At 33.5% G+C, this 72,089-nt stretch overlaps 3 protein-coding genes across 3 annotated transcripts; all 3 read right to left on the bottom strand.

Moving 5' to 3' along the window:
• Window positions 1-17,625: 17,625 nt before the first annotated feature.
• Window positions 17,626-24,093, bottom strand: LOC148301002 (mitochondrial S-adenosylmethionine carrier protein). Its single transcript, XM_088273962.1, has 4 exons — window positions 23,956-24,093; window positions 21,987-22,256; window positions 19,232-19,489; window positions 17,626-18,057 (listed from the first exon to the last, which is right to left on the bottom strand). Exons 1-4 carry the CDS (start codon window positions 23,992-23,994, stop codon window positions 17,767-17,769), a joined length of 858 nt encoding a protein of 285 aa, XP_088130088.1. The 5' UTR covers window positions 23,995-24,093; the 3' UTR covers window positions 17,626-17,766.
• Window positions 24,094-25,812: 1,719 nt separating this feature from the next.
• LOC148301001 (venom serine protease-like) lies at window positions 25,813-40,371 on the bottom strand. Its single transcript, XM_088273956.1, has 10 exons — window positions 40,270-40,371; window positions 34,164-34,258; window positions 32,178-32,318; window positions 31,743-31,869; window positions 30,891-31,015; window positions 29,602-29,803; window positions 28,553-28,610; window positions 28,241-28,374; window positions 27,390-27,544; window positions 25,813-27,083 (listed from the first exon to the last, which is right to left on the bottom strand). The coding sequence occupies exons 1-10, from the start codon at window positions 40,274-40,276 to the stop codon at window positions 26,901-26,903; spliced, it is 1,227 nt and encodes a 408-aa protein (XP_088130082.1). The 5' UTR covers window positions 40,277-40,371; the 3' UTR covers window positions 25,813-26,900.
• A 9,205-nt stretch (window positions 40,372-49,576) lies between these two features.
• LOC148301000 (venom serine protease-like) lies at window positions 49,577-71,643 on the bottom strand. Its single transcript, XM_088273957.1, has 10 exons — window positions 71,393-71,643; window positions 62,380-62,477; window positions 61,026-61,163; window positions 59,021-59,147; window positions 58,273-58,379; window positions 56,773-56,974; window positions 54,474-54,531; window positions 52,950-53,083; window positions 51,695-51,849; window positions 49,577-49,903 (listed from the first exon to the last, which is right to left on the bottom strand). The coding sequence occupies exons 1-10, from the start codon at window positions 71,397-71,399 to the stop codon at window positions 49,724-49,726; spliced, it is 1,206 nt and encodes a 401-aa protein (XP_088130083.1). The 5' UTR covers window positions 71,400-71,643; the 3' UTR covers window positions 49,577-49,723.
• Window positions 71,644-72,089: the final 446 nt, after the last annotated feature.

Raw genomic sequence — 72,089 nt, 5'->3', positions numbered from 1 at the left:
TCTCTCTAGCGAATATTTACCATATCAAATATGTTTAAATAATAAATAAATAAATAAGTTGTGATAGCCATTTCGCCCACCGCGTGCATTAACCTCAGCTTAGTACCAGGAGCACATAAAACACTATCGGTAACAACATGCAAGGAAGTTGGTAACAAAACGGCCGGCTAACGTATAATTTATTTACCCCGCGAGGCCAGCTGGTCTGCGGCCGCTCGGGAGGGTGTACTCTGCCAAGATAACGTGTATCAGCTAGTTGCCGCTTGTATGGCGGTGGGCGCTGGCGCGAGATAACACCTGTGCTTTGGTTGACTGTATGCAGAAACAGGGCTGTCCACACTTCAAATTGTTTTTTATTTTTATTTTTACTAGGCATACGTAAAAATTGAATGCAACAAAACGTTACATAATAGATGTTTGAATGGTCATTAGCCAATTTGTACAAAATATTTTCCTCTTCTTCTTCTTCTTCTTCTTCTTCTTGGTGTAGGCCTTGTGGCCTGTTTTAAAGAGCCTAGCCTCCTACGATGTCGATTTCCAGATATCGATTCATCTCTTTGGTGGTCTGCCCGGGAGTCATCTACAATGGAGTTGGCTGTACTGTGCGATGTGGGGGAGTCTGGATGGTTCCATTCTCCTCACATGCTCACATTCGAAAGTATAGCGGACACCGTTGGCACAAAAAATGCTCTTAGAGTGTCAGAAATGAAGACTCTGAGAAGCATATCAGGGAAGAGTCTTCGAGATAGAATAAGAAACGCCAGGATCAGGGAAATATGCGAGATCGAAGATGTCGTCAGGTGGGGAAGGCAACGAAGGATACAATGGTTTGCGTACAAAATGTTTTAAATAGTTTAAATACACCTACACTATAACTGTAAATTTTAACTACATATGTGTTTGAGTTTGTCTGGTCAACACGCTCGGCTACCGTACTGGAGGTCCCGGGTTCGATTCCTCCGTCTTTCACATGCTCCGGATGTCGGTGTTTCTTACTCGGTCTCTCTTCTAGGTCAAAATATTGAAGGACATTATTTCATTCATTCAAACCCTTATCCGCATCCCAATGATGCATAGGGCACTGCATCATATAAATGCAGTGTTATCTTGATCGTAAAAACATGAAGGAAAGGTGATCAGCCCTCCGTTTCAGGTACCAGTCCAGGGTAATATTGAATAAATATTATAGTGAAAAAATCACTTATATTTATTTGACCCCCCTGGGAATCGAACCCGGGACCTCCAGAACGGTAGCCGAGCGTGCTGACCATTACACTACGCAGGCGGACATTATTTAAAAGTGTTATTTTTCAAATAGTGTAAGAATGAACGCACGCGATCGTTTTAGTGGCAGCCCTGTCTGACCCTTTTTTATCACTAAAGAGGGAGCGTGCCGCGTCCGCGAGATGAGGTCAGGCAGATGATGCGCAGGTGAGGAGTGCGCACGAGACACGCCGACCGGGCGCCGCCGGGTAGGCAGAGAAATTATTCTACATTCCAACCCACTATAATAACCAATACTTGCAATGAACATTGAGCTTTCATTCCTGAATTTAATGGTATTTATATAGTGCGACTGTCAGTCATGGGTAGAATGATGAAGTGCTTAAATTTAACACTTAAAACAGCCCAGGACAGGTCTATATTCTTCTTCATCACCGTAAATATTTGAAGGAATGCATCGAAACACATCGCTCACTCCTTTCAAGAACGTCATAAATAAAATAAAAACTTGATTTTTCAGGAGAACATTTTTAAAGTTTAAAAATATAATACAATGTATTAAAAATAAATATCAAGCCACGTATTGAACTTTTCACTGTGCAATAGATATATTTAGGTAAAACCTGAAGGTTTTTTCTCCATTTGAAAAATATTTAGTTTATTAAAAAAAATAATAAGACAATACCTTTTCTTCAAAATGCAAAAACAATTTCTGCCCTGTAGCGGGTAAATATTAAGTTAAAAATATGCCTCTTTTGCTGGGATATAGTACATTTTCTGGACATTCCAAAAAAATGCACAACTGAAAATTGACGATTTTTGATTTATGACGTTCTTGAAAGGAGTGAGCGACATGTCACATTATATTTAATCAGGGGTGGCTGCCAATTTTTTAACAAGGGGCTCGCTGGTGGCCTGGGAAGGGGGGGGGGAGGGGGAGGTAGATAATTTTGTTTTAACTATCCAAAATACATAATAATTAAAAATATTTTATATGTATATCAAATGACAAAATATTGATATGACTTCCCCCGAAATTGCATTTATGTACTAATTAAATAAGAGAATATTGATTTCTCTTAATTTAACAAGGGGCTCGACGGCCCAAGTCAAATTTAACAAGGGGCTCGCGCAAGCCCCTCCGACCCCCCTGCAGCTCACCGCTGGATTTAATTAGATTTAAGTTTTGTACTGATATTTCTTGGTGGAACTGCATTTTATGGAATAAAATAACAACTTTGTAATTTTTTCTAAGTTAATTTAATTTGACCAGCAACCGAATTTCGTCGTAATCGACATTCCAGGGTCGATGGTCAGACTGGTCTGATGATGTTGGTTACGACGAAACCTGGTTTCTGGTCAAATAAAATTAAAGTGGAAAAAATTACATAGTTATTTTATTCTATATTGTAGTATTATATTGAGTTTTCATTCCTGAATTTAATGATAAAGAGTAGAACGCCACACTATCTGTCTTCCTAAACTATATCAACTAATTAACTAACTATCATTACGCCGCTTCAGGCAGAGAGAATGGAACGCCACACCACTCTGTCTTTGCAAACGAACTTCGCCTCTTCCACATTAATGCATCTCCTCATACATACACATCCGCTGATTATTTCGACTTCTGACCTGACCACTTTCAAGTATTTACATATTTAAAATATTCGATCACGGCAAGTTTTCCTCGGCCTTCCTCTGCTTCTATTGCCAAACACATTCGTAAAATTTTAAAATTCTTAAAATCCACTGTGACGCATGTTTCGATGCATCGAAACACGTGTCACAATACATTTTTTTACATAGTGGTACTTACCATAAATTTTTTTAATTGGGGATGTAAAAAAAAACTCAGACTAAATGAGGGACGTCTTGTGATGACTTCTAATCACATTCATGTGTGTCCAAATACTATTTGGACACACTCAAAATGTTAATAAATCAACTGGTCAAATTGTAAAATAATAATAACGATATTTTCTGGCGTTTCTCATGTAAGTATGTGATTATAATCCAGGATTCCGACCTCACATACAAATTAAAAAAGTTTCTGCTCAATAAAAAGCACCTTTTCATCTCACCAATAGATGTCTCTAGTAAAATTATAGTGATTCAAGAACAATGTTTCGAAATCGGATGATATATATAGAAGTTCCAAGAATTTGAGTAGTGTGGTTGCCAATCATGGGTAGAATTAGTGAATGCTACACGTGTGTAAAGTGATCACTTCTTGCCCAGACTTCCATATTCTATTTTATCTTTGTTGAGATGTCAAAAAATAATATGGGAAATAGTGGTATTTATTAAGTAAAACTTCGATTAAAAATGTATAGATTTTACCACAAAGTGACTGCCGAATCAATTAAAGAAATTTATCACCGTTACAATTTCTCAGTTAGGTAGCCACCTACTACAAGCGCGAAGTGTCACCAATACAGTCGTTATTCAGTGGACAGTTAGTTGCCCATCTTCGGGTCAGCGGCCATCTCCTTGTGGAGACACTCCGTCATCACCATCCCCAGCGCGCTATCCACGATCCTGCGGTCACTCGAGGTCATCGCCAGAGGCGAGCACCGTTAGGCGTTGGACAACATTGCCCTGGCACGATCTGGCCCTAACTCCAGTGGACTTTGCGGACTTTGAAATTATACCAATAACGTTCTAGATTTTTTTCTTTCAATGTTTTCTGATATCGTATTGTCTGGCCAACTAGGGTGGATCTCCGTTTTTAGTTGGAAATTAACACACATACTCACACACACACACTCTGTATATGTAAAAATATCTACACCTCCATATTTTTTTTCATCTATGTTGATATGTCAACATCGTAATAACTCCTAAGTGCAGAAATCCAGATTTGTGTACAAGTATTTAGTATACTTCAAATGTCGTGAATAAAATAATCTGGTTGAATGGTTAATGTTACACTTGTGTAAAAGTGATCAGTCCTGTAAATACGCAGATTTCCATAATCTTCTTCACCTATGTTGAGATGTCAATAAGATACTATTATTAATACAACAATAATTGGTGCCCACAAACGTTGCCTGTTAGTGTAAACCAGTGGTCTCCAAACTCAATAAGGATGTGAGCTACTTTCAGAAATTGAACTTGTCTGGACAGCTACTTATACAAATTCCGTCATTTTAGTTTTTTATCATCGACCCTTATCGTACCATGCATAATATTTTTATATTGGTTTCAATAAATTAAAGCACCAGGTTAACAATAAGACATAAAATGCGTACTTTAAATATTTATTTTAAAGCAAAATAACAATTGGAAGCAGGTGTGATTAAAAATAAACATAGTAATACAATTTACTAGGCAAATAATATCCTACGCGAGCCACCGAAAAGCCTCGGCGAGCTACTGCTAGCTCACGAGCTACCGTGTGGCAATCACTGGTGTAAACAATATACATATATTATATATAATATAAGTCCACTGGGAGAAGGTTGTTCAAAAATCACATCCTTCAGAACCAAAAGGAGAGGCGATCGGAAGCTCCGGGCGTGACAGTGTGTCAGGAATAATTATATCCTCATTGTGCGATTGTATAATAACTGATAGGTGATAGTTTCCACTCATATGCTCATATACTCGGAATGGAAAATTGGAGAGAGGTATAACAACTGGCGAGACTTTGTCTGAAATCGTGACTGTGAGGAGCCAAGAGATGGATGTCTTTGTTCAAGAAATTACTATGTGTATGGGATGTCGTAATGTCGTGATCAGAGCCTTGTTTTTCCGCGCAGTTCAGATGTAGCAAATGAAAGAGTAACAGGAAGCTAAACTGGCAGTGAACAGCGAGTCCTGGTTCCAATCCTTTTATAAGGAAGCAAAGCATCGAGTTGGCAAAAAAAGGATGAAAATACACCGAATGCAGTCAGTGCAAAAAACACTGGATTAATCATTGATTGATTAACAAGATATAGGGGATGCAAACCATACGTTCTTTCAGTGTCCGCTCACAACAGACAAGGAGAACTTTCTAAATAGCTTAACACGGGCAGGAATCCAACTCCCCACCCAAGTATCCACCCTTCTTTCTGAACCTAATTCTAGAATTGCGCTCATAATTTCTATAATGATAAAGCTAAACGCATTAAACTATGAAATTTTGTATTATTTTGTATTATTTTTTGGTTTGTAAATAAAAATAATACTTGACACTGGCAGAAATATCCTTTCACTGGGTGACTGCCAAATAAATAATTAAAAAAATATATATTATTGACCAAACATATCATTCAAAACATTTTGACTGCGTTCAAATACTTGTTCATAAATCTGTGAATAAGTATTTGGACAAATGTTATGAACAAAAATAACTGGCCAAATATAAGTTGCATAAAAAATTTAAAATCATGTTTTCAGGCCCTCCGTTCCACTAGAAGAGGGTTCGGCATTTTGTGTCCTAGCTTGGTTTATGGTACCAATGTCCTTCACTATTTTTATCGTGTATGATACCACCTCTCGTGACAGTTCCTTATGAACTAACATGTACTCGATGGTCTCACTCAGGCTCCTGCAACGCGCTTCCAGCAGTTGTCTTGTCTTCCACGAGAAGAGGGTTCAGCATTTTGTGTCCTAGCTTGGTTTATGGTACAAATATCCTTCACTAGTTTTATCATGTATGATACCACCTCTCGTGACAGTTCCTTAAGAACTATCATGGATCCAATGTCGGATAGATCCTCACCCAGGCTCCTGCAAATGCATTCAGCTGTTGTCTTATCTTCTAATAGAAGAGGGTTTAGCATTTTGTTTCCTAGCTTGGTTTATGTTACCAATGTCCTTTTACTACTTTTTATCATGTATGATACCACCTCTCGTGACAGTTCCTTATGAACTATCACGGATCAAGTGAGAGTTTCTTATGAAATAACACGGATCCGATGTTGGATAGATCCTCACAGATCCATAGATCCTTCAGCTGTTGTTTTATCTTCCACTAGAAAAGGGTTCGGCATTTTGTGGCCTAGCTTGATTTATGCTCCCAATTTCCTTTAATGTCCACTGCTCCTTAATTTCTGTCTCTACCATCCTTAATTTCTGTCTCAACACTCCTTCATTTCTGTCTCTATCATCGTCCCATTTTCCCTCGAATGTCCCGCGTCGGCCCACGCACTGCCTGCCGGGCCGATGGCATATCTGGCAGTCGCTTAGTATGCCAACGCGGATGCCTCTCTCTCTCTCCATACTTTGGCCGGACAATGTGAAATTATGCGCAGCGCGCTCGCTGACAAATCGTATCCCACAGATGCGTGATGATGCTTCGGGTGCCCTCATGGGTGTAGCCTTAACCCTGTCTTGACATCGCACAATTTGACGCAGTGCTTATTGCACCGTTGGGTGCGGATAAAAGTCAGTATTTTTCTTCTTCAGCACTCTGTCCTCCGCTGGTGGATATTGGCCTCTTTATTTTTAGTCGGTTGCTGTTTGCAAAGAGATTTATTATGGCTTTGTCATCGGACCATCTTTTTTAAGGTTTTCTGATGCTTCTTTTACTCTCTCCACCACCTCAATAGATGGGGATTTATGAATTTCATGTTCAATTTCAATTTATGTTTTACTTCTTAAATAACACTATTAAAAAAATCTATTATAACGCGTGTTTTGATGCATTCCACATCATTTTCAAACACCGTATCCATTCCGGTTCATTAATTAAAAATATTGAAATTTCAACTGTTTTAAGAAATAGTGGTCTCTACCAAGTAAATTTCAAATTAAAAATTGATAGATATTACCACAAAGTGACTGTCAAATCAGTTGATCAAAGTATTCAATCTGTCTGCCTCGACTACACGCCTTTGCGCGATGTATGTATTTTTTTAAAATAAAAAATAGATAGCTATTACCACAAAGTGACTGCCGAATCAATGGATGAAAAAAATGTACGTATTTGATCTGTCTGCCTCGGCTACACGCCTGTGCGACGTATGTAAATTTGGTATGCACAGCTTGTCCGCGCTTGGACCATGTCTCCATATAGGCACCATTCCGGCATTCGGGTACCGTTCGGGGATACTTTCTTTTCGCGGTCGCAGCACCCGAGATGACCAGATAGGCACTTGCCCGATTCAAGAACCGATCGATGCCAATAAGTACAAATTGAGAGTTGACTGATCATTGAGACTTCATTTAACATTGTTTAGGTCCCTCAGACGAATGATATGTTTCAGGGGAAAAATAAAAAGTGCCTATATTTCGGTACCTAGTGTAATGGCAAAAGGGTGTATCTGTCAAATTTTTCATTTTCTATGTTTGTTCCATAAAATGTGTGAAATAGTGTATTCCATAATCTGGCAAAAGGATATAGCTCGGCTGTCCAAACTCAAAACACAGTAAGGGTAATTTTTTTTGTAGTAAATTTTTTTTTGCATTTTTGGACTAAGTAGATTCTACTTACATAGTCCAAAAATGCAAAAAAAACGTACTGCATAAAAATGTCCCTTACTGTGTTTTAAATTTGGACAGCCGAGCTGTAGTTGCAATATTTATTTAGTTTTATAAGGATGTGTACATATAAAAATACATAAAACAAATGAGTTATTTAATTTCACAAGTTTGTTTTTGCTCTCCTGTAAAATTTGGTCTGAGACAGATATACCCCTTTGCCTTTACACTACCGATTTATCGTTCATCAATATTGGTGGACGATGAATGATAAAGTATGATAACATTTTGAATGTGTCCAAATACTTGTTAACAAATCTGGATTGTCTAAAATTAGGAGTTATTTTTTATATTATTTTTAGACATCTCAATATAAATGAAGAATATAGAAGTCATCGTCATAGGCTCGTTTAAGTGATGACTTTACACACGTGTAACATTCACTAATTCTACCCATGATTGACAACCACACTACACAAGTTCTTGGAATTTCTAGTATAGTTCAAATTCGAAGCGAAATGCTTAAATTCCTAGAATTTCACTATAGACAAATATGGTGAGATGAAATAAGCTTTTTATTAAGCAGAAACTCTTTCATTCGTATGTGATGTCCGAATCCTAGATTATGACGGTCGTAAGCCCCGTAAATGCACAGACCTCCATATTCTTCTTCATCTATGTTGAGAGAGATGAAGAAGAGAGATGTCAACAAAATCATTCTAATTGGAAATAATCCAGATTTGTGAACAAGTATGTGGACACACTCAAAATTTTGTGAATTAATTGAAATTTCACTCACTCCTTTCAAGAACGTCATAAATCAAAAAACTTGATTTTTCAGGAGAACGTTTTTAAAGTATAAAAATAGAATAAAATGTATTCAAAATAAATATCAAGCCACTTATTGAACTTTTTACTGCGCAACAGATCTTTTTAGGTAAAACATGAAGGTTTATTTCTCCATTTGAAAAATATTTAGTATCTAAAAAAAATAATTAAAAAAATACCTTTTCTTCAAAATGCAACAACAAAACTTTGTGCCCCGTAGCGGGTAAATATTAAATTAAAAATATGCCTCTTTTGCTGGGATATAGTACATATTCTTGGCATCCCGAAAACATGCACAACTGAAAATTATCGATTTTTGATTTATGACGTTCTTGAAAGGAGTGAGCGATTTGTGAAATGTAAGTTTTGTAAGGATATTAACAAAGCGGCTGTGTCAGGAGGTGTACGCGTGTGTAGGTAGAGAGATGATGGTGCAGAACAGTAATAAGAGGTTGGAGAAATTCTCTCAATTCAATACACACACATGCACACAAGAATACGTGTATAGCTGTGTCATCGAGCTAGGTTTATCGATAAACGTTTTGTTGATTAACCCTAAGGCCACGACCAACTGCAATACGGCTCTCCAAACTTAAAACACAGTAAGGGACATTTTTTTTGTAGTACGTTTTTTTTTGCATTTTTAGATTAAGTAGAAACTATTTAGTCCAAAAATGCAAAAAAAAAAACGTATTACAAAAAAATGTCCCTTACTGTGTTTTGAGTTTGGACAGCCGTACTACTCCCTGAAACGCATTTGGTCCTAGTCTACGACCAACTCTAAATGTAGTTACACACTATCTGCGGGAAGGGTAATTTACCGATCCACTCGACTGGTGGTGTTGGGCGGGAAGGGTAATTTTACCATTTCACTCGACTCGTCGTAAATTGCGTGTAAGTTATTTTTACGCATGACTTTTGCGGCATCTTTTGATCTCATATCGATGTACACAGTATGGTTAAATGTTATCACTTCTTTTCAGAGATGTTTATCTCCATTATGAGCGTGAATCCACCCGCAGATAGTGTGTTAAGAATATTCGCCATGTTTATCTCCATATATTTCGTTAATTTGACGGTCAAAATTTAAATGAAAAAGGATGATTCTTAGAGTCAAGTGTTTACTACAATATACAGAATATAATACAGAATACAGAAAATAAATAAGTCCTAATACATTAGCAGGCTTATTGCTAAAAATCAATATCTTCCAACCAACCAAAAACAGACTAGTGATATTGGTTAGTTTTATAAAAAAAAAATATTGAGAAGAAAAAACGATTTGATAAACGTGCCCTAAAAGATGGCTGACACCAGATTTGAATACCAATGAATTCCAAGAGATCAAATATGTCAATTCCAAATAGCATTTACTTATTACTGTTTAAACGTAACCTACCTGTAAAAATAGATACACTACCGGCCAAAAGGTTACATTTCCAACATTGCACAAAAAAATCAATTCATTTTATTTGTTCGGGAATTGTACAGCTTTACATTTGAAAAAGTATATTATAAAATTCGTCCGCCTCCGTAGTGTAATGGTCAGCACGCTCGGCTACCGTACTGGAGGTCCCGGGTTCGATTCCCAGGGGGGGTCAAGTAAATATAAGTGATTTAATCACTATAATATTTATTCAATATCACCCTGGACTGGTACCTGAAGCGGAGGGCTGATCACCTTGCCTTCTTGTGTTAACGATCAAGATAACACTGCGTTTATATAATGCAGTGCCCTATGCACCATCGGGTGCGGATGAGGGTTTGAAGATATAATAAAAATAGTTACATTAACAATAATAAAAATTACATTACATTCACAAAAATAGTTACATTAATAAAAATAAAGCCAATTAAACATATTTATGTTAAAATAACTATTAGAACATTAGGAGATAAATTTAAATGCAAATCTGTTCTGTTTACTGTATTCTGTCGAAATTTTAATTAAAGTTGTGACAAAACGTGACCAGTCCTGTGTTAAACCAATATGAAATCATTAAATCGCACCAAAACGTAACAATTTTACAAGCTGGAATTCCTGATTGCTTAAAATCATTTATAATGAAAATGTAACGTTTTGGTGAGAAGCTCCACAGATACATTACTGACCAAAAGGTTTGAGATATTATATTTTCAAGAAAGTTTATTTTTTAATTTATAGCTGTTTCAACTTGAAATGGAAATCTGGCATGCCTGGGCTTACGACCCGACATTTAACTGGTTTAAGCGATCACTTTATAAACTTGTGTAGGGATATACTAGTAAAAAATAGTTTTAATCGGTATTACTCGACTGTCCAAACTTAAAACACAGTAAGGGACATTTTTTTTGAAAAACGTTTTTTTGCATTTTTGGACAAAGTAGATTATACTTCTTCTAACCCTTATCCGTACCACAGTGGTGCATAGGGCACTGCATCGTATAGAAGCAGTGTTATCTTGATCGTTAAATACACGAAGGAAAGATGATCAGCCTTCCGCTTCAGGTACCAGTCCAGGGTCATATTGAATAAATATTAGACTGAAAAATCAATAATATTTATTTTGACACTCTTGGGAATCGAATCCGGGATCTCCAGTATGGTAGCCTAGCGCGCTAACCACTACACTATGGAGGCGGATGATTCTGCTACTTAGTCCAAAACTTAGTTAAGTTTGGACAGCCGTACTGTTTTGGCACAAATTTATTATAATTTAATTTTTTTACCAATATTCAATGAAAAAAGCATTATATTACTCTACACTGAAAGCTGTCCCACCTCATTTTTAGATCTGATACAGAAGCATCTAGGCTTCCTGACAGGTCTTCTCTTGCAAAGCAATTTAAATTACTCTACTAACACACTGTGGACGGGAAAGGTATTTTTACCCGTTCTGTCGATTGATGCTTAAGGACGGGAAGGGTATTTTTACCTTCAGTGCCGGCATCATTTCAAAGTCAGAAAAGAAGGTATTACATATTTAATATTTTTCTATGAATATTATTTACCAATCTCTTTGTTAAGGTCTTAAATATGTACACAATTCGCTCACTCCTTTCAAGAACGTCATAAACCAAAAAACTTGATTTTTCAGGAGAACGTTTTTAAAGTTTAAAAATAGAATACAATGTATTAAAAATAAATATCAAGCCACTTAATAAACTTTTTACTGTGCGACAGATCTTTTTAGGTAAAACCTGAAGATTTTTTCTGCATTTGAAAAATATTTAGTAAATTTAAAAAAATAGTTAAAAAATACATTTTTCTCAAAATGCAAAAACAACACTTTCTGCCCTGTAGAGGGTAAATATTAAGTTAAAAATATGCTTCTTTTGCTGGGATATAGTACATTTTCTGGGTATTCCGAAAACATACACAACTGAAAATTGACGATTTTTGAATTATGACGTTCTTGAAAGGAGTGGGCGAATTATCAAATTACGTCTCCAGCGGTCCATAGGCGTAAAATCCCACCCATCCGAAGTGTGTTGTTAATACATTGAACATTGACAGCCATCGAGATAATAATGAAAAATAAAGGTAGGAAAATAATGCGTTTGGAGGTAATTGGTTATGTTAAAAAATAATCTCTAAGTCCGATTTACGAATTCGCCCATAAGAGTATAAAAAATACCTCATTTACGAACACTTACGAAACAGTAAAATTTACCAGTAAGTCCTTGACTTAAGTCAAGGGTAACGTAACTCGGGGTTGAACTATTTTATACTTGAATCTCTCCAAACGTCTCGACTCCTTCTGGTTATGAACGGACATGCTTTGTACAAAACCAAAACAAGATAATCATGTCACAATACCGGTTTCTCCTCCTTTCGTCCTATTGGTGTAAGTTCTGGACCACTTGTGGATGCTGTGTGAGCCGCGCCCTCTGCTCTGATTGGTCGGCCTGAATCCGGCGGACCAATCAGCGTACTAGATCTTAATTGTACCTACCGGGAAATAAGTAGGTGCTTGTCTATTATTTCGTATGTAGGGAGTTCGGATGCAGGGTAATTTAGGAGGATCTACCTCAAGGAACACAAGTACCAATAAAAAATAAATATCAACTGTAAAACACAAAAAATAGGAGATGGTACACGCTGATGTGACAACGTGACAATAACGCAGAGAAAACAGAGATGTTTGCGATTAGTAGTTAGAATCTCTGTTCACAGATGTCAGGCAAAATTGTTGATATACATAGTTGTTCCGTTGCGTCGTCTGTATTCATGGAAAGTTTAGCATATTGATATACTAAAGTAACCGGTATATATACATATGACTAGTATTGCCATATATTGCTAGGAATTCGATTTAGGAAAATATGTTTCATTTTTAAATCACGTGATTTGAGTCTTTGCTAAGTATGAAATTTCTTGATCTTACTGACATCTGTGTTCGCGTAGAAAAAGTATTTAAGTTATAAATAAAAACACTAATTTACCACTTATCAGTATTACATTTTATGTTTAGCGACGAGTTTCGAAAGCTACAGATGTTTCCATCTACGGGTTTGAATATAAACTCATTTTTAAATTACAATGTGAATGCCGAAACAGTAAAAAAACTTACTGAATTGAAATACAAAACCCACGAACCAAAAATATATCAAAGGGGGTTTATTGCCTATGAACCTTATCAGCTCCCAATGGTACATATGACACTGTAGAATTGGTCGTTAATTACGTGAAGGATATATGATTAGTCCCATGCTTCGAACATTCTTTCCTCTTCTTCCCATTTCTGACTCCATCCCAACATATTGTCTTTGTAGACAGACTGTTGTGGTCAGCTCTCCTCGTCATCGCTTGTAGGCCTTTCTATCATGGTCAACGTCATCTAGGTCATGCCTTCGAATCATTTTATCTTTCTGCAGCATCCATGAATTCATTGTTCTTCCTTTCGATGACTTTCGAGGTAAATTGCCTGGTTCAAAATATGTCCAGGTTCTCTGCTTCCTTTGTGCCCATACCATTTTAAATGCCTTTCCTCTACCTTACTTTTGATGTCTGTTACACCCTGGCTTTTGCTGAATTTTTTATTTTATAATAATACAGTAGAACCGTAAAGTAGGAAGTCCGAAATCCTGGGGAATCCGAACAAGATTTAGTAGAAAAATATTTGTAGGAAAACATTCTATTCTGTGTTCTAAAATTCCTACCTGTACATATACTATCCAATGATGTATCACTCAATTTTAAGTGCTTTGCCAATTAAAAAATAAAAAAAATAATACACTATCCAAACTATCATACCTGTACTACTATCAAGTACACAACCATGATACACGATTTACACACAACGAAGGTTTGATAGTCCCAAGAATTAACAATAAATATGGGAGTCCAACACTGCAATATATCGTTCCGAACATTTTTAATTTGTTGCCGACGGATGTTAGAGGTCAAAATAAAATATGGAACAAAGGCAAAATAAAGGAATGGGTAAATGATCAAGAGTTAATTTTATGAAAATTGTAAAATGTTTATATTCTTAATTTTTCTCTCTTTTTTGTGTGTATATTAGGTTAAAATGGTTAAAAACAATTAAAAATGTATTAAAAAAGAACTCCACCGACAAGACACACAAGGTGGCTTGGTCGGTCAATGCAAAAAAAACATATATCGCTCACTCCTTTCAAGAACGTCATAAATCAAAAAACTTGATTTTTCAGGCGAACGTTTTTAAAGATTAAAAATATAACACAATGTATTAAAAATAAATATCAAGCCACTTATCGAACTTTATACTGTGCAACAGATCTTTTTAGATAAAACCTGAAGGTTTTTTCTCCATTTGAAAAATATTTAGTTTATTTTAAAAAATAATTAAACAATACCTTTTCTTCAAAATGCAAATACAACAATTTCTGCCCTGTAGCGGGTAAATATTAAGTAAAAAATATGCCTCTTTTTCTGGGATATAGTACATTTTCTGGGCATTCTGAAAACATGCACAACTGAAAATTGACGATTTTTGATTTATGACGTTCTTGAAAGGAGTGAGCGATATGTTTAAATTTGTTATTTAAATAAATGTATTCAATTTATGTATATACAAAAAAAAATGAGCAGATAATGTTGAAGCTGTTGGAAATGTAAATAAGACACATCCACAGTTTAAGACATTATATTTTCATCAAAATACTTACGTACATAAACTGTGCATAAAACGTACATAAACGGTTGTGAGTTTTATGGATTCTTCTTAAAAAATGGATGTGCACAAAGAAATGATTTTGTTCTCATTTTTTTGTTTTATTTATTATTTGTCTGTTGTTGATTTTCATATCGAAGGAGGACTTATTTTTTAAATACAAACCCATATTTTGAAATTCTCAAAGCTATTGAAAATATTATTAATAAAAAATGCAGGTAGGAGTTATATTTTTTATTAATTTCACAATCATTAAATAAACAACAAACAATAAACAAAATCAACAACAATTTAACGAAATATAATTTATATATAAAACTTTAATTATACAAAGAAAAACAAACAAAAACACCTTATATAGATTGTGTCAAATCACCAACTTTATGTGTGAATGTCGTCTTGAAGAGGTGGATCTAGATCACATGTTCATTGTGTGGCCGTTGAATGACGGCTACCCGAGCTTCCTTTCAGACCTCTCCAGCATAAACGTCCCATTTCCCACCAACATCTTAACCTTATTAACCTCCCCTAACAAACTTGTATGTAAAATAATTTGTAAATACCTTTAAATTATTTTTTGACATCTCATCAAAGATGAAGAAGAATATGGAAGTCTGGGCATTTACGGGGCTGACGACCGTCATCGGCTGGTTTAAGTGATCACTTTACACACGTGTAACATTCACCAATTCTACCCATTATTGACAACCACACTACTCAAATTCTCGGAAGTTCTATATATATATATATATATATATATATATATATATATATATATATATATATATATATATATATATATATATATATGTATATATACATGAACCAATTTAGAAACCTTGTTCATGAATCAATAGAACTTCACTAGAGACATCTATTGATGTAAAGAAGCTTTTTACTAAGCAGAAACTCTTATATTAATTGTATAAATTTGTAAAGGCGTATGATAACTCACTAACCAAACCAACATTTCTAATAAAACTAACCCCACTAACAGGAATACTAACACTTGAAAGTCAAATGTAAATAGTGTAAATAAAAAATAATTCGACACTGGCTATAAAACCCAAGATGGGTGAACAGCCATTAAAAAGAAGGAGAAATCATCAACTTTGTCTCATTAATTGCTTCAGATGTCACTTTGTTTTTTAAACACCTTACAATGTTTGAAAATGATGCAGAATGCATCAAAACACACGTCACAATACATTTAAAAAAAAGTAGTGACATTTACCAAGTAAAATTAAAATCAAAACTCAATTACGTAAATATAAAAAAAATTAACATAATTGATTTTTGATGGAATTATACTTGTACTATTACAGTCTGCCTTATTTTTTGAAGATGTCCGCTGATTGGCGAGAGTGCTCATATGCCAGACAAGGCGAAGTGCATAATGCAATTAATTTTGTCATGTTTATGTATTAATTTTAAATCAAGCACAGATTTTTTCAGTCTACTAAGTTGTATTTTATTAACAAAAACACATAAAAAATTATATTGTGACAATAATGCTCTAACAAGGCGAAACAATTGTCACAATATAATTTTTTTGTGTTTTTGTTAATAAAATACAACTTAGACTCAAAAAATCTGTGTTTGATTTAAAATTAATACATAAATTAAAATGGAGTTCTACAAATTAAACGCCAAATCAATAAATAATTTTGTCTTGCGTGACAGTTCAAGTTAACCGGTTCTCAGTTGAGCCAAGTATGACTCGGACAAGGAGCCTGCCTTGTAATGATAAGCCTGAGTGCTGCTTGCAAAAATCGTATTCAGACTTCTCGTATTGATTTGCCCGAGCCATATATTGTGGGTATACTGGCAAAACACGTTAACTCGAAAAAATGCAATTTTGACTTCATGATGCATATAACAAAGTTTTCAACGTTCTGTAAACTGGAAAAATACACCAAGTAGTTTGAAATGTGATAATATATGGTTTTAAAAGTAAATCCAACTTAAAGCTTAGCAGATATTTTATACAGGCTAAAAGTTTTAAATAACAGGGATTTTAGAGTTTTGCCAGTAGACCCGATATGTTTTTATTGACTAACCCGAGCGGTGTTCGGGCAGTCTTGTTTTGACTTATTTGTAACGATTTTATGCACCGATTAATTTTATCACCAAAATTGAAGTGTTAAGTGGTTAATACGATACAATTTTTTTGTAGAAAAATAACCCTCTATGGACCAGTAGCGAAACTACTAACATTTTACTCCTATAAGCGATTATGAATATCAAAACGACTAATATTGTCACCACTCTCGGACAATGAGGCACTTCTCCAAAACTTAAACATTTAAAACTTATTATTATTGGTAAAGTACAAACTTAAAAGCTAAAATTTCTTCTTCTTACTACCCTTATTGCACACAATGGTGCATAGGGCACTGCTTCGCACAGAAACAGTGTTATTTTGATCGTTAAACACAGGAAAGAAAGGCGACTAGCCTTACACTTCAAGCACCAGTCCAGGGTAACATTGAATAAGCATTGAAGAGATATCGCTCACTCCTTTCAACAACGTCATATATCAAAAATCGTAAATTTTCAGTTGTGCATGTTTTTGGAATGCACTATATGAAAATGTACTATATCCCAGCAAAAGCGGCATATTTTTAACTTAATATTTACCCGCTACAGGGCAGAAAGTGTTGTTTTTGCATTTTGAAGAAACGCTATTGTTTAATTATTTTTTTTAAATATACTAAATATTTTTCAAGTGGAGAAAAAACATTCAGGTTTTACCTAAAAAGATCTGCTGCACAGTAAAAAGTTTAATAAGTGGATTGATATTTATTTTTAATACATTTTAATATATTCTTAAACTTTAAAAACGATCTCCTGAAAAATCAAGTTTTTTGATTTATGACGTTGTTGAAAGGAGTGAGCGATATATCACTAATATTTACTTTGCCCCTCCTTAAGAATTGAAACCGGGGCCTTAAATATGGTAGTCAAACGCGCTAACGGTACCATTACGGAGGCGGACATTTGGTCAGGGTTAAATTCAAAACACTTTTTAAGCACAAGATTCAATTCATCTCGTGTTCCAAATTGCTATTTTCGCATACCAAACATACTCGGGGTAAAGAACATAAAAAATACATCTGAATATCTCTGACAGCTCAAACAATGCATGCCAATTTGTCAGCACTGATCAGCTCACAGCCGAGTTGTCTGTCTGCCCGAACCACTGCGCGCACTCGGCAGTCGCGTAGTCGTAGGCCCCGAGGAATATGGCCCCCCCGAGGGCGAAGCTTGTAAGCCTCGGCAGCAGCCCCGCAAACAGCCCCCGGACCCCGCGCTCCGCGTACACCTGCCGCATCATGCCCCTCACGGTGAGGGCCTTGGAGGAGGCGGGCGCCAGCATGATCCTGGTCTTGCACACGTCCAGGGGGGTGGTCAGCGCGCCCGCGATTGCGCCTGAAATAGAGCCGCACAGACCCGCCTGGAAGAAGAAAAAAAAACTATAAGATCGGCACATTGATAACAAAAAAAGCCTAAGAGTGATTTTTTTACATACTGTTGGTAGAGAGCGAGAGACGCTTAAAAGCGTTCTATTTGTTTACTTTTGGTAGAGCGCGAGAGACGCCAAAAATATTGTACAGATCAAAGTTAGGTTTGCGGTTACTTATGATTAGTTTATGACCCTAATTAGTATACTAACACATTGTTTGCACAAAACGCCTAAGTGTTTTTTAAATATTGTTGGTAGAGAGCGGGAGACGTTTATAAGCGTTCTATTTGCTTACTTTAAGTATAGCGCAAGAGATACCAAAAAACACTGAACAGATCGGAATTGGATGTTGCGGTTACTTGTGATAAGTATACTGAGGGTCGGGCGGCAGACTGTTATATAATTCGAGTCGGGGTTGATGAACAAAAATGCCCGACAACAATATGTTAACACATTGGCTATGGTGAAGTTTGTTAAAGAAATGTAATTTAACACGGGCAATATTAGATCGAATATCGATAAGTTGTAGGTAACCGAAATCAAGGATCAGGTAAGGTATCTGTAACGCACAAATATGTGCATGCCGTAAACAATGTGTTATTAGTCACAACATTTTAAGTGTATCCAAATCCTTGTTTACAAATGTTATGAATAAAATAACTGGATTAATTATCTTCTCCTAACCCTTATCTACACCTAATGGTGCATAGGGCACTGCATCATATTGACGCAGTGTTTTCTCTATTGTTACTTACATGAACGCAAGGTGATTGCTCTTGCGTTTCAGGGAGTAGTACGGCTGTCCAAACTTAAAACACAGTAAGGGACATTTTTTTGCGGTACGTTTTTTTTTTAATTTTTGGACTAAGTAGAATCTAGTTTGTCCAAAAATGCAAAAAAACGTACTACAAAAGAAATGTCCCTTACTGTGTTTTGAGTTTGGACAGCCGAGTAGTCCAGGATAATATTAAATAAATATTAGAGAGTAAAAAAAACAATATGTATTTTCACCCCCCTGGGAATCGAACCCGGGACCTCCAGCACGGTAGCTAAACACGCCAACCATTACACCACGGAGGCAGACAAATTATAAGCTTTATAAAAAATGACAATCATGTCTCCTTGTAAATTATAAAGAAACATAGAAGGGAGTGATAAGCCTTACTTCTATGGAGCTGACGGTACCGTCCACGCTTCTCTCCGCCAAGGTCTGCTTGAGGAGTTCCCACAGCGGGAACTGGATGAAGCTGAAGGGCAGGTCTCGCAGCACGGTGGAGAGGAAGCCGCGGTAGACTCCGGAGAACAGACCCTCGTTCCGCCACGCCTCCAGAAGGATCCGGAATCCGCTCTTTGAAGCGGCGGACGACAGGGCCTGCTTACGTTGCTTGGCAATCTCCACGGGCACTCGGACCACGCATGCCATCTGCAATCGAAAGTGAAATGACTTTAACCTGTTAACCGGGGAGTTCACTTTTTAATTACGCAACATACAGCGGGCGCCAACCCTTTCCTAGGACATGTCAGTATGCCACGCCCGGCGGACGTGAATTCATGTAGAAACATGTATGGATGACTAATTACCTTTGTTGTTTAAAAATATAGGTACCGCCCGTTCCAGGACGCAACATATATTTACAGGACATATTCATATGTCCTGCTCGTACCCGATATTGTTTACGTTTGATGTATTCATACGTCCCGCCCGGTTAGCAAGTTGAGAATGACACAAATTTTTAAAAATAGTTTTGTATCTTCAACTGCGTATGAAAACATCTGTAGTTCTCTCAACTAGTCGTGTTTACATTAACCACCCCACCTTCGGATTATTTTCAGGCATATTTTTTTAAACAAGCAAAAAAATCACAACGTTTGTTGTCACAAAATATTGTCAGGTATGAAACCTGACAATAATTTGTCACTGTATCCGGTACGCATTTAATATTTTTAGAGCAGATATCTTTTCTCGTGCGTAGGTCATACGGGTTAAGCGGAATGGTGAAGAAAAACCGCGTGTATCACCTACGTTCGTATGTGTAGGGCGGTTAACCGGATCCACGCGGCTCGCATAACCGTTTGTGTTTTTACAAGACATGCCCCATACGCGGCTGACATAAGCGTTTGTGTTTTCACTTTGCTCCAAGTTTCGAACCTCAGTTCAACTTGGAGGGATTTTTTCATGGTGTGGAACTTTGGATAAAATAATACGTCAATCCTCGGCCTTATGACATCTGTTGAAATATCTGACTAATAATTTGTAACATCACAAGGATAAATAAAACAACAGATCCCTGATTTTTCTTGCGGTCGGTAATTAGTCCGCGCCATAATCATGCCCTATATCTGTCTCACTCTCGACGCTACGCATCGCCAGTGGGTAAGAGTGACACACGATGCGTGCTTTGATTTATTTATGTTACGATCTAATTTGTTTATATTACGATATATTTCAAGAATAATGTGACACACGTGTATTATAGAGTACCAAAAAGGCACAATGAATCCCATTGAACGTTTTTGTTTAGGAAAATAAATCGTTTCATAACTAAATACATGATAAAAGTAATAATTTAAAAAACGGCGAAATACAGCCGCGCACGAGCGTCTCTTAGGAACAAAGTTAACGCGTTTAAAAGGTTAATAAACTCAAAAGCGGTCTCATAAAAGTTAATTTAATGTTTAATTTAAGTTTTACTTGGTAAATACCACTATTTCAATTGAAAAACAAATTCAAGAAATAGTGGTATTCACCTAGTAAAATTTAAATAAAAAATGGATAGATTTCACCGCAAAAATATGACTGCTGAATCTAAAACTAACTAACTAACCATCACGCCGCTTAGGCAGAGAGAATAGAACGCCACACCACTCTGTCTTTGCAAACATTTTTCGCCTCTTCCACGTTCATGCATCTCCTCATACATACCCGCCGATTGTTACGACTCCTAACCTGACCACTTTTAAGTATTTGGCATACCTGATCGTGCCATGTTTTTCTCGGTCTTCCTCTGCTCTTTTTTCCACTTACATTCGCCTCATAAATTTGTTTTACCGTTCTTTTCCCACTCATTCGTTCTACATGTACAAACCATCTCAACACACCTTTCTTGATTTTATCGATAATGCTTATCTCAGCTTTGCATTCCTTCCTTATTTCACTATTCGCACATCTATCATACATCGTTTTGTCGCACATTCTTCTGAGAGATCGCATTTCGACTGCATTCAGTTTACTTTCATCCTTCTTTTGCCAACTCCATGTTTCACTTCCATACATTAGAGTTGGAACCAGGACTCCGTTGTGCACTGCCAGCTTAGCTTCCGCTGATAGGTTTTTATTTGCTATAACTGATTTCAGTGCACCATTCACTTTGTTCCCAGCACTCACTCTGCTGAATCAATTAATGAAATTCATTTTTTTTTCTCAATAATTAAGTAGTTTAATTTTTATATTAAAAATATTTTCAAATAATGATTTTTTAAAAATCATATTGATATTAAAACAAACTCTCTATCACCCATTATTCACACTGTGTAATACCATTTTATAAGTTCTTATTCGTGATTACCGGTTTCAGAAAATCATTCCATCATTAGGTCATTAAAATAAAATTGTTACAATTTGACATTTGTATAAAAATTAATTTTGAAAGAGAGAAAGAAGACAAATGAATCACATTGGGAATATTTTGAAAAGTGGACTCGAAGTTAAATCTAGTTGGTTATTTTCAAAAACTGGTAGACACGAATAAGTGTTTATAAAAGTGGTATTGCACAAAGTAAACAATGGATGATAAGGAGAGTGTTTTATTACTATACCACAAAGTTACCAATGCTTTTAATATATAAAAAATATTGATATTAATTTAAATCACGAATACATGCAAATTAAATATTTTAAAAAACAAACACGTATTGCTTACAATTTCGCCGACAGACGCGGCTAAAACGTGCACCAGCGGTTGGTATCTCTTGTCTACTCCCTTCTCCTCGGCCAGGGTCTTGATGCCCTCGTAGGAGAGGAAGAATAGGGCTGCAGAGGGCACGCTGCCGAGCACCACGGCCCCGAGCCCCCGGTAGACTCCGGAGAAGCCACCCGCCTGCAGGAACCCCGCCCGGGACTGCAGACGGGTCTTTATGGTGTCAATGGGATACAGAGACACGTCTACTGTGAGCCCAGCAAATCCGCCGGCCTGCAGAGAGAAAAAACTATGAAAATATGACAATTGACTATAGCTTACTGTGGTATCATATCATATTACAAGTAGGATTGTACATGTATCGCTCACTCCTTTCAACGACGTCATATATATAAAAATATGATTTTTCTGGAGATCGTTTTTAAAGTATAAAAATATAATCAAATGTATTAATTAATAAATATCAAGACACTTATTGAACTTTTTACAGTGCAACAGATCTTTTCAGGTAAAACCTGAATGTTTTTTCTCCATTTGAAAAATATTTAGTATATTTAAAAAAAAATTAAACAATACCGTTTCTTCAAGATGCAAAAACAACACTTTCTGCCCTGTGGCGGGTAAATATTAAGTTAAAAATATGCCGCTTTTGCTGGGATATAGTACATTTTCTGGGCATTCCGAAAACATGCACAACTGAAAATTGTCAATTTTTGATATATGACGTTGTTGAAAGGAGTGAGCGATATGCATTTCAGCAAATCCTTTGGTATTGTTGTATTTCTATCTGCTGTGCTGGTTATGGTTGAGGAGGCGTCTGTGTACCGGCCAGCATCGGGTTGAAATCGAATCTAATTCTTTTACTGCCTACACTGGAGCACTTTCAGAAACTTGGTGTTGGTTTTACAAGAATGTATTTGTTTAGATTGGCTGTGACATTCAGCAATCACACAGATTGTGAGCCATGAATAAGAATAATAATGGTCACTTTTCAGTGATGGGATTCACAATTTTTAGGTACTGCTCCTACCCCCCCCAGAAAAAAAATAGTTTGTGTTCGTTTTACTAAGTGCAACAACATAAATGAACTTTTCCACTATTTTTTTTTCATCTTTCTAATATTTTTTTCTCTTTGTGAGGTTCAAATATTTATACAACGTGGTGGACCAAGTAAACTGACCGTGCTCCGATACATGATCTCAATCGGAATATTGTGTGACAACAAAGGGTTAGGGACCGGTTCGGCGAACTCCATAAATTTTGGGCACCGGTTCTAGCAAACCGGTGCGAACCGGCTGAATCCCGCCACTGTCAGTTTTCACTTTTACGACGCCATACAATAATCCCATACTGTATAATAGATTACACATTATATTACAATTATATTATATTTTGTCCGCCTCTGTAGTGTAATGGTCAGCACGCTCGGCTACCGTTCTGGAGGTCCCGGGTTCGATTCCCAGGGGGGGTCAAATAAATATAAGTAATTTTTTCACTGTAATATTTATTCAATATTATCCTCGACTGGTACCTGAAGCGGAGGGCTGATCACCTTTCCTTCATGTGTAAACAATCAAGATAACACTGCGTTTATATGATGCAGTGCCCTATGCACCATTGGGGTGCGGATAAGGGTTTTATTATTATTATTATTATATTACAAGGTAAAGCGGAAGGTAAACGCAGTATAGGAAGAAGGCGCATATCCTGGCTTAACAACTTGAGATGGTGGTTCCACTGTAGCACTGAGTCACTGCAGATAAAGTTAAAATTGGCATGATGATTGCCAACTTCAGCGTGGAGTGGCAAAAAATAAGAATGTAATAAAACACTTGTCCAATACAACAGTGACATCTAATAAACGATGTTTACACAATAACTTGCGAAATAAATTCCGAATTGTAGCTCATTTTAGGTTATATTTCTTTATGACATCTTAATCAATGAGGGTTAAATAGTGTTTTAGACTCACAATGAGCGGGGTCCATAGCAGCTTTGAGTGATTTTCCATTATGTGCCTTATTATTTTTACTTATTCTAGCTTCGTGATCGAGAAGTTATCGAAACGCATTGTCAGATTAGATACTGTTTTGAGTTATATACATTATCCGTTTTTAGGTTAGAAAATAACAAATTTTGACAGAAGAACTAAAAGTTGCAATATCGAAAAATAAAAAGTAGGTACTAACCTACTTACGCCGAATTCTAGATAAGTAGGTAGTTACTTTATTAATTTATATTTGTTATTATGATTCGTTTACATTTAAGGTTAAAATTTTAATGTTTTTAATTTAAAATAGTGTTAGAGTTTAGTTATAGAATGACAAAAAGCTTCCGATTATCTGGGGGAAAAAATAAAGGGATATATATTTTTAATTATGTCCGGAAAAAAGTATTAATAATAAAATGGGGAAAAAATACCCAATTTTTTTTTACTGTAAAGTGTGACCTTGAATAACGATTATAAATCATCATTTGAATAACTTTTTCAAGGATAAATCTTCCCTTTTTATCTTATTTAAAAAACATAACATATTGTAGGCACATTGTGTAGTAATTTAAAAAGGAGAGAGCGTTATATTTATGGGTTACTATGCCAAGCATCGATTATATTTCTTGCCGACATTACGGCTTCTTTCAGAGTTTCTTACTGCGTTATCTGGGATGTAAGGTATTTGGTTCATAATACGCCTTCATTCCTAGCGGTCTTGGGTCAAGATAAAGGCAATGTTTAGAGATAGCTCAGTCTCTGTAAGAAATTACCTTTTTTTCACGCCAAGGAGAGTCTATTCACAAATCGCTCACTCCTGTCAAGAACGTCATAAATAAAAAAAACTTGATTTTTCAGGAGAACGTTTTTAAAGTTTAAAAATATAATACAATGTATTAAAAATAAATATTAAGCCATTCATTGAACTTTTTACTGTGCAACAGACCTTTTTAGGTAAAACCTGAAGGTTTTTTCTCCATTTGAAAAATATTTAGTATATTTAAAAATAATAATTAAAACAATACCTTTTCTTCAAAATGCAAAAACAACACTTTCTGCCCTGTAGCGGATAAATATTAATTTAGAAATATGCCTCTTTTGCTGGGATATAGAACATTTTCTGGGCATTCCGAAAACATGCACAAATAATAATTGACGATTTTTGATTTATGACGTTCTTGAAAGGAGTGAGCGAAATGTTAAGTCGTTCTCGTCAAATATTTTAATTTATTTTGTAAAAATTCCCGATTATTTATTATTATTTTCCAATTTTTCACATTCTCACCTGGCAACATAGACAAAATTGATGACTAAAAATTTCTGGAACAATATCCTTTGTCAAAATGTGGAGCGCGAATTTTGCATAAGACGTCCTTCCAGCACTTCGTTCATTATCAAACAAAAAGTTAGTTAGATAATACCCTTTGAAAAGCTTATGACTAAACCACTGGACATAAATACCTCTTTGATTTTACATAACACTCATCCGCACCCAGTGGTGTATAAGGCACTGAATCTCAAAGATGCAGTGTTATCTGATCGTAAATAACGTAAATGAAATGTAATCAGTCCTGCACTTCAGGCATACTAGTCCAGGGTGATATTGAATAAACATTACAGTGAAAAATCACATTTTTTGACCCCCTGTGAATCCTCCAGCCCTCCAGCATGGAAGCCAATCGCGCTAACCACTACAGTACCGAGGCGGGCATAATACACACATGTTTTTTTAATTGGCATATATTTGGCACAAATAATATAGAGCACATACATGAAAATGTGACACAAAAGTATGATCATAATTCTGGGATATTTTTGTACTAAAATAACTACACACTATGAATAGTAATATTTTATATAAAGAATTTCACAGATAATCATCAAAACGAATGCAGTAATATCAAGAAAGACAAGAGAATCACTTTTGAAAAGAATGTTTGAAAATAATCCGATAAAATAAACACATATAAAAGCAATGAGAAGAAATGACATTTTGGCCAATTCTGTCTTACTAACCAGGTTCTTTTTCACCAATTTCAACAATAATGTATTGTAAAAAGAAACAAAAAATGTTTTTTTTCCTCTTATTGTCTCCTTGACATTGCCAATATATGTAGTGAGACGGCCGCTCACTTGATATTAGAAGCAGATGACATGATATATTGTATCAAATTAAACATATCTTCCTGGCTGATGTGTGTATAGCGTCATTTCCGTAACATATGTTGCTTTATAGTAATACAATACCTCAAGGTTGCTTTAATTATCGTAAATAATATAGTTATTCTATGAAATAATAAAAAAATATATGGAAAATGTGATAAACAGATCTGTTTTTGCATTTTGCTAAACATGATCCCCCCATCACAGATTGAAATGGCTGATAGAATGAAATTTTATTCCATCGCGCATACCACAGCAAAGGAACGCTTGTAATATTTTATTTACTGATTTTTTAGCTATGCGTGGTATAGTGATATAACCCATGTTCCTTCGTCTGGAATGCACAAATTATGAAAAAAAATATAGATATTAATTAGTATTGCGGTGGAGACCATGAGATATGAAGAGAGTAATAGGCCGGCCCCAGAAAAGATGGGATGACATTGTCCCCGTCGCGGGTAGTAAGTAGATTGAAAAAGCCCAAACGAGAGAATTTTGGAAGATAGAAGAGGCCTATATCCAGCAGTGGAGAGATGGCTGACAAAGAAGAAGAAGAAGAAATAGTTATGTATGATTAGTTATTATGATTAAAAGGCATGAATTGTGTCATAAACAAAATGAAATGAAATGGTCGCTAAAAAAGGTGGCTGTACATTCAAACAATTCAAACAAATTCGGCTGTAAAGAGTAATTTAATAGCGATTTAATGAGAAATCAAGTAGATTTTTGTCTTTCTTGATTGGTTATATCATGTTCTTCTTGGTTTAGTATTTGCAGAAGTTATTGATCCCAGTTGTGGAGACGATCCAGTTAAGATAGGGAGTGACTCGGGTGTTGATGCCTGGTTTTCCGTTGATGGCGCATCCGTATCCGCCCGCCACAATTCCTATGACGTAGACGCGGCCATTGGTATTACTCTGCCAGAGAAGAGGGCCACCAGAGTCATGCTGAAAAAAGATACAGCATTAAAGTATTTTATTTTCAATCTGCTGCGGATTTCGTGGATAGTCAGGCGTACAAACTTCTCCATTCTCCGACATCTGAACATTGAAATAATACCATATTTATGTGCCAGAAAACGGACCTTTGGGAAATCTCCTGAAGAAGTCCGGAAAGTCTAGAGAAACTATTTTGATTAATTGATTAGGCAGCCATTTTGTGGTTATATGTATCCATTTTTAAATTAACTTTACTTAGTAAATACCTTTTTTTGAATAGACTGGAAGTATGGAGGTATCTTTGTTGATTATTACCTGACAAGCATCCTTTCCTGCCGCATATGTGCAGATGATGCTGGAAGTGACAACAGATCCCAGCTGTGTGGTGCATTGTGTCTGGTCATAAATTTGGAGTGTGACTTTACGGAGGAAGTCAGAATCGGCTCCACCGAAAGCCGTTGTTCCCCAGCCTGAAATGAGTCAAGTTTACATACCAAAATATATGTATTTATATATAAAGTAACCATACAATACATCCCGTTTTGAACGGGATCGTCCCGTTTTTAGATAGCCTGTCCCAATATAATTTCTTAACATATTTTTTTCATATTTATATTATTTATTCCTTTTTTTTCTTTATCAACATTCCTTTTCTTTTATTAATACATAAAAACTATGAAAAATTGCGTGTTTTCTTGAATATACATACTATAACGTAAAAATTAACGGTAGATGTCCTGTTTTGAAGACAAAAATAAATGGTCAGTTTATGTATATATCAATAATTTGTATCTTGGGGTCTTTATAGTGTTGTTACGATCTGAAACTGGCATGAAGACCCAGTAATTTGTATTGTTCTTCTCCGTCTTACTCCTCATTATTGAGGGTTGTAACCCTTGTCGAACCAATGACTCTTCTCCAATTATCCCTTGAATGCGCTGCACGTAGCGCTCCAACCGCAAAGATGCCTGCTGCTCTCTTAACTTGATCGGTCCATCGTGCCGAGGACCTTCCTCTCCCTCTCTTCCCTTCCAGGCTACCGATCACAACCAGTCCTTCCAGGCTATCATCATTGCCATGAGCAACGTGTCTAAAGAACTGAAGAATCCCTGTACAGACACTAGCCAGAGTCAAGCCATCCAAGTGTAACTTTGTATTGTACCCACCTAAAACATCAACATATCTTCCGACGAAGTTGGTGCTGGTTTGAGAGAATGGTAAGCAAGCTGGACCAACTTTGGCACTGAAGGCAATGATCGCACTAGTCCGCACCAGGCCAATGTCGTTTTTGTAGTCAGATCTGGAAAAAAAGATGCAAGTAATAAAAATAATAGGTATAATTTTCTTCACAGCATATAATAAAGCATAGACAAACTTCTTCAGGGCATAGCTAAGAGACTGAAGGAATTTGCATTTAATTACGGAAGAAAAACTGACATAACACGTACAGAAGAAGAAGCTTCAAAAAGGTAACTTACGCAAGAGGATGTCGAACCAGGCTGTCAGATAACACAAGAGTCGTTCCGGTAGTTTCAGCTGTGATAGAAAAAAGAAAAAAATCCATAAGCATGTCCAAAGAATATTATAAAAACGTCGTTTTTCTATAAATTCAGTCATTTATAGTCACATCAGTTCACTGCTGGACATAGTCCTCTCCCAAGATTCTCCAGACATCTCTGTCTTGTACCTTCTGCGACCAATTTCCAGCAACTCTTTTTAGATCATTAGACTATCGTTTGGAAAGTGTTCCTCTGCTTCTTTTGTTCTCACGAGGTCTGCACTCAATCACCCTTTTGGTCCACCTTTGGTCTTTTAATCTGACAAAGTGTCGCAAACGAAAACTGGTCTTTATTTAGATGATGTAGAAAAATTAGAAATAAATAAAGACTTACCCATAATAAAAAACCAGTTAAATTTAACTTCGAGTCCACTTTTGAAAATATTCCCATTGTGATTCATTTGTCGTCTTTGAAAAATTTTATTTTTACACAAATCGCTCACTCCTTTCAAGAACGTCATAAATCGAAATTCGTCAATTTTCAGTTGTGCACGTTTTCGGAATGCCCGAAAAATGTACTAAATCCCAGCAAACGAGGCATATTTTAAACTTAATATTTACCCGCTACAGGGCAGAAAGCGTTGTTTTTGCATTTTGAATAAAAGGTATATTTTAGTTATTTTTTAAAACATACCAAATATTTTTCAATTTGAGAAAAAACCTTCAGGTTTTACCTAAAAAGATCTGTTGCACAGTAAAAGGTTCAGTAAGTGGCTTGATATTTATTTTTAATGCATTGTATTATGTTTTTAAACTTTAAAAACGTTTTCCTGAAAAATCAAGTTTTTTTATTTATGACGTTCTTGAAAGGGGTGAGCGAAATGTCAAACCGTAATAATTTTATTTTAATGAGCTGATGATGGAATAATTTACCGAAACCGGTAGTCACAAATAAGTGTTTATAAAAGTGGTATTACTCAAAGTAAACAATGGATGATAAGGAGAGTGTTTAATTACTTATATACTAACTTCCAGTTTTCAAGTTATGTTCTCCATACAAGACTCCAACGTTGTTGGTCTGCTGGTTCAGCAAGCAATGAGCCGCCGTGAGGACCCAACGGTTGCTGATGATAGTTCCACCACAGTAGACTATCTTGAGGGTGATGTCCACCAACCCCACCATCATGGGGTACTCATTCACCATGGTCTCCACACCACCCACAATCCTGGTCTGAAACACCAACGAGTTTACTAACCGGTTCGATGCTACGACCGCTATAACGCGCTCTCCAATTCCGTGCTCGTCAGGCCGGCCATACAAAATGAGCTCTCCTTTGAGTTTGTTGCAAGCCAATATCAAATCCAATTGCAATATTTTTTTATTAGAATACTTTTTTGGAGAACTTCTTTAAGAAGTTTGTGCACAATAGATTTTTGTCACGATGTTGGTTTATTAGCTTATAAATTAATATAAAAAATCAAAAGACTATCAATAACATTCTTACAATGATTAAAGAAAACACTTCGTTTTTTACCACTTGAGTTTTATTATAGACTACATGTTTCAGAAGTTAAACTTCCATCATTCAGGTCTGTATAATAACTGAATACAGTTATTATACAGACCTGAATGATGGAAGTTTAACTTCTGAAACATGTAGTCTATAATAAAACTCAAGTGGTAAAAAACGAAGTGTTTTCTTTAATCATTGTAACATGTCTTACCACAAAGTTAATGCAGAAACAATAAATAAAATAACATTCTTAATGAAATCTGTAGAACACAAATGGAGATATTAAGGTTTAAACTTTAGATATTTTAATAAAACGAAAAACGTGCGTTCGCATTCGTCATCAAATTTCAGTCATTGAACGTTTTTTGACGTCATATGGTTTATTGTCTATAGTTTATAGAGCTGTTATAGTAGTAGTGTGGATTGTTTATTTACCACTACCCTACCATTTGTGTTATACAAATATAAGGGGAGGGGGGGAGTGGGAGGGTGGACCACAGACATCAACAAATAGAGCCGCCAATAATTTAGCAATGTTACCGATATTAAAATAAGTCTGTGACGTCATTCATTAGCAACTTACGAAAACAACGTATTTACGAAAGCGAATTTTCCCCAAGAAAATGGTGAATGAAAATATTGATTATATCGGCTGTTATAAACACAAAACGAGTCTAATACAATCTTTAATAGGTTGAGTATGTTAAATAAGATATTCCTTCCTTCTGATAATGATCCATTGCTTGTTGGTAGAAAGGAATGTCTTCATAGTATGGAGGCTGGAAGTTTTTGCTTATTGCTCACCGTCCTTTTGATGCCGCAGTTGATACATGTTGAGGGCGCAGCAGTCGTAGTGGTAACTGGGGGAGCTGAAGACTTCAGGGAGCACAGGAACCTTCCTCCAACGCTGGTAGATGGCGCGATCAAACCTAAAATTTGTAATATTTTTATTTATTTGATATAGTTACGTTTTGAAGTACAACATAATACAAATTCTAAACATTTTTACATATGGCAAGCTAATAGTTTTAGATTCGCTGTGCCTCTCCAAAAAAGAGACTGAGCTCTTGTGCTTGGAGAGGTACTTACAATAAAGGTTTAATGTTTTATATAATTAATGGTAAAATAGTCTTTTTTTAAATTTTTTTTTCAAGATTTATATGTTATGGGCATCAATTTTTTTCTTGAGAAATTATATATATTCTATTTTTTAAATTTCTTTAGGGAGTTTATTTAAATATTTAATTCCCAAATATTCGAAGTTTTGTTGAGATTGTTTAGTATTACATTTTGGAGTTGAAAAATCATTCACGAATCTCGAAGTTATTTTTTTTTTAATGCAAATATTTGTCACCCTTTAGCAATTGAAAAATTGCGTTTTTTTTAAAAAATGGGTTCTTTGTTTGGGACTTGAAATTTTGTAAATATTAATTTTGTTGGATATATATTTTTTTTCAAAATAACTTAAATTACGTATATAATTAAATTACAACTTGGTTTTGAAATCACTATAAATATTTTATTATAACTTAATTATAATGTCTACTAGTTTCGAAGCTAACCGCTTCTTTTTAAAGACTGATTAGTACTGAAACACTGTCTACTTAACAAAATTCAAAATATTTTGGCCGCTAGGCAAAAGATCTCAAGTCTTACCGACAGATATCTTGTTAGAGACCGAGTAGACATCCAAAGTTCCGGTTCCGCAGTACTTCTCTGCCCCCGTCAGAGCTGGGTCTCCAGTTCTCGAAACCAATAGTCTATCGGCTGTGCAACCAGTAGTCTGTGAAAGGTTTAAAAAAAATACAAATTATGTTTGTAATTGCAAACTCGAACGCGTACACAAATGCTCAATCCTTTCAAGAACGTCATAAATAAAAAATCGAAAATTTTTAGTTGTACACGTTTTCGGAATGTTTAGAAATTGTACTATATCTCAGCAAAAGCGGCATATTTTAAACTTAATATTTACCTGCTACAGGGCAGAAAGTGTTGTTTTTGCATTTTGAAGAAAAGGTATTGTTTAATAAATATGTTCTGATTGTGATTTAAATAAATGTATACAAATAAAAAATATTTTTTTGAACTTACAGCTGGAATGTTGATCTCAGTACATGTCAATCGACACACTGTGTTGATTGGACACGTCGCTTGCCAACGGCACGAAGCTGGAGCCTTGTAGTTGTTAGGGTAGGAAGGAGAGTACACATAGTAGGTCACTCCAGCTTGTACCTGGAATAACAATCACCGTAAATACAATTCAAATCAAATCAAATCACTGGAAACACTTAATCTTCTTCTTTTTCTAGATCCTAAGGATCTGTTTGTGCCTCCGCTTGTAGCTCTTGGGATGTTGACTCCCAGCTGTCTTTCCACCTTTTTGGGGGCCTGCCTGGGGGTCTGCGTCCTTCAGGAATTCCTTGAAGGGCGATACGTGGAAGTCTGTCGTCTGACATTCTGTTTACATGATCATTCTAGTATCGCCTTTGTTGTCGTCCCCACCTCGGAGGATATCGTGAGGTGGGGATTGGAAGAGTGATCAATCTAAACACAGTAAAACGACCATCGCCCCATTTCTTAGATTGGTGTCGGAAATTGAAATTGAAAAGATCGCGTCAAAAGAGATCTAGCTTCACATGTTTTCATTTATCTAACTAACTAACTTGTCGATTATTTTTCTTCTTCTTCAAGTGCCATGTCGGGTCCCCCCAACGTTGGCGATCACCTCGGCGAACCTATCCCTGTCCTGCGCCGCTCGGAACAGCTCCTCAACACTTGGGATGCCGGTCCACTCCCTCACTTTTCGCAGCCAGGACATTTGTCTTCTTCCAAGCCCTCGGCGTCCCTCAATTTTTCCCTCCAACATAAGTTGGAGAAGGTGGTACTTTTCCCCACGCAGTATATGACCCAGATATGAGATCTTTCGAACCTTGATAGTTGATAACAATTCCCTGTCAACTCTAGCTCGCCTCAGGACTTCGGTATTGGTAACCATGTCTGTCCAGGGAACTGTTATCTTTATCTTTCAGGGTTATCTTTCAGGGTCCAATTTGAAAAAAATTAAACACTTGAAGATACCACTTTATGAGTTTTATTTATATATACAATAAGAATAAGAGAACATCGCCGTGGACTAACAAGTAATTACTTTTCGGAATTTGCAAATCATATCATGGAAACTAACCACTCATTTGACTCTCATTCGCTTAAATTATACACTCTGTTACAAATAAAGGTCAAATCATGAATAATTTATAAAATTTTGAAATACATAAAAATTTTAATTCAGATAAAACGTTAATTAATAATATACTGTTTCAAAATACGTTACCATTATTATCTATGTTTCCTTTTACAAAAAGTATTGTTCCTTAACCCCCCCCCTTCCCTATATTTATTAACCTCTAAATATTTTTTGTTCGTTAGTTTTAATTTTTACCAGAAGATGAACACCTGTAAGTTTTCGAAACCAGTCGTATATAAAAATAAAACTAATTAAAACAAATCGTTAAAATCGTTAAATAGTTCAAGTGTTTAATTAAAAAAATAATCAACATATCATTCCACAAAAGAATATAAGTGATTTTTTTCACTCTAATATTTATTCAACGTAACCGTGGACTGGTACCCGAGCGGAGGGCTGATCACCTTTCTTTCATGTGTTAACGATCAAGATAACACTGCATTTATATGATGCAGTGCCCTATGCACCATCGGGTGCGGATATGTGTTCAACAAATAAGGATGGGGGGGGGCGGTAAGTTAGGGGGAGGGGGGGTTTAGTCATGGGGTGGAGTTTGAAAATAAATGAAAAATGGAAAGCAAAGGTGAAAAATGTTGTAAACACTATATTATTAACTATATTGTAATAAATAATATATTGTTTTATTTGTAGAACAGACAATAATTTATATTTTAGTTTATATTTCTACCTGAAGATGGAATCATAGCTTCCGAAACTAGTCGTTATAATAAAATAAACTCAAGTGGTAGAACAAATAAGCGTTTTTCTATGACATTTTTTTTCTCATTATTTATTTACTCTTTAATTTAAAAAATATAAAAAAAAATACTCACGCTTTGAAGGTAATCGCAAGTAGGATCCTGAGCAAGGGTGTGTTTGGCCAGAAGGATTAGGAAAAAAACCCCACAGCTACTTGCGAAGTTTATCTCTGAAAACAGGTGAAAAATTCAATTCGCTCACTCCTTTCAACAACGTCATATATCAAAAATCGCCAATTTTCAGTTGTGCATGTTTTCGGAATGCCTAGAAAATTTACTATATCCCAGCAAAAGCGTCATATTTTTAACTTAATATTTACCCGCTACAGGGCAGAAAGTGTTGTTTTTGCATTTTGAAGAAAAGGTATTGTTTAATATTTTTTTAAAATATATTAAATATTTTTCAAATGAAGAAAAAAACATTCAGGTTTTACTTAAAAAAATCTATGGCACAGTCCAATAAGTGACTTGATATTTATTTTTAATATATTTAATTATACTTTTAAACTTTAAAAACGATCTCCTGAAAAATCAAGTTTTTTGATAAATGACGTTAAAAGGAATGAGCAAATTGTCATAAACAATTTTCTTTCAAGTAATTTAAATATCGTGAAACGTTTGGGGATCCATGGTGTCCATTATAATATTTCATCTTATTTCTCAAACATGTCGGAAACTTTTGGGAATCTGTGGTGGTCATTACAATATTTTATCTTATTCCTTAAACGTAAAGTGTGTAGTGACAGCTTGTTTGTCTTGACATCTCATCAAAGATGAAGAAGAATATGGAAGTCTGGGCATTTACGGGGATGACGACAGTAATAGGCTGGTTTGATCACTTTACATACGTATAACATTCACCAATTCTACCCATGATTGACAACCACACTAAATTATGTCAAAATAATAATATGAAAAATAACTCCTTTAATTGGACATAATCCAGATTTGTGAAATAGTATTTGGACACACTCAAAATGTTGTTGTCATGATATATTCGTTTCACAAAAGCTTTCTTCAGAATAAACCAAGTCTGTTTATTTTAAATTAACAATGCAATGCAAATAAAAATTGAGATAAAATTGTTATTTTCTCGAATTGGTCTTAAAATTATCTCGACATCTGTTTAACGTACTTATTTAGTGTTTTGGGATAAGAAAACAACTTTACAAATGTGTATTTATTCAAGAAATAAAATGCTCAATAAAATAATAAATGTTTTGAATATTGAAAGCATTAACTTTGTGGATCATATTGATATATTATTTCGAGAAATAAAAATACTTTGTGTTCTGATCCACTTACATTTTTATTAGTTTTACTAGTTTCGGCAACAACCTGTTGCCCTCTTCAGGGTTTAATTGATTACTAAATTTAGTATTTAATGTATTTTTTTTTTCTCGAAATAAAATAATAACTGCTTAAAAACATTCTCTCATATCCAAAGGTAAATTAAATAGGTAAAAATAAACTTTTGCCTCCTTAGGGCACTGGTAAGCACGTTAGGCTAACATTCTGGAATTCTCAAGTGCAATTTCCAGGGGAACAAAATGAATATAAGATATTTTTTTAAATTCTTATACTGATAACGGGCCTTTACGGATTTGCCCTTACCTAATACCATAGGGACACAAAAATGGGCCTTTGCGTATTTACACACACACGCACACACACACATATATATATATATATATATATATATATATATATATATATATATATATATATATATATATATATATATATATATATATATATATATATATATATATATATATATATATATATATATATATATATATATATATATATATATATATATATATATATATATATATATATATATATATATATATATATATATATATATATATATATATATATATATATGTATATATATATATATATATAAATGTTTTCGGAATGGCCAGAAACTATACTATATCCCAGCAAAAACGGCATATTTTTAACTTAATATTTACCCGCTACAGGGCAGAAAGTGCTGTTTTTGCATTTTGAAGAAACGGTATTGTTTAATTATTTTTTTAAATATACTAAATATTTCAAATGGAGAAAAAACATTCAGGTTTTACCTAAAAACATGTGTTGCACAGTGAAAAGTTCAATAAGTTTCTTGATATTTATTTTTAATACATTTTATTATATTTTTAAACATTAAAACGATCTCCTGTAAAATCAAGTATTTTGATATATGACGTTGTTGAAAGGAGTGAGCGATATGAGAAAATGCATGAACTTGGAAGAAGCGAATAATGTTTGTAAAGGCAGAGTGATGTGGCGTCATATTTTATCTGCCTATCCCTGCGGTGGTGATTAACTAGTTAGTTATTTAATTAATAAAATAATATAATTTCTTCCTAAACAGTTACATTTGATGATGTACAATAATAGTATCGCGTTAGTGTCTTAATTTCGAGTTTAGTGAAGATTCTAATTTATTTATTTGCAAACATTTCAAATACCTCTACCTGTCAGTTTGTGAGAGATATGTGGAAGGTTTTAAGAAAGACACGATCAGAATTTAATATTGTCATTATATAAAATCGCAATAAACTTACTCATACTGCACGAATTATTAAATAACACTGATAATTATGAAATAAAACTTTAATAACTAAATGAACGCGTATTTCCCATTAAATGAATTCAACGATATGAATTAATTTTAATGAAAACTCTTCTTTAATATGAAAATTGTCACGGTTCAAGCAGAAAGATTCAAGACAAATGTTTTAAGTAATTACTATTTTTTTTCTTTGTTTTAGTGATTCATTCATTAATTTATGAAAAGCATACCTATATATTTGGTAACTTTTATACTTTTCAATGATATTTGACTATCTTTTTCTTCGTACCATTTTATTGAGAGTATTTTTTAAAAATTAACAGGTATAAAAGGCATTTAATTTATTTCTCAGAATCTTAATATCTTCTGCTTTTTTGTATCTGCAGGAAAGTATTGAAATATGTATATATTTTTACATGGATTGCATGTGATAGAGGTCAACCGTGTTACTCTAAACAGCCGCAACTTGAGTTACGGCCATGCGTTTACACATTAGAATAGATTTAAGAGATCCACATTTTCAGTAGTAGAACTTTAAAGTCGCACCGTTGAATAAATAGCAACACTGACAGTAAATCTCCACACTGATAAAAGTATTAAGACCTGTTTGTTTGTGCTTAAATAATTTAATAGGGTCTTAAGATTAGATTCATCTCGCAGATGATATGAAAATAACATTATAGAAAATTGTCGAGTGCGTTTTTTCTGTAACACACTTGCTTATTTAGGACATCGTCGTGTGATTTAACACGTCGTATGTTTTATAAAATTAAAGAGGATCAATTTTTTAATATTTTTTTTTTTGCATTTCAAAATAATATGATTATATATATATATATATATATATATATATATATATATATATATATATATATATATATATATATATATATATATATATATATATATATATATATATATATATATATATATATACAAATATATATATATTTTTAACAGAGAATTATTTGTGTTTTCATTATTTTCAAAAATACTTTACTTTCATACTATTTCTGTGAACCTAAGCGGCTCATTATTAGAATAGGTATCAAAATGTGGTAGAGTGGATTCGAACTCAGAAACTCTGACTTGAGAGTCTGTGACACTAACCACGGGACCATAATCCGACACAATATACGTTATTTTTTTGTTTTTGACATGTCAACAAAGATGGAGAATAATATGGAAGTCTGGGCATTTACGGGGCTTACGACCGTAATAGATTGTTTTAAGTGATCATTTTACACACGTGTAACATTCACCACTTCTACCCATGATTGACAACCACACGAAGTTCTATATATACATATATATATATATATATATATATATATATATATATATATATATATATATATATATATATATATATATATATATATATATATATATATAAATATATATATATATGTATATATATATAAATATATATATATATATATATATATATATATATATATATATATATATATATATATATATATATATATATAACGTGGTAATATTTTCCTTTTGAAAATTAAGTGTAAATAATATGTAAAGTGGGTGTATAATAATAAAATAAACAATGTGTTGCTTTGTAATAAAAGTTTATTCTTAATTTATCTTTATAATAATTTTTATATCTATCTATCTATCTATCTATCTAATTCTGACAGTTAATTTTTCCTATCGGATCTCCTTTGTTTAATTCTGTGCGACGCATGCGGCATCTGGTGGTAGAACTGTTTTATGTAGGTACTTTTTGTAAGTACTTAATAAAATGTATAGGTAGGTACCTAGTTATTTTATTACATCTCCCCCCTTGGGGATGAAAATTCATAGTAAAATTTTCACTCGTCCTCCGGATCATCTTCTTGTAGTGAAGGGACTGGTATAAGTTTAGTGATATGATAAAGTTTTTTTTTTTTTTCTTTCTTTCTTTTTTTTCCTTTTTTTTTTTTTTTTTTTTCTTTCTTGTTTTTTTTTTTCTTCCTTTCTTTTTTTCCGTTCTTTTTTCTTTCTTTCTTTTTTTGTATTTTTTTTTTCTTGACCCTTTTAAAGTAGACACAGTTTTTCTCAATCCATTTGTTTTTTTCTTTTGAATTCCTTCATTTTTATTCAGATCTCTTAAAGTATCTTCTAATATAACCAAATGTACAACTTTTAATTGTTCATCTGCATTTTTATTCGATTCTAAAACTGGATTCCGGCTTAGACAATCTACTTCTAAATTCTTCTTTCCTGGAGTATATTTTATTTCATCTTTCGTAGAAGTTTTTTCTACTTTATTTTTATTTTCATTTTTCAAGCACTGTTTCTGTGTTATTTGTATGTCTTCATTTTTATTCTGATCTTTTGAAATATCTTCTAATTTAACCAAATTTACAACTTTTAATTGTTCATCTGCATTTTCATTCGATTTTAATACTGGATTCCTGCTTAGACAATCTACTTCTAAATTCTTCTTTCCTGGAGTATATTTTATTTTATCTTTCGTAGAAGTTTTTTCTACTTTATTTTTATTTTCATTTTTCAAGCACTGTTTTTGTGTTATTTGTATGTCTTCATTTTTATTCTGATCTTTTAAAATATCTTCTAATTTAACCAAATTTACAACTTTTAATTGTTCATTTGCATTTTCCTTCGATTCTAATACTGGATTCCTGCTCATAAAATCTGCTTCGAAATTCTTCTTTTCTGGAGTATATTTTATTTTATATTTTGTAGAAATTTTTTTCACATGATTTTTATTTTTAATTTTATCACTAGTTCTTAAATTTCCATGTCTTCTTTGATTATCTTCTAATCGTTTTCTTTGATCATCTTCTGATTTTTCTCTCTCACTTCGAACATATTGTAGTAATTGTTTTAATACATCTAATGTTTCATAATCCATTTCCAATTAACAAAATTGTCGTTTTATAACGTGGTAATATTTTCCTTTTGAAAATTAAGTGTAAATAATATGTAAAGTGGGTGTATAATAATAAAATAAACAATGTGTTGCTTTGTAATAAAAGTTTATTCTTAATTTATCTTTATAATAATTTTTATATCTATCTATCTATCTATCTAATTCTGACAGTTAATTTTTCCTATCGGATCTCTTTTGTTTAATTCTGTGCGACGCATGCGGCATCTGGTGGTAGAACTGTTTTATGTAGGTACTTTTTGTAAGTACTTAATAAAATGTATAGGTAGGTACCTAGTTATTTTATTACATATATATAATCTAATTTCTAAACATTGTGCTTGAATCACTAGAACTTCACTAGAAACATCTATTGGTGAGATCAAGAAGCTTTTTTACCGAGCAGAAACTCTTAAATTTGAGAAATGCCAGTAAACATCATTTTCATTTTATTATTTTAGCTATAATTTGACAAGATAATTATCTTAACAACATTTTGAGTGTGCCCAAATAATTGTTCACAATTCTGTATTATATCTAATTATAGGAGTTATTTTTCATATACTTTTAAAATATGAAAAATAACTCCTTTAATTTCTTTTAGAAGCGACGTTATATAAGAAGCATTTTAGGATACACAGTCAAATAGTAGCCGAATAAAAAGGTGTACTTTATTGACACAATGTGAAAATTCGGCTCACCCATCATTTCGTCCTTTTGGTGAAGACAATCCTCTGATTTTCACTTACGTTATACTAACTTCAATATTAAGAAACTTATCAGGTCATGAAACTCGCGAGAATGGCGTCTCGAATTCTCGGAAAGACTTTTTATTAGCTTTTCCTGAAAACAGGAAACTGCTAAATAAAAAAGGCTGTTTAAACACGAATTAATAGGCGGACAGAAACAGTATTAAATTAAGAATAAATCCATTAATAAATACAGGGTTGTATGAAGTCGTTTGGGGCGGAATTTCGAATTTAATATACGATTAATGTACTGAATTTTTTTTTACCCAACGTCCAAGTGACTCTGAAATCTAGCTACAGCTTATGCAACACCGTTTATCATGTCCCTACTCAGGCTTCAACTTTATAAGATTTCATAGCCTATGCCTACTTTTGAGTGGATTTACTCTTTATGTTTAAAGTTACTATAATTTCATGTAATTCATGAGTGAAAATTCTAGGCAAAAACACTCGCTAATGTACTGAAATATATCAAAGATTTAACCTTATACCTCTTGTTTTAATGTATCTTAATACGGGACTATCGTCAAATGTACGAAGATAAGAAAAACTCACATTTTACATAAAAAAGTTTACTGAAAACATTAAAATTTATTTTTTTTGATATCTCATCAAAGATGAAGAAGAATATGGAAGTCTGGGCATTTACGGGGCTTACGACCGTCATAGGCTGGTTTAAGTGATCACTTTACACACTATCGTGACGGTCGTAAGCCCCGTAAATGCCCAGATTTCCATATTCTTCTTCATCTTTGATGAGATATCAAAAAATAATATGAAAATAACTCCTGTAATTGGAGATAATCCAGATTTTGTGAACAAGTATTTGGACACACTCAAAATGTTGTAATTAAAAAAATTAACTTGTTTTCTGAGATCTTTACATAAAATACGAGCATAATATATGGGTAAAAAAATTAAGATACATGCTAGCTGTCGCTGCATTCTTTACATGTGTTACCTCGGTGCTCCCCGCGTATTGGATATCCGTAGTAATTTTTTAGAATGTCGTAATACATATCGCTCACTCCTTTCAAGAACGTCATAAATAAAAAAAAACGTCAATTTTCAGTTGTGCATTTTCGTGTGTGTTTTCGGAATGCCCAAAAAATGTACTATATCCCAGCAAAAGCGGCATATTTTAAAATTAACATTTACCCGCTACTGGGCAGAAATTGTTGTTTTTGCATTTTGAAGAATTGTTTAATTATTTTTTAAAACATACTTAATATTTTTCAAATGGAGAAAAAACAATCAGGTTTTACGTAAAAGATCTGTTGCACAGTAAAAAGTTCAATAAGTGGCTTGATATTTATTTTTTATATATTTCGTTATATTTTGAAACTTTAAAAACGATCTCCTGAAAAATCAAGTTTTTTGATATTGTTGAAAGGAGTGAGCGATGTGTACTTTTACGTATACAACGTCACCTAGGTCCTGTCGTCGGGTCATGTTATCTTTCTGTAGCATCCATGATCTTTTCCGTCTTCCTCTAGATGTTTTTGGAGGAAGATCCAATTTTGTGGCATAACACGATGATTGAAAGATAAAAATAAAACAAATATAAAAGGTATTCATATTTTCATATGGTTTACGGAGTGCGTGGAAGTTTTTGGTATCGTAAGGGAAGGGTAATTAACTACAGCCTAACTATAAGTATTTAAATGTTTTAGAATTTAGTACATAAACCCTGATGATGACAAGGTTCTTGTCGAAACCGGTTGTGTAAGATAAAGTGTACCAATAAAAAGTGGTTAAAACAAAGTTGTTTATTTTATAAAATATAAAAGGTACTAATGATTTTATTAATATATGTGTGTATGTGTGTGTGTGTATGTACGTAGGTATACCAAATACTATAAACCAATACAAACCGGTATTAACAGATATTTATTTTCACATTATTTAACTATTTTCACCTATAACCTTAAATTTATTAAAAATTTAATTAATTAAAACCCTTATCTGCACCACAATGGTGCATAGGGCACTGCGTCATATAAACGCAGTGTTATCTTGATCATTTACACATGAAGGAAAGGTGATCAGCCCTCCGCTTCAGGTATCAGTCCAGGGTAATATTGAATAAATATGACAGTGAAAAAATCACTTATATTTATTTTACCCCCCTTGGGAATCGAACCCGGGACCTCCAGAACGGTAGCCGAGCGTGCTGACCATTACACTACGGAGGCGGACAAATAATCTAATACGCCAAAATCTTTAAAACGTCCTGACTTGCCTTCAACTGATTTATAATTATTTATTTTATATTCATATCATTTTTAATAACTTGTGAACCTTAGAGGCTTGCACTCTTTACTTTATGGTTTGGAAAAAAATACATATTAAAACTACAATGTTTTATTTAACAAGAATAAGTCAGAAAAGGTGAGATAAGTTGAGTAGGGTGGTTGGGGAAGAATACCGATCTATTGTTGTTTGGTCAAAAACTCACGAGTACTGAAACCTGAAGCGTTGTTATTAATGAAAATATACAGTTTATTATTAATTTGTCACCTACTTTCAAAATCCGCCAGAACCAGCTTTATAAAATTCAAAAATAAATACTCTATCGGAATGCCAATTGTAGGTTTTATTGTTTAAAATATTTAAAAACTTGAAAACCCTGCTAAAAAATACTTACAAATAAAAACAGCGTTGTATTTCAAACACCGCTATATTCATGAAACTTGCCTTCTGACCCATATCGGCCAATCAGAGAACGGGGATAAGTCAAAAATTAAGATGACGTCATTATCGGTTTGTGTCTCGTGTTTTTTTTATAATATTGAAAAAATTCCAAAATAATGGGAAAATTCTCCATTTTATAATATTTTATTTAATGATAGACAAATCTTTGAAACATAAATGTTCCCCGGAGAATTTGCATTTTTTTGTAAAATCGACTTGCATGGCGGATTTTGATAGTAGGTGACACTTATGACAAATTCAAACCCTTATCCGCACCCCAATGGTGCACAGGGCACTGCATCATAGAAACGCAGTGTTATACTGATCGTAAACACATGAAGGAAAGGTGATCAGCCCTCCGCTTCAGGTACCAGTCTAGGGTAATATTGAATAGATATTAGAGTGAAAAAATCACTTATATTTATTTTACCCCCCTGGGAATCGAACCTGGGACCTCCAGAACGGTAGCCGAGCGTGCTGACCATTACACTACGGAGGCGGACAAAACTTATGATAAATAATGAATTATTTTTTCACAGAGGGTATTCAAATGACATTGGTTTTTGACTTCCGAAGACATAATTATTGAATACATTTGAAGAACGCACAGCCTCTTTCTTATTTGGGTGACGATTCTCAATGTACTTTGTAAGAGTTTCCCACGCTTTCATAATTTATCTTGATTCACCAGAAGATTGTTGATCTGCTACTTCCTCCTCTTCCAAGAATAAACTCTATCAGCACACTTACTTTACTAGTATGGTAGCAAATAAACCACTCTCGCTACAATGATGGGGTAGTCTCTATGACCACTATTACGGATATACCATAACTTAATGTATTTTTGAACTGTATTATGTGAAGTTAAACCATAACTTACTGGTATAAAGGCATTGAAAGTTGTCTCAACACATTCTCGGATCTGTTACAGAATCATCTAGGCTTCCTGACAGACCTCACTTGCAAAGCATTTTTTCAATGAACTATGTAAATATGTTATAAAGGATTTGAGTCACTCGCGAACAACCGAGTGTTAAAGATCCGTTCACATACATAATGAATCTTAAGTATCTCTCACACGAACGCTGATCTGTTCATTGGTTTACCAATTCACAGATTCATCAATTCATGTAATCATCGATTCAAAGATACATAATAGTTATTTTGGATAATTAACATAGCGCCATTTTGATAAAAAAAATACTCCCTCAAAGGTGCTTCATAGGACAAACTAATGCAATGAAAGATGGAAAAGATGGGCGCCGTGGCGTAGTTGGGTAGACGCCCGACTGCGAGACTGGCGTCGCGGGTTCGATTCCCGCCAAGTGCAAAATAAATTCAAGAAAGATTTATTTTTAATTGGTCTGGGTGTTTGTGATGTATTTTTCACATTTGCCTTTCCTATCCTTACTATCCTACCTGCAGACAAGCCTCTAATAGGGGTTTTGGGGGTTGTTCCTATGAATTAAAAAATGTCATTGTTATTTTTTGTGACAAAAAATCAAAAAAATTCCTCCTAATCGCTCTCCTCGGCTTTTGTTGTTAAAAAATTATCTTAGTTGTATTTTCTTTGTATTATTTTACATCTTGTTATTTTTATAATTTTTACATAACGTGCTTCTTGACAGCGACTGTCACTCAACATTTTCTTTTTTTATTACATTGTGGTTTCATATATTTTTAATATTTTTTTGCTTCACAAGCATTGTAAAATTACATAAATTAGAAATAAGTGCTTTATTTTCTATTTTATCAGACTGAGTCACAGCAACGCGTACCCACCAAGCAACCTTATCAGTGGAGTTCTTTTAAGGTATTTTTATAATTTTTATTTATTTTGACATAATATACACACAAAAAATAAAAAAAAACGAAAAAATTATATTAACTCGTCATTTTTATTTCTACATATCGCTCACTCCTTTCAACAATAGAGTCATATATCAAAAATCATAAATTTTCAGTTGTGCATGTTTTCGGAATGCCCATAAAATGTTTTAATATCCCAGCAAAAGAGGCACATTTTTAACTTAATATTTACCCGCTACAGGGCAGAAAGTGTTGTTTTTGCATTTTGAAGAAAAGGTATTGTTTAATTATTTTTTAAAAATATACTTAATATTTTTTAGATTGAAAAAAAAAACCTTCATTTTTTCAATCTCATCAATTTATTTTTAATACATTGTACTGTATTTTTAAACTTTAAAAACGTTCTCCTGAAAAATCAAGTTTTTTGATATGTGACGTTGTTGAAAGGAGTGAGCGATATGTGGAAGATCAGGGTGGATATTTAGAGATTATAAGGAACTTCCTTTACTGGATTCCTGGGTAAAACAACATATTTTTCAATTTTTTCTATTTTCGCTACCGGTCTATATTTATTTTTCTTTTGCTGATTTACAGACTCCAACGTTCTTCATCGTCATCTTCCCCAATTCAAAAAAATTGTCTTTATGACTTGTATCAAATTGTTATTCATCGAAAAAAATGTTATTTATTGTAAAATATATTTTCCATAATTATTCAACAGTCCTTATTATTATGGTGATATTGAAGTAAGCTCTTTCATTAAAATTGTATTTTTAATTTACTATTTCAATTAATAATTTCCGTCCGACTCCGTAGTGTACTATTCTAACCTAGACTAACCTAATTTAAACTAAGGTAACCTAACCTAACCACTTTTAGGGCTATTTATTGGCTACCATACCATAACAAGGGGGGTCAAAACAAATATTAATCAATTTGTGTCGGGTTGTGGTCCCGTGGTTAATGTCACGGAGTCGAGTCAGAGTTTCTTGGTTCGAACTTTTCACTCTACCACAATTTGATACCTATTTCTAATAATGAGCCGCTTACACTCACAGAAATAGTATGAAATTGAAATATTTGTGTAAATAATAAAAACACAAATATTTCTCTTTAAAAAAAATACATATATTTTTATTTTTTCCAGAACTGGTGCAAAGTAAACTAACGATCAATTCAGCACTGTGTCGATGCAATGCAGTACCCTATGCACCATTTCGTGTTGATAAGAGTAGCGGTAACTAGGTGTGACAAATATCTATCTTTCATTTATATCGTGGTGTTCCTAGTTTCATACAATTTGTCTTTGATTTGAGCTTTGATTTTTCTCTTTTCCCCTTTTCCCCCCTCCCGTCCCTCTTCCAGGTATTTTCACACTTTTACAAATGTGAAATTTTGTAACTGGAATAGTGCAACGACTTATTTTGTGTAACTTGTTTATGTGAATGACTTTTTATTGATGTGACTTTTCTGTAAAATTCGCAAAAAAAAACATTTTGAGATTTGGCCCAAATTAGAGGCTGGCCCAATCTACCAGCGGCCCAATTAACCGGAATCGACTCTATTTCTTTGAGTCAATTTGTTTTTAAAAAGCGCCATTTTACACTTGAACCGGCTCTGCTATATATATTTTTGCAAATTAAATATGGCAATGTGTATATAATTATTAATATGCGTAATTAAGATATATTTTACAAGTGTTTTTTGTGTCACATGAGGCGGCATAGACAATCGCTATTTATCTAGACAACATAGACGTTTGTTCCATATTCAGATGTAAATAAACACAGTATTTTCTCGTACCTACGTAACAGAAATAAATATATTATCCTATTCACGTTTACGGATGTCATTCACAAGGGAGATAAGTGCTAAAAATTCAACTTTTTAATTTAGTGTATATTTTTATTTAATTTTATTTATTTATTTTTCATAATACATAGATACATTCAAATATACATATTCATTTCATATATACATTTATTATATGTATTACGGCTCTTTAGGCATGGCCTGTGTTGAGCCGAATACTAACAAGTTAATACAATTTTTATATTATTTTTTTTATTTTTTAATAATATATATTTTTTTAATTATTAGATTATAAACATAACATACAGGAGATACAAAAATATATCTCACCAGATAATGGATTTTTCATCCAACAGAGGATTTATATATTTAACCCTTTTGTGGGAAAATTTTATTCCTTGTAATTATTGCAAATTACTTAGGTATTAAGAAGCCATTTTATAATATGAATGTAAAAAAAAGTATTTTTTTTTATTAAAAAAATACTAAAGGTAAAAAGATAATCGTGCTGGGAAGATACCATATATCCCACGGAACCATTTCAGACACCTAATTACAGTCGGAATAAAATAATCATATTTTTTAAATATATTCACTATGGGTGAAAAATATAGAAAATACACAATTACAGTACTCCTCCAGTGGTCCATCACTCGACGCAATTTATGCAGTTTATCATAATTTGACTTCATCTTTACTTTGTTTTTATTGTCATTCATATGAATGGTCTCCACTATTTTTTTCAATAGCTTAGCAGTGATCACTTTATTTACCGCTGGTACTCCAATAATAGGGTCAGAGCTCGAATAGTTTTTCAAATGGGGTAGCTGACGAATCCCCATAATTATTAAACCTCCAAAAATTCCCGAATTTCATCAATATTGACGTTCATCCAATTCTTTTTCAACTCTTGTTTGACATATCGCTCACTCCTTTCAAGAACGTCTTAAATCAAAAATCGTCAATGTTCAGTTGTGCATGTTTTCGGAATGCCCATAAAATGTACCACGTCCCAGCAAAAGAGGCATATTTTTAACTTAATATTTACCCGCTACAGGGCAAAAAGTGTTGTTTTGCATTTTGAAGAAAAGGTATTGTTTAATTATTTTTTTTAAATATGTTTAATATTTTTCAAATGGAGAAAAAACCTTCAGGTTTTACCTGAAAACATCTGTTGCACAGTAAAAAGTTCAATAAGTGACTTGATATTTATTTTCAATACATTGTATTTTATTTTTAAACTTTAAAAACGTTCTACTGAAAAATCGAGTTTTTTGATTTATGACGTTCTTGAAGGAGTGAGCGATATCTGTTTGTTTTTTCCACTGATTTTGAAAAAACAAACAGATATGTCGCTTCTGTTAATTTATTTTACTTGCGGGTTGTAATACTTATTTCTATGGTCTTCAAATTTGACCCGTATCATAGAATACAGGTCTAATTTATCTGGGACTAAGCTTAAAGAATATTATGTGTTTCAGCACTTAGATCTTTTAGATATATGTTTAAGAAACAGTCATGACTGTAACGGATGTTGAAGGTTGGAGAAAAGACGAAATTTACATAATAATAAACTAATTGTCACCTTATTATTATCTACAGTTATTGTATATAAGCTCATTATACATATTACTTCCACACATACTCGTATGTACATAGATACTATATATGTAAGTAGGTGTGCTGTGTACTTCAAACACATATGGAATTAATAGATTTATATTATCCACTGACACTTCGTGATGGAATTGCATTTTTAATATATTATTAGATTAAAACCAATATTTTTAGCTTTTCCACTTTATTTTTATTTGACCAGCGACCGGGTTTCGTTACCGACATCATCAGACTGGTCTGATCAGGTCTGGTCAAATCAGCCAGTCAGGTCTGGTCTGATCAGATCAGGTCTGGTCTGGTCTGGTCGACCAGTCTGATGATGTCGGTAATGACGAAACCCGGTCGCTGGTCAAATAAAAATAATGTGGAAAAGCTAAAAATATTGGTTTTAATCTAATAATATATTAACATATGGAATTAATACTCGAGTAAATGCAATACGTAATTAGATTTTTTTTAAATTTTACTATTACAATAATTAAAGAAAACACTTTGTTTTTTACCACTTGAGTTTTATTAAAGACTACATGTTTCAGAAGTTAAACTTCCATCATTCAGGTCTGTATTATACAGACCTGAATGATGGAAGTTTAACTTCTGAAACATGTAGTCTTTAATAAAACTCAAGTGGTAAAAAACAAAGTGTTTTCTTTAATTATTGTAACATGTCTTACCACAAAGTTAATGCCGAAACAATAAATAAAATTTTACTATTATTACTTATCCATATCCGCTACCTATGTGGAGCATATGGAGTCCACGAACTGAGCTCCCATTCACCGAACTTCCGACGAATTAGGACAATATATATAAAAAAAAACTTTCGGCCAAAAAAAAGCTCTCGGGAGGATATTTAAAGATTGCATTAATTATAAATAAATAGAAATTGCATTAAATTGTATTAAAAATGTAACTAAATTAAATAAATAAGAAAAAATAATTGATAAATAAATATCGCATCATACCCTGTATTGAGTTTTTTTTTAATTACCTAACGTCCAAGTGACTCTGAAATCTAGCTGCGGCTTATGCAACACCGTTTATTATGTCCCTACTCAGGCTTCAACTTTAGAAGTTTCATAGCCTATGCCTACTCGTGAGTGGATTTACTCTTTACGTTTAATGTTACTATAATTTCATGTAATTCATGAGTGAAAATTCTAGGCTAAAACACTCGCCGCCTGTATTGAGTCGATATATTTACCATAATATACTTACCTATACAATTGCATACATGATCACAATTTTTAATATGAATAAGAGGTTGAAGTGATCCTTTGGTAGGAATGGCGTTGTCCTGGGCTAATAACTGTTAAAAAATGACACATTTTTTTGTAGAATGTTCATTTAATTTTTGTTCTTTTAATAGTCATACATACATGGATTTATATTGTACGAGTATGTACGCTTTATACTGTTGTTTCGACAGAATGATAAGAAGCCTCCTGCTGTGTCCTTAGATCCTAGATTTATCCTAGATACGGCAGTACTCCGCTCCAGGGGTGTTGAGGGTGATCCAGTTTAGATATTCTGTAACCCTGGAATTGAGTCCCGGATATGAGGTGGCACATCCGTACCCTCCAACTATTATTCCCAGTTGATAGACCCTTCCAGTAGTAACGTCCTGCCATACAAGAGGTCCTCCAGAATCGTGCTGGAAACCAAAGACAAAAGTAAACAGAAGACCAATCGGAATATTAAACTTTTTAATTAAATTATTCTTTTAAACGTGTAACTCATGTTGTACATGTTTGCTATCTTTTCATCATGACATTTTCATCATTTTGATTCATTGTTTACTGTTAAAATAAAATATTTGTAGTTTATATTAGAATTTAACCCTTTCCGGTCCCCCAAAACTAAAATAAAAAATCTACGTAGACAGTTACATTCCAATTGGAAAAATAATATTTTGTCCTCTGCTCCACATACTGTTGTAATAGATACGAGTGACAAAAATGTAAGCTTGGAATTTAAATAAATTATACTAATGACGAAAAAAATTCCGAATAACATCCGACATGGGACCCAAGAGGAAAACATCGATGTCGAATGAGATTTGACATTGGACCAGTAAGGGTTAATCTAATTTTATTTCTGATAATATCTATTGTATTGTTGCCAGTGCCCTTAATTATAAATTAAAATATAATGTATACCCCACACACAGGACATGTCTTTGTGGGATCTTTTTTTGGATTCATATTTAATATTTTTTGTGCTTGTAATTATAATATATTGTGAAATGCAAAGAATAAAAAAAGCTATATTACTTTAATTGAGAGAGTGGCTAAGTCAACATGGCCGTTTGTTATTTTTTTATGATGTTCATTTTTGTTTAACTTTTTTATTTTTTAGGGAATTATACAGCTTATACATAAAAATATTAAAAAAGTTAGATTGAGAATAATAAAGGCAATTTAATAATTCCACAAATTTATTAAATGTTATGAATAATTTGTTGCATGTTAAGAGAGAAAAAAGAAGAGCAGGTGATGTGCTTTTGCGTGGCGTGTGCATTGATACGATTTAAAAAACACAATCTTTATAAATAAATATATACCCAACTTTAATCAATAATAAAATCCGGAATATAAATACATTAGAAGCAATGTTTCTCGTTATCTCGAAAATATTGAATCACGAACACCTTTCATATATTTTAGTTATCACAAACCATTAAGATCAGAAAGTATTGCCAATTGAAGAACCAATCAATGACAGTGTTGATTGGTGCTTGTTATTGACTTTTGGGGTCAGTCCTCTTTGTCCTCAGGTTGTAGGTCCTTCTAACATATCGCTCACTCCTTTCAAGAACGTCATAAATCAAAATACTTGATTTTTCAGGAGAACGTTTTTAAGGTTTAAAAATATAATACAATGTATTAAAAATAAATATCAAGCCACTTATTGAACTTTTAACAGTGCAACAGATCTTTTAAGGTAAAACCTGAAGGTTTTTTTCTCCATTTCAAAATATTTAGTTTATTTAAAAAAATTACTAAACAATACATTTTATTAAAAATGCAAAAACAACACTTTCTGCCCTGTAGCGAGTAAATATTAAGTTTAAAATATGCCTCTTTTGCTGGAATATAGTACATTTTCTGGGCATTCCGAAAAGATGCACAACTGAAAATTGTCGATTTTTGATTTGTGACGTTCTTGAAAGGAGTGAGCGATATGTCGTCATGTCTTCAAATCATGTTATCTTTCTGCAGCACACATGAATATTTTTTTCTGTTTCTTTTTTATGTTTAATCTCCCTTATTCTTTTTATATGAAGTTTCACTTCCATTATGTGAATAGTGCTGTTCTCGCATTTAAAAAATGGTATTTTGAAACAAAGTTAAATTTTAAACGTAATTTTTAAAACGCGCAAGAAGAGCTGTCCCAATTAAGCGAAATCATTATTATGTTAAATTACATGGTCTGATTGTATTACCTGACACGCGTCTTTATCTTGGTTGAAGGTGCACATAGTTCTTGGAGTAATAACCGAGCCATGAATATTGATGCAAGCTTGCTGGTCGACCACACTCAAGTCCACTTTCTGCAAGTAATCCGAGTCAGGCCCGCCAAAAGACGTGGTCCCCCATCCTGAAACCAGAGTGATCAGTTCAGAAAAGGTAGAATAATATGAGATAATATATTTTACCCATGCTGGTGTATGGTGTGGGAGGGTGGACTCTCAAAATCTCCATGACGAACAAAATAGAGGCATTTGGAATGTGGCTATACGGGAGAATGCTGTGTATCTTATGGACTAATTGAGTGTTCAATGAAAGGGTCTTTAAAATAATGTGTAAAGATAGAGAACTGCCAACCACTGTGAAAATATGAAAAGTCACATACTTTGGCCACATATTCCGGGAATGATATACCCTTACATAGCTTTTAGTAGAGGGAAAGGTAGAGAGCAGACGGAGCTTGGGGCGTATGGTAAAAGAACACCAAGGCCCATAAATCTTGGACAATGGTTTGGAATACTATCAGGCTGTCCCAGGATAAGGGAAAATACCAAGGTAATGTTATGGCATAAAAAATTGCGGAACAAAACTGGGACTGGTCATGTAGCACATATGTCTGAAGATAGATGGAAAAAAGGGTGGTTGACTTGAAAGATGAACAGGACGCAGAAGCCTGAGTAGGTCCCAGACAAAATGATCGGATTCAATTCAATTCAATTCAATTCGATTAAATTTATTCAATTTTTAATAAAAACAATATAATCAAACTTTTAAGGCGTATACATCAAAACCATGAATTAAAAAGTAAGCAAGAAGACTCTTGTTCAAGATATAGAAGAATCCCGCTTCGGAATACTCTTTCAGGCACACGGAATGAACATTTAAGGCGTATACATCAAAAACATGAATTAAAAGTAAGCAAGAAGACTATTGTTCAAGATATAGAAGAATCCCGCTTCGGAATACTCCTTCAGACACGTGGAACAGATCAATATCCAGTGTGATATTGTTCAACCGTTGACACTAGGAAAGAGGCAAGCCTGCACTGGAAGAGAGTCGCGTCCAACAGACAACTGTGGAAGTCCAAGAGGGAGGCCTTTGTTCAGTACTGGACACAAGAAGATGGTTGAAGTGAGTAAGTAGTAAGAAAATATGAAATACATATTGAAAGAATATAGCGAGACGGGTACAAATTTTACTAAACCTTAAAAAAAATTGGGAACTACTCACCCAAGGCCTGAATGACGTAGTTGGTGAACGATGATGAAGCATACTTGAATGGAAGACAAGCCGGTCCAACAGTGTCACTATACACAATGGGTACTGCAGTGTAGATAAGTCCTATGTCGTAGTCGTAACCATTGCTGAAAATATGTAACATGTTGCTCACTCCTTTCAACAACGTCATATATAAAAAAAACTTGATTTTTCAGGAGATGTATAAAAAAAAATTCTACAATATTTTGAGTGTGTCCAAATACTTGTTCACAAAATCTGGATTATCTCCAATTACAGGAGTAAAAAAATAATATCAATACATATCAAATATCAGAATATATTAAAAATAAATATCAAGCCACTTATTGAACTTTTTACTGTGCAACATATCTTTTTAGTTAAAACCTGAATGTTTTTTCTACATTTGAATTTTTTTTAGTAAATTTAAAAATAATAATCAAACAATACCTTTCCTTAAAAATGTAAAAACAACACTTTCTACCCTGTATTTATAAAAAATTAAAATTAAAATTAAATAAATGAATAAAAATAAGAAACAGCTCCTACCCCCTCTTCAACCTTCAACGTCCCAAGGACCCTACTCTAAAATTTATAAGTAGCTTTATATACGCTGTTTGAGTATGATGCGGAATGCATCGAAACACGTATCAAAGAAGATTTTAAAACATTTATATAAAATGGGAAATATTAATTTAAAAATATGCCGCTTTTGCTGGGTAAAGTACATTTGTAAAGTACATGCTTTAAAGTACATTTTCTGGGCATTCCAAAAACATGCACAATTGAGAATTGACGATTTTTGACATATCGCTCACTCCTTTCAAGAAGGTCATAAATCAAAAAACTTGATTTTTCAGAAGAACGTTTTTAAAGTTTTAAAATATAATACAATGTATTAAAAATAAATATCAAGCCACTTATTGAACTTTTTATTGTGCAGCAGATCTTTTCAGGTAAAACCTGAAGGTTTTTTCTCCATTTGAAAAACATTAAAAAAAATAATTAAACAATACCTTTTCTTCAAAATGCAAAAACATCACTTTCTCCCCTGTAGCGGGTATATATTAAGTAAAAAATGTGCCACTGTTGCTGGGATATAGTACATTTTCTGGGCATTCTGAAAACATGCACAACTGAAAATTGACGATTTTTGATTTTTGACGTTCTTGAAAGGAGTGAGCGATATGACGTTGTTGAAAGGAGTGAGCGATGCGTCAAGCTAAACCAATTGAATAATAAACGAGTAGGAAGTAGGAGGTCTATAAAATAAGTTACGAAGAACAAAATACTGCACATTTACAGATTTGAAGACGAGTTTTTTTTACAATATTTTGAGTGTGTCCAAATACTGGTTGTCATCGACATTTTTTCATGTCGTATGCCCTGAAAACACTCAGACCTCTATATTCTTCTCCATCCGAGTTGAGATATTAATATGAATAACTCCTTACTGGAGACAAACTCATATTGTGAGTTGAAACAGAATATTGTGAGTTGATTGACAGTTGTACTCACTTATAATTTGGATGAGAAATGAACTGTTGAGATCTGATGAGTGTAGATTCAGTTTCCACTGCAAAAAATAAATCAAATAAATTAATTTTTACTTTGTAAACACCGCTATTTATTAAAATAGTGGGTATTTACCAAGTAAAACTTAAATTAAAAATAAATATTACCACAAAGCGACTGTCGAATTTTTTAATTTGGTAATTCATTTTTCCATTTTTTACCCCTATCCGCAGACAATGCAAAGGGATCTTTATCTTATAGAAGCAGTGTTACTCGTATCTTGATTGTTAAATATATTAAAGGAAAGGTATTCGGCGCTGCGCTTTATGTATGTACTGGTATATGAAGCGCAGTACTAAATGCATCGAAACGTTAATTGCATCGAAATAACAAAACACGTGTCACGATCCTCTTCTCACCCTGATCAGCACCCAATAGTGCATAGGGTACTGCATCAAACTGATGCAATTTTAAGTTTATTTGATAATTTTTTGAAGTGAAGGTGACAAGTTTTACTCTTCAGCCACCAGTCCTGTGTAATATTAGATAAATATTGAGAGTGAAAAATCACATTTATTTTGACCCCCTTGGGAATCGAACCCACGACCTCCAGCTCGGTAGCCGAGCCTGCTGACCATTACACTACGGAGGCGGAAATAAAGTCACCTAATCATAATATTATTGTTGCATACTTGTCAATTTCTCGCTGTACTAAACTGTGATGACTGGCCAGTCTTTGCACTATTCCGTGTCTGTCTGCTGTGCTGGTCGGGGTTGTGGGCGTCTGGGTACCGGCCAGCGTCGGGTTGGAATCGGATCTAGCTGACTAACTGAACTAATATTATACTAATCTCTTTCACTGCCTACACCGGGGGGTACTTCTAGAAAATTTGGTGATGGATTTACAAATTTGTATTTATTAAGATTGGCAGTGACTGGGATATTGAAAGCTTTTAAATGTAAATTCACAGTAAAATCCGGTTACAATTTTACGTTTTTTCACGTTTTCAATAAATTTCGAAACATAAGATAAAAAAAATTGCTTTGCAAGAGCAGATCTGTCAGGAAGCCTAGATGCTTCTGTATCTGATCTGGGAATGCGGTGGGACAGCTTTGCAAGAGCAGATCTGTCAGGAAGCCTAGATGCTTCTGTATCAGATCTGGGAATGCGGTGGGACAGCTTTGCAAGAGAAGGTCTGTCAGGAAGCCTAGATGCTTCTGTATCAGATCTGGGAATGCGGTAGGACAGCTTCGCAGGAGAAGGTCTGTCAGGAAGCCTAGATGCTTCTGTATCAGATCTGGGAATGCGGTGGGACAGCTTTGCAAGAGAAGGTCTGTCAGGAAGCCTAGATGCTTCTGTATCAGATCTGGGAATGCGGTGGGACAGCTTTGCAAGAGAAGGTCTGTCAGGAAGCCTAGATGCTTCTGTATCAGATCTGGGAATGCGGTGGGACAGCTTTGCAAGAGAAGTTCTGTCAGGAAGCCTAGATGCTTCTGTATCAGATCTGGGAATGCGGTGGGACAGCTTTCAATGCACTAAACTGTACTTATTTTAACTAACTTTATTTTATATTTTATTTTATAACTTCATTTTATATTTTACGTTGTAATATTCGTAATTTCAAATGTAAATAACCGTCTCGTCATGGGTTCTGCCTAGTGGGACGTTCATCAAAAACGTAAAAAGTCATAATTATAATAATAATTAAAAGACAAATTAGTATGGCGTCATGATGGTTCAATTAGTTAGGCGGGCTCAATATTTAGACCAGCGGTCGGGGAACTTTTAAAACCACTACCCCAAAATATTTTTTCGTTAGTCGATATTAACCCCTCCCCCTATTTTAAAAAGATGACACTCTATATAGATTATAAATAAACATTATAATTTATTGAATTAATTCACAAGGATAGTAAAAAAATAAGTGAAAATAGTTGATATATACTGGATAAACGAAATAAAATTCTCAAATTGGATCAAACAAAAATTCAGGTTTCCAGATTTCCTTTTCAGTTTTTGGAGAAATGATGTTGCTTCACGTTTGTACACTTACTTCAAAACTTTTGGGAGTTTTTGATACACAACAAAGCACACACACATACAACGCGCGTCTCTTACTTCTCACGCACACACCTGAATTGTGTAAGTTTGTAAAAATACTAAAACGTTTATGAAACAGCAAACTAGAAAAATTTCCTTATGACCCAAAAAAAACATTTTTACCCCATTTGGGGTAATTTACCCCGGTTCTCCGACCGCTGATTTAGACAGTAGCATCCTCATAAGCACAAGACTACTCACTCCCCGTCTGGATGTTGTGCTCTCCATACAGGACGCCCACGTTGGACACTTGCTGGCCTTGCAAGCAGTGGGCCGCAGTGAGCACCCAGCGAGGATGAATGATGGTCGCCCCACAGTACACCATCCTCAAGGAGAAGTCGATTAGGGCCACCATCATGGGGTATTCGTTCACATCTGTCTCCTCGCCTCCGACTATACGAGTCTATGGAAAAGTACAAAACAAGATGGAGGATCAGGTTTTTTTTGGATGGTCTTTGATAGTTGCATTTATTAAACTTTATAAACTTTTTTATTAATAGATTTATATTATCCACTGACACTTCGTGATGGAATTGCATTTTTAATTTATTATTAGATTAAAACCAATATTTTTAGCTTTTCCACTTTTTTATTTGACCAGCGACCGGGTTTCGTCGTTACCGACATCATCAGACTGATGATGTCGGTAACGACGAAACCCGGTCGCTGGTCAAATAAAAAAGTGGAAAAGCTAAAAATATTGGTTTTAATCTAATAATAAACTTTTTTATTGCTACGCTTTATCCAACCAGTTTCGACAAGAACCTTGTCATCATCAGGGTTTATGTACTAAATTCTAAAACATTTGTTAGAATTTAGCACATAAACCTTGATGATGACAAGGTTCTTGTCGAAACCGGTTGGATAAAGTGTACCAATAAAAAAGTGGTTAAAACAAAGTTGTTTAATTTTATAAAGTTTATAAAATGTGCCACAAAGTATCTGCGAAAAACATTCAAGAAAAGTTGCATTTATAATTGACCTTGTTTATTATGTACAAGGTTTATAGATCATTTTGTGGATTTTTGTTTCTTATGGCTAAAAACATGTTTTATTTTAATCTGTGTTTGTAATACCAATATTTCACACCCAGATCTACATTCATCTCTTTCAAAAACCATAGTTTTGTATTTGCCAACATTCATCAGCAAATCACTTTGATTGCATACATTATACACTTTTGTCACCAACTTCTGCAGGCCTTCTCTGCTATAAGCAAGAAGAACAGCGCCATAATAATAATAATAATAAATTTGGATAACTTATATAGCGCCATTTTCGTAAAATACTACCTCAAGCAGCATACAACAGGCAACAAACAGGCAATTGTTTATTCTAGTTCCAACATTCAAACTTCCTTTTCTTATGGAATTAGAGTCTTGGCTCCAGTCTTGTCAGCTAGTCCACTACCTCCTGGATATCCCGAAGGTCACCACCAAACTCTTTGAGCCAGCAGTCCTGCACCATGTGTCTTATGATCTGCTCAGCTCCACACTCACAATCAGGGTTGTTCCTTTTCCCACCTTCAGAGCAAGTAGTTTCAGCAACCCTGATCCGTTGTCTTATTGCACCCATGCTCTTTGAGGTAGATCAAAACCCAGTACTCAAACTGTTGAAGTATTTTAAGTTTGCAAATCCCATTTTTAGTTTTGTCTATTAAATGAATGAGTGATTTTCATGAATACATAAAACGTATCATACCTGCTTCTTCCAGCCGCATTCACAGTCAGAAGGGTCTGGACCAGCTGGTCGAGATTGAAGCGTACATAGAAACCTTCCCCCCGGAGTGTTGAACGTGGTAATAAGGGCTGCAAATTATTTAAAACATATGTATAAATTATTGCAGAAGAAGACCGAGGAAAACTTGTGATACACACAATATATTGTGAAAATTAGGTTAGATCGCCAAAAATCGCTAAAAGTGCCGTATCTAAGCTAGATAAAATCTGGGAAGACCGGGATGTGTGTAACAACACCAAGATAAAGCTTGTCAGGAGCTTGGTCCACTCCATTTTTCTCTATGCTGCTGAAACATGGACCATAAAAGCAGCAGAAAGGATAAAAATTGACGCTTTCGAAATGTGGTGTTGGAGGCGCATGCTCCAAATCCTATGGACAGCTAGACGCACCAATGAGTCCATTCGCCAAGAATTACACTTGGATGGCTTGACTCTGGCCAATCTTTACACCCAACGGATTCTCCAGTTCTTTGGACACGTTGCGCGTGGCAACGAGGATATCCGGAACGACTGGTTGTGTTCGTTACCCTGGAGGGTAAGAGAGGGAGAGGAAGATCTCGACACGATGGACCAAATAAATTAAGGCAGCAGCAGGCACCTCGGTGGTTGGAGCTCTAGTCAAGGGATAACTGGAGAAGAGTCATTGCTTCCACAAGGGTAACAACCCTCAGTAATTTTTGAGTAGGAACTAATATATTTTGAAGACATACCTGCTGAAAGTATATTGGAAGTTGATTGGATGTTCAGAGATCCCACGCCGCAGTACTTGTCAGCTCCTGTAAGCGAGGAGTCTCCAGTTTTGGAGACCAAGAAATAGTCGCCAGTACAGCTAGGTGTCTAATAACAGAATACAAAGAGATATTTATATTAAAGAATGCGTCGTTAATGTTTTAAACACAAAATAAATAAATATTTTCTCAAACAAATAAAAAAATGGAAATGAGAATGTTTTATCGTGTTGGCAATTAAGACGGCACTCGCAAACACACGATTCAGTAAACGATCGGCTGCGTGAGAAGTCAGACGTATCTCCACGCAAATTTTTTTAAAGTATATATTTTGGAATTATATTTTTCTAAAATATGTATATTTTTTACTTTCTTTTTTTTATTTTCTTTTCAAAACCATATATTTATTTCTTCAAGGCGGGATATTCGATAGCCGGCTACTGAATTTTTTTAAAACTCTTTTGCTTAAAACACCATATTTGTATTGAAATATTTTTTTTCACAGTTGCACAGTAAAACGTTCAATAAGTGGCTTGATATTTATTTTTAATACATTTTATTATATTTACAAACGATTTCTTGAAAAATCAAGTTTTTTTTTTATATATGACGTTGTTGAAAGGAGTGAGCGATATGTGTAAATAACAGTAAAATTCAATCCAATAACCTTGTTTAATTTTGGATATATTACCCAATAAGGTAAAATAGAATTCCACCAACTGTCTGCAGTTACAATAAATATTTTCTATATTCCGTTAGATTTGTAGTTTATATTGTAACCACCCACCTCGGTAAAACCGTCAGTAAACATAACCTTTGATAAATTAATTGAAGGCTGCGAATCGTGATTTTCACCCACATAACTTGGCTAATCAGTACGCATTTAAGCATACAAGTTCAAGAGCGATAATGCAATTATATATGAAATATTTATCCTAGTTTCAATTAAAGGGCATCACAACGTATATATATATATATATATATATATATATATATATATATATATATATATATATATATATATATATATATATATATATATATATGTATATATATATACATATATATATATGTATATATATATATATATATATATATATATATATATATATATATATATATATATATATAATATATGTATATTTATATATATGTATATATATATATATATATATATATATATATGTATATATATATATATATATATATATATATATATATATATATATATATATATATATATATATATATACCGGTAGGTTAAATTATATTAATAAAAAAGTGGTTGAAACAAAGTTATTTAATTTTATAAAACTTATAAAATGTGAAATATATACATGGATGTTTTTATGGCACACATTAGAAGGTAGCCAAATGGCCGTATGCGACCTAAATTCCATGGTTTCATCCTCCTCATTGATGAGTTAGTATCGTATTCAATTCAATTTAAAAAAATCAATTAAATTCAATTTATTCAACAACAAAAAATTAATATATACATAAAAAACAGTATTCAAGGCGTATATATTAAAAGTAAGCAAGAAGACTTAAAACTCCTTCGGGCACATGGAACAGATCAATATCCAATGTGATATTGTTCAACATAGCAGTAGCTCTTCCTACAGGCATAACCATCGGCAGGTTGGTCCTGTGTGTAGGAATGTGAAACAATCTTTGTCGACGCTGTCTTAGGTAAATATCGGGAACATACAGACCAATGTTCCGGATAATTTCAGGATTATCGATCATACCGCGCAACAATGGATAAAAATGCGTAATCAAATACACATTCCTTCTAGTCTCTAAACTATTGTAGCCAAGCATACCCTGGAGAAAATCGGTTGGGTAGAGCCAAGGATAATAGCCGTAATCTCTCATGTAGAGATACTTCATCGTATGATGCTCCTAACGTCTGTGTGACTTGTAAAGACATATTTCGGAAGGGAACCTGCCCTTTCCGTTGCTAGATAGATTGTGCAGTACTCACAGCTGGTAGCTCAAGGGTGCAGTTCATCATGCAGTTAGTGTTGGCAGGACAAGCTGCCTGCCAGCGACACACTTGGTTGGGATTGTAAGAACTAGGGTAGTTTTGGGAATACATATAGTATGTCTGGCCTTGGACAACCTAGAAAACATTCAACATCTATAATTTTTATTTTATTTTATTTTTATTTATTCGGATATTGCACAGCTTTACATTTAAAACAAGTATTAAATAAACAAACGTTAAATTAACAATAATAAACATTACATTACTTTAACTTATAATCCTTATCCGCACCCAATGGTGCATAGGGCACTGCACCGAATTGACACAGTGTTATCTTAATCATTACTTACATGAAGGCAAGGTGATCACTCTTGCGCTTCAGGAACCAGTCCAGGGTAATATTAAATAAATATTACAGTGTAAAATCACTTATATTTATTTTCACCCCCCCCCTGGGAATCGAACCCGGGACTTCCAGCACGGTAGCTAAACACGCTGACCATTGCACCACGGAGGCGGACATAACATTACATTAACAAAAATAGTTACATTAATAAAAATAAAGCCAATTAAACAATTCCACATTTATGTTATAATAACTATTAAAAACATTCAGATATAAAAAAGGGTGTGGTAAAAAAAAATAGATTTTGCAGGAAGGAGAAGAAAAAATACATATTTTATAATTATACTATGAAAATTATCATTTCTCAAGTACTAAAACTACATTTTTTAGACCAACTCGCTATACGGTAATAATACTGTAAAAATTTAATTACTTACAAACTTTATAAAATAAAACAACTTTGTTTTTAACCACTTTTTATCGGTACATTTTTTCTCCAACCGGTTTCGAAAGTTGTTTTATTTTATAACTAACTAACTAACCATCACGCCGCTTCCCCGCAGGGGTAGGCAGAGAGAATAGAACGTACACCACTCTGTCCTTGCAAACATTATTCGCCTCTTCCACGTTCATGCATCTCCTCATACATACCCGACAATTGTTTCGACTCCTAACCTGACCACTTTCAAGTATCTGGCATACTTGAAAGTGATCGCGCCAAGTTTTTCTCGGTCTTCCTCTGCTCCTTTTTCCACTTACATTCGCCTCATAAATTTGTTTTACCGTTCTTTCCTCACTTATTCGTTCTACACGTCCAAACCATCTCAACACACCTTTCTTAATTTTATCGATAATGCTTATCTCAGCTTTGCATTCCTTCGTTATTTCACTATTCGAACATCTATCGTATATCGATGTTTGTATGATAGATGAGATAAAATGTGCCATTTGTGGCATATATGGTATTTGTGGTATATGAGAAAAACAAGAAAAAAAATGACTTACATTTTGAAAGTAATCACAGTTAGGGTCCTGACCTCCGACTTCCTCGTATATAAAGAATATTAATATAAAAGCACTTAGGCCCTTAAACTTGAAAAATTCTGAAAAAATAAGCATGATTTATTTAAATGAAATCATTTAAGCGTTGGATTAGTCAAATTGAATGTAGAAAACTTGACAAATTGATGAAATCACAAACGGGTTATGTATAAAGTGACCATACGTCCCGTTTTGAACGGGACCGTCCCGTTTTTAGACAGCCTGTCCCAATATAAAACAACATAATTTTTTCATATTTATGTTATTTATTCCTATTATTTTCTTTATCAGCATTGCTTTTCTTTCATGAATACATAAATACTATGAAAAAAGATGTGTTTTCTTGAATATACATACTATTACGTAAAAATTGGTAGATGTCCCGTTTTGAGGACAAAAATAAATGGTCAGTTAAGTTATGTACGATGCAATGTATTTTCGTTGGTATTCTTAAAACACACAGATCCAAATGAAAATCACTGTCATCTCCTTTTCTCTTCATCCCATTCTTGTCTCATGTCTCTTCTTATATATAGACTTTTCTTACGCATAGGTGTGAAGAACTGTAATTGGTAGTCATGATTTTTTTTTTGTATTCTGATCTTGTCCGCCTCCGTAGTGTAATGGTCAGCATGCTCGCCTACCGTTCTGGAGGTCCCGGGTTCGATTCCCAGGGGGGTGTAATAAATATAAGTGATTTTTTCACTCTAATATTTATTCAATATTACACTGGACTGGTACCTGAAGTGGAGGGCTGATCACCTTTCCTTCATGTGTAATCGATCGAGATAACACTGCGTTTATATGAAGCAGTGCCCTATGCACCATCGGGGTGCGGTAAGGGTTTTTTATTATTATTATTCTGATTTATCATATATTGTAACTGTTGTTTTTCCTTCCAATAAAATAAAAATAAATAAGTAGAATATTTCATCTCTTATATTTTGTTTGTCTGCCTCCGTGGTGTAACGGTTAGCGTGTTTAGCTACCGTGCTGTAGGTCCCGGGTTCGATTCCCAGGGGGGGGGTGAAAATGAATATAAGCAAATTTACACTCTAATATTTATTTATTTCTACCCTGAACTGGTTTTTGAAGCGCAGGTGTTAGTCTAATATTTATTTAACCCTGGACCCTGAAGCGTAAGGCTGATCACCTTGCCTTCATAAATGTAACGATCAAGATAACACTGTGTCAATATGATGCAGTGCCCTATGCACCATTGGGGGCGGATAGGGGTTAGAAGACGAATATTCTGAGTGTATCCAAATCTTTGTTTACAAATTCTAGATTGTATCTCACGTGAATTTAAAAAAATGGCTAGATTGAAATGATACAATAGTTTAAATTAAGACACATCTATTACAATCAGGTGTCTAAATTTGAGATAAAGCATGTATTGATTTTAAAGTCTGAGCGTTCCAGAGCTTAGGCGGTTTAAGTGATCGCTTTATATACTTGTGTAAAGTTTATATATGAGTTTTCGGCAAAATCTATTGTTGAAACGTGTAATTTAAAAGGCTTACCAGAGACCCTTATTTTTTTTATTTTATTTTTTTTATTTATTTCTTAAGTTAGCTTATATTAAAACTAATATAAACTATTATATACATTTACATCATCTTTATATATTTACATTTCCTTACAGTAACTTAGACATTTATTTTTAAATTCTTTCAGACACTTTTCATTCTTCATACATTCAGGCATCTCATCATACATTTTTAAACCCTTATACATCAAGCAATTTTGCGACTCAGCTCTTTTCAATAATGGCAGTCTTATTTTATCCCTTTGTCTAGTAGCATATTCATGACAATTTTTGTTTAAGACAACTTTATCCTATAAATTATTATTTTTTTTTTTTATAAACTCAACAAATTGGGAGAAACCCAGGTTTATGAACACACTAAAACAGATTAGAATATTGACGTGTGCTCATTTATAAGGCCTAAGACCTACCATTGGTTGTTTTAAGTAATCGCTCTTAACGTCGTATGACATATCGCTCACTCCTTTCAAGAAAGTCATAAATCAAAAAACTTGATTTTTCAGGAGATCGTATTTAAAGTTGAAAAATATAATAATATGTATAAAAATAAATATCAATCCACTTATTGAACTTTTTACTGTACAGATCTTTTTAGGTTAAACCTGAAAGTTTTTTCTCCATTTGAAAAATATTTAGGATATTTAAAAAAAAATAATTAAACAATACCTTTTTTTCAAAATGCAAAAACAACACTTTCTGCCCTGTAGCGGGTAAATATTTAGTTGACAATGTGAATCTTTTGCTAGGATATAGAACATTTTCTGGGCATTCCGAAAACATGCACAACTGAAAATTGATGATTTTTAGTTTTTGACGTTCTTGAAAGGAGTGAGCGATATATTATTCTTGACTTGCACATATTTATTAAAGTGTCAAGTACCACAACATCCTTATATCATTACTTAAATCCCATTATTTTTGGTTTTGATAACTTTGGACCCTTGTAGTTTTCAGCCTGCCTAGTAAAAAGTATTTTTTTTTTATTCTGGGTCATTATGCCGTGGTTTGATGCCTAATGAAAGCACCTTTAAGGTAACGAAGCGAGAATTTCAACCCACCGAGGCATTCAGAATAAAATGCATGCAATAAAAATAATACAATATTATACAGTGAAAATGGGTAATTATGTGGTATTAAATCTTAGATAACACAAAGAAGCATCTTCTGTATTAGCTGTCTGTGAATTTTTATTGTTATTATTGGCACTAAAAAACGATAAGATAATGTTTATTAGCCGGAATTATTGAGTCATTAAAATTACCAGTAAAAATTATGAGATTAAGTAGTTCCATAACAAGGAGAAAATGAATTTTTCAAGAATACATATACATATATATATAACGTGGTAATATTTTTCTTTTGTAAATTGCGTGTAAATAATATGTAAAGTGGGTGTATAATAATAAAATAAACAATGTGTTGCTTTGTAATTAAAGTTTATTCTTAATTTATCTTTATAATAATTTTTATATCTATCTATCTATCTATCTATCTGATTCTGACAGTTAATAATATTATCGGAAGTCTTTTGTTTTATTCTGAGCTGGAACTGTTTTGTGTAGGTACTATTTGTAAGTACTTAATAAAATGTATAGGTAGGTACCTAGTTATTTTATTATATCTCCCCCCTTGGGGAAGAAAATTCATAGTAAAATTTTCACTCGTCCTCCGGATCATCTTCTTGTAGTGAAGGGATTGGTATAAGTTTAGTGATATGATAAAGTTTTTTTTTTTTTTTTTTTTCTTTCTTTCTTTTTTCCTTCTTTTTTTTCTTTCTTTTTTTTCTTTCTTGTTTTTTTTTCTTTCTCTCTTTTTTTTTTTCTTTTTTCCGTTCTTTTTTTTCTTTCTTTTTTTTGTATTTTCTTGACCCTTTTGAAGTAGACACAGTTTTTTTTCAATCCATTTGTTTTTTTCTTTTGAATTCCTTCATTTTTATTCTGATCTCTTAAAGTATCTTCTAATTTAACCAAATTTACAACTTTTAATTGTTCATCTGCATTTTCATTCGAGTTTAATACTGGATTCCTGCTTAGACAATCTACTTCTAAATTCTTCTTTCCTGGAATATATTTTATTTTATCTTTCGTAGAAGTTTTTTCTACTTTATTTTTATTTTCATTTTTCAAGCACTGTTTCTGTGTTATTTGTATGTCTTCATTTTTATTCTGATCTTTTAAAATATCTTCTAATTTAACCAAATTAACAACTTTTAATTGTTCATCTGCATTTTCATTCGATTTTAATACTGGATTCCTGCTTAGACAATCTACTTCTAAATTCTTCTTTCCTGGAGTATATTTTATTTTATCTTTCGTAGAAGTTTTTTCTACTTTATTTTTATTTTCATTTTTCAAGCACTGTTTCTGTGTTATTTGTATGTCTTCATTTTTATTCTGATCTTTTGAAATATCTTCTAATTTAACCAAATTTACAACTTTTAATTGTTCATTTGCATTTTCCTTCGATTCTAATACTGGATTCCTGCTCATACAATCAGCTTCGAAATTCTTCTTTTCTGGAGTATATTTTATTTTATATTTTGTAGAAATTTTTTCCACATTATTTTTATTTTCATTCTCCAAGCACTGTTTCTGTGTAATTTGTAAATCTTCATTTTTATTATTAATCTTATCATCCTCCTTTGTTTTAAACCAGCACGTTGCTTCAGAGTGATATCGAGTTCCCTTATTTAAATTTGCACAAATCTTACATGGACTTTTATCTTTAATTTTATCACTAGTTCTTAGATTTCCACGTCTTCTTTGATTATCTTCTAATCGTTTTCTTTGATCATCTTCTAATTTTTCTCTCTCGCTCCGAACATATTGTAGTAATTGTTTTAATATATCTAATGTTTCATAATCCATTTCCAATTAACAAAATTGTCGTTTTATAACGTGGTAATATTTTTCTTTTGTAAATTGCGTGTAAATAATATGTAAAGTGGGTGTATAATAATAAAATAAACAATGTGTTGCTTTGTAATTAAAGTTTATTCTTAATTTATCTTTATAATAATTTTTATATCTATCTATCTATCTATCTATCTGATTCTGACAGTTAATAATATTATCAGAAGTCTTTTGTTTTATTCTGAGCTGGAACTGTTTTGTGTAGGTACTATTTGTAAGTACTTAATAAAATGTATAGGTAGGTACCTAGTTATTTTATTATTATATATATATATATATATATATATATATATATATATATATATATATATATATATATATATATATATATATATTTATATATATATATATATATATATATATATATATATATATATATATATATATATATATATATATATATAATATATATATATATATATATATATATATATATATATATATATATATATATATATATATATATATATATATATATATATATTATATATATATATATATGTGTATGTGTGTGTGTGTTGAATGTTTATTATTTTATATTTCGCCATATATTATAAATATATATATAAAACCCTTATCCGCACCCAAATGGTGCATAGGGCACTGTCATATAAACGCAGTGTTATCTTGATCGTTTATATATGAAGGAAAGGTGATCAGCCTTCCGCTTCAGGTACCAGTCCATGGTAATTTTGAATAAATATTACAGTGAAAAAATCACCAATATTTTTTTACCTCCCTTGAGAACCGAACCCGGAACCTTCAGAACGGTAGCCTAGCGTGCTGACCATTACACTACGGAGGCGGACAGTTGCCATATATTAGTTTTATTTAATTTTTAATATTTTTTATAACTTTCTGATTTGTGTTTCGTTAACCTAAATCCCATGTCCCAAAATGAGAAATGGAAATTACTCATTGGGAATATTATATATATGTACATATGACATATCGCTCACTCCTTTCAAGAATGTCATAAATCAAAAATTGTCAATTTTGAGTTATGCATGTTTTCAGAATGCCTAGAAAATGTACTATACCCCAGAAAAAGAATAATATTTTTAACTTAATATTTACCCGCTACAGGGCAGAAAATGTTGTTTTTTTCATTTTGAAGAAAAGGTATTGTTTAATTATTTTTTAAAATAAACTAACTATTTTTCAAATGGAGAAAAAACCTTCAGTTTTTACCTAAAAAGATCTGTTGCACAGTAAAAAGTTCAAAAAGTGTATTCATATTTAATTTTCACACATTGTATTATAATATTTTCCATCAAAAACGCTCTCCTGAAAAATCAAGTATTTTGATTTATGACGTTCTTGAAAGGAGTGAGCGATATGTATGTAATATGTTTTGAAATAATTAAAGAAAAATTAATAACAATAAATGTATGTACCATGAAAACAAATGTTAACAAAATTTATAAATAATGAAATCAAATGTGTATTTACTTATTTATATTTTTACAAAAATGTTAATAAAATTAGTATATAACGACTCACCGAGATTTTTACGTCTACCGGTTTCGAGACGTACCCGTCTCTTCGTCAGGACAATCACTAACACAGCGTGCAAACAATACTACCCTTCACCACCATAGCACCATTTACACACTCAAAACTACACAAAATGTCTAACACATGCGATTTTCGGTCGACCCGAAGACCAACATGCACTATGGTTTTCAATACAGACATGCGTTACGAGCCGAGGTTAAACGTACATGTTACATGTACACGTACATGTACGAGGTTAAACGTAAATGTGTATTCATTAAGCTATATCGCTTACTCCTTTCAACAACGTCATAAATAAAAAAACTTGATTTTTCAGGAGAACGGTTTTAAAGTTTAAAAATATAATACATAATATTAATATTAAAAATAAATCTCAAGCCACTTTTTGAACTTTTTACTATGCAACAGATCTTTTTAGGTAAAACCTGAAGGTTTTTTCTCCATTTGAAAAATATTTAGTATATTTAAAAATATAATTAAACAATACCTTTTCTTCAAAATGCAAAAACAACACTTTCTGCCCTGTAGCGGGTAAATATTATGTTAAAAATATGCCGCTTTTGCTGGGATATGGTACATTATCTGGGCATTTTGAAAACATGCCCAACTGAAAATTGACGATTTTTGATTTATGACGTTCTTGAAAGGAGTGAGCGATATGATCTAACATTTCACTCGGTCATAATAACCCTTTCTACGTATATAAAACCCTTTACAAAAGTGGACATCGACTTTTTCAGACTTCGTTTACTGTACCGTCCTACCTTTGTTAAGGAAAAATACCACGGGATAATTTTATTATGTTTTCATAATTTTTTTCATTGGAAATTCAGCAGAATATTTAACAAAACATTCATTCAAACCCTTATCCGCACCCCAATGGTGCATAGGGCACTGCATCATATAAATGCAGTGTTATCTTGATCGTTAACACGTGAAGGAAAGGTAATCAACCCTCCGCTTCAGGTACCAGTCCAGGGTAATATGGAATAAATATAACAGTGAAAAAATCACTTATATTTATTTGACCCCCCTGGGAATCGATCCCGGGACCTCCAGAACGGTAGCCGAGCATGCTGACCATTACACTACGGAGGCGGACGTACACAATATACCAAAATTTAAAAAAAAAATACAGTCCTTTTAGAGGCTTTCACTTAAGTAATCTAATAATCAAAATAAACTGTCATGTACATAAAAGTATAACTATATAATAAAAAACTTACATGAAATGTTTTTATCGAATAATATAAATTTTCTTTATCAACTAGTCAAATAGACACCAACAATATTTCTCTTAAACGTATTAAAACAAATATTATTGATGTCTGTTTCATTAAGCATTACATTGCACATATCGCAGGCTCGATTTTATAGACACCTATTTACTGTACCCTTAAAAATGCCATAGGCTTTGATTATAAACGAATGTTAGCGTTTTAACCACGTAGGTAACATAAACATTACTTTTTATGAAGAAAAACATGTGTTACAATTTTTAATTAATTTTTATTTACATAGCTTATGACCTGTCATAGGCTGGTTAAGCGATCACTTTATACACTTGTATGACGTTCACCATTCTGCCCATCATTGAGCATCCTTATAGCATTAATTTTTGAAGCCTGTATATATGCAATGGTTCGGAACAAGAACCTTCCACATGTGGTATGATATGTTTGCAAGTATGGTTGATTGTAGCGCCACCAGTTGAGAAAACATGTAGATGGCAAAAAGTTTCAAAAGGATGAAAGTAGACTGAATGCGGTCGAAATGCGATCTCTCAGTACGGCAAAACGATGTATGATAGGTGTTCGAATGGTATTAAGGAAATAAGGAAAGAATGCAAGGCTGAGATAAGCATTATCGATAAAATTAAGAAATGGTTGAGATAGTTTGGACATGTGGAACGAATGAATGAGGAATGAACGGTAGAATAAATTTGTAAAGCAAATGTAGTTGGAAAAAGATCTTTCTTAATTTTATCGATAGTTCTTGTCTCAGCCTTGCATTCTTTCCTTATCATTTTTTTTAATTACCTAACGTTCAAGTGACTCTGAAATCTAGCTACGGCTTATGCAACACCGCTTATCATGACCCTACTCAGGCTTCAACTTTTTAAGTTTCATAGCCAATGCCTACTCGTGAGTGGATTTACTCTTTATGTTTAAAGTTACTTTAGTTTCATGTAATTCATGAGTGAAAATTCTAAGCAAAAACACTCGCTTTCTTTCCTTATCACCTCACCATTCGAACATTTATATATAAGAAAAATGTTTTTAGTCCGTCATCACCACAGTGTATGAAGCCCTTTACCCTTCAACACAAATGTTGATGGAGTGTCCACCCACAACAAATCAATAACTCCGATGTTTTTCACACACTTGACATATCGCTCACTCCTTTTAAGAACATAATAAATCAAAAAACTTGATTTTTCAGGGGAACGTTTTTGAAGTTTAAAAATAAAATACAATGTATTAAAAATAAATATCAAGCCACTTATTGAACTTTTTACTATGCAAACGATCTTTTAAGATAAAACCTGTAGGTTTTTTCTCCATTTGAAAAATATTTAGTACATTTAAAAAAATAATTGAACAATACCTTTTCTTCAAAATGCAAAAACAACACTTTCTGCCCTGTAGCAAGTAAATATTAAGTTAAAAATATGCCGCTTTTGCTGGGATTTAGTACATTTTCTGGGCATTTCGAAAACATGCACAACTGAAAATTGACGATTTTTTTTTATATATGACGTTGTTGAAAGGAGTGAGCGATATGTAACATCATTCACGAATTATTTTACATACCAGGAAACGCCGGGAAACATGATTTTACATTTTTACATGTCAGTTTATTTTCAATATTTTGCACATGCACAACTGAAAATTGACGATTTTTGATTTGTGACGTTCTTGAAAGGAGTTTGTTTTAGCAAGTAAAAAATATGTACATGTATAAGAAAAATGGTCATACATGATATTGATTGACTCACCCGCCATGTTTCAGAACATCTGCTGGCTCGCCGTGACAAATTCGGGAAAGATTCAGTTTCTCGTTTCGCCGTCCGCCTCAGCGACAATCTATCTCTCTAATGATAGTGATATATGTACTACTATAATTTAATGTTTAATGTAGGTACTGCCAAAGTAGGTACTGAGTTGTGCGTAGGTAATTATTGTTATCGATTCGAGGCGCGAAGTACAAGTGAAGAGTAATGCTATCTACATAGGTACTTTACTAACTGCCCGCTGTGAATTTGTGTTTTATTTTTATAGTCGCGTATCAATGTGGGCGATTGGATACCAGGACCGGGTTGGGGCGTTTCTTTTTCGGAAAATTTTGAGACATATCTTTGCTTACGAATCTAAGTTTCTCCAATAAGGTTTTAGTTTTATGATGACATCTTAGCGTAGGTGAAGAAGAATATGGAGGTCTGGGTATTTATAGGGATTACGAACCGTTGAGGCTGGATTAAGTGTTCACTTTACACACGTGTAACCCATAGTTGATAATTACCCTTCACAAATTTTTGGACTGTTATTTTTTCAAATTGATTTTTATTACTTTAATATAGTTACAAAAATATTACAATTTAATTCACTAGACATTTCTACTTTTAAAATATCTTTATATTAGTAACGTTGTTCCTCTTCAATATATATATATATATATATATATATATATATATA

This window comes from Brachycentrus maculatus, unplaced genomic scaffold (genome assembly GCF_059751285.1).
Source record: "Brachycentrus maculatus isolate JH-2025_06_01 unplaced genomic scaffold, ASM5975128v1 h1tg000623l, whole genome shotgun sequence".
Classification (NCBI taxonomy): domain Eukaryota; kingdom Metazoa; phylum Arthropoda; class Insecta; order Trichoptera; family Brachycentridae; genus Brachycentrus; species Brachycentrus maculatus.
The sequence above is the reverse complement of the archived record's forward strand: the minus strand, read 5'-3'. Positions and strand labels throughout refer to the sequence as shown.

Coding starts and splice junctions, on each gene's coding strand:
- LOC148301000 (XM_088273957.1), bottom strand. Junction 59,148..61,025: donor GCACCCTTGAGCTACCAGCT/GTGAGTACTGCA, acceptor TTCTGTTATTAG/ACACCTAGCTGTACTGGCGA. Junction 58,380..59,020: donor TTCCAATATACTTTCAGCAG/GTATGTCTTCAA, acceptor AATAATTTGCAG/CCCTTATTACCACGTTCAAC.
- LOC148301002 (XM_088273962.1), bottom strand. CDS start 23,994: ATGGAAAATCACTCAAAGCTGCTATGGACCCCGCTCATT. Junction 19,490..21,986: donor CCGCGTCTGTCGGCGAAATT/GTAAGCAATACG, acceptor TTTCGATTGCAG/ATGGCATGCGTGGTCCGAGT. Junction 18,058..19,231: donor GTACCGTCAGCTCCATAGAA/GTAAGGCTTATC, acceptor TTCTTCTTCCAG/GCGGGTCTGTGCGGCTCTAT.
- LOC148301001 (XM_088273956.1), bottom strand. Junction 32,319..34,163: donor CTTGCGATTACCTTCAAAGC/GTGAGTATTTTT, acceptor TTGTTATTCCAG/GTACAAGCTGGAGTGACCTA. Junction 27,084..27,389: donor CAGGAAAGGATGCTTGTCAG/GTAATAATCAAC, acceptor ATCTTTTTTCAG/CATGACTCTGGTGGCCCTCT.